This window comes from Taudactylus pleione, unplaced genomic scaffold (genome assembly GCF_031769625.1).
Source record: "Taudactylus pleione unplaced genomic scaffold, aTauple2 ptg000214l, whole genome shotgun sequence".
NCBI lineage: Eukaryota > Metazoa > Chordata > Amphibia > Anura > Myobatrachidae > Taudactylus > Taudactylus pleione.
Genome location: NW_028284616.1, coordinates 8,639,312 through 8,711,400, shown reverse-complemented (window position 1 = coordinate 8,711,400; position 72,089 = coordinate 8,639,312). Strand labels below are relative to the sequence as shown.

At 43.0% G+C, this 72,089-nt stretch overlaps 2 protein-coding genes across 2 annotated transcripts; one reads left to right on the top strand and one right to left on the bottom strand.

Annotated features, from left to right (window-relative positions):
- Positions 1-12,085: 12,085 nt before the first annotated feature.
- MADCAM1 (mucosal vascular addressin cell adhesion molecule 1) lies at positions 12,086-36,486 on the top strand. The gene is given in 7 exon segments (XM_088478394.1): positions 12,086-12,174; positions 21,446-21,712; positions 24,077-24,388; positions 28,719-29,087; positions 32,451-32,807; positions 36,214-36,421; positions 36,423-36,486. Coding segments are annotated over 7 exon segments (1,632 nt in total). The 5' UTR covers positions 12,086-12,119.
- Positions 36,487-39,666: 3,180 nt separating this feature from the next.
- Positions 39,667-59,344, bottom strand: LOC148517579 (uncharacterized). Its single transcript, XM_088478529.1, has 3 exons — positions 59,158-59,344; positions 55,890-56,529; positions 39,667-43,171 (listed from the first exon to the last, which is right to left on the bottom strand). Exons 2-3 carry the CDS (start codon positions 56,499-56,501, stop codon positions 42,686-42,688), a joined length of 1,098 nt encoding a protein of 365 aa, XP_088334655.1. The 5' UTR covers positions 56,502-56,529; positions 59,158-59,344; the 3' UTR covers positions 39,667-42,685.
- Positions 59,345-72,089: the final 12,745 nt, after the last annotated feature.

The following is a 72,089-nucleotide window of genomic DNA, read 5'->3' as shown; positions in this document are numbered from 1 at the left end:
AAAAGTAGAAAACCATAATACAAAAACAATAACAATACAATGAAAAAAAAACAACAACAACATTTCCATAACAGCGAAACCACCAATATAGAGAGACTAAATAAAGTATACAAAAAACTATAAAAAACAACTCAATGACAGCCCCTCATTAAGTCCGTGCGGGGTCACAGTGTTAAGTCGACTAATCCAGAAACATTCACGTTGTAAAAGCAATTTATTACGATCTCCTCCTCTCCTTAATGGAGCAACATGGTCAATAGGAAAAAATAAAAAATCTTTCATAGTGTGACCATATGCTGCAAAGTGTCTCGCTACCGGAGGTGTATTAGCATCAACAGCCCGTAAAGCCTTCTTAATGGACGACCGGTGTAAGGCAATCCTCTCCTTAAGGAGCCTTATGGTTTTACCAACATAGAGCAATAGACAGGGGCACCTGATGAGATAGATAACGAAACGACTGTCACAGTTCAGATGGTATCCAATATCATATGAAATGTTGGTACTTGGATTAATAAATTGTGCTCCAGTCTGAAGAAACGGGCAGTTCACACAACCATGACATTTGAAAACTCCATTCTTTTGTCGCAACCACGTATTAAGCTTCGTGGCTCCAATGTCGGTTTTAGCCACTGCATCTTTAACATTACTGCTACGTTTGTAGCAGAATAGAGGTTTTTCTTTACAGAGATGTCCTATGGTATCATCAGCTTGAATGATATGCCAATGCTGTAACACAGCTTCTCGTATACGCTTAGACGCAATAGAATAAGTGGAAGTGAACACCATACGTGAAATCTGATCACCACGGTTGCTGCTGACCAATGCTTCATCCTGCGTCAGAGTTGCACAATATGAAATGGCCTCTTGAATCTCACTAATAGGGTAACCCCTGTCTATGAACCTCTTGCCCATCTGTTGTAGTGCCAAGGGAACCTCAGTAATGTCCGAAGTAATCCGAACAACTCTCAGTAGTTGTGATAGAGAAAGTCCTTTTTTAAGTGATAGAGGATGAAAGCTATCAGCCTGTAACAACGTGTTTTTATCTGTGGGTTTCCTGAATAATCTAGTTGACAATCTGCCCCCAGATTTATAGACACAGACATCCAAATAACAAATGGTGGTTTCACTGTAAGATAAAGTAAATCTGATACTGGTGTCCAATGTATTGAGTGAATCAATAAAATCGGTGAGTAGGCTCACACTGCCAGTCCACACAAAAAATAGGTCATCAATATAGCGTACAAAAAAATGTATATATTGAGAAAACTCTTCATGTGCAAAAATATGTTGATTCTCGTACATATGCATGTACAGATTCGCAAATGCCGGGGCCATATTCGACCCCATCGCAGTTCCCGTTAACTGCAAAAAGAAAGAGTTTTCGAAAAGGAAATAGTTCTTTCGTAAAACTATTTCCATAAGTAATAGCAAAAATTCGATATTAGGACCTCCATAATGTGGACTGCCAGTGATGAGGCCCCTCACTGCATCTAAACCATCTCTGTGTCCAATGTTAGTATAGAGGCTAGTAATGTCAAGAGTTACAAGTAAACTGGAGTCAGGGAGCGAACCCAGTGCTCTGAGTTTGTTAATAAAGTCCGTGGTATCTCTAATATAATATTTAGTATGTTGTACCACTGGTTGAAGCCAAAAATCAATGTATTGTGACAAGGGTTGGCACAAAGACCCACACGATGAAATTATAGGCCTCCCTGGAGGCTTAACAAGGGTTTTATGCACCTTGGGCAATACATAGATGAAGGGTATCTTAGGATGCGTTTGTGTAAGGAAATGAGCGGTAGGTTCATCAATATAATCATTGGAAAGGCCTAATGTAATCACTGCATCAATCTCCTTTTTATAAACATAAGTAGGATCATATGTAAGTTTTTTATAGCAGTTAGTATCATTCAACTGCCGCATAATTTCTGACACATATATATGAAAATGAACTAGTTTAGTTTATTTGTAGGAAATCCAATATTTAAATAATAAAAGATTCCCAGTAAAGAATGGAAGTAGATTAAAGAGAAAGATGTGTATATATAGACACGCATGTACATACATACACATACACACACATATACACACACATATACATACACATGCTGTGAATAAGACCAAGGGACCCACTTATTTGATAGAACTAACTCTATTCAATATTAAAAAGGGATCTTATGTAGGTGCATACCAAAAAGATTTGTATATAATGGACAACAGCATGATGATGAACACTAGTACACTAATTAATATAACTACAATATTATCGCTAAAGTGAGCCATCCTCAAATGGGGGGGAGAGAAGGGAGCGGAGGGGGTCGAGGCCGATCCACTGACCAGACAGTACATGTGGAGCGACATCAACCCACCCCCCATCCCTAGGACCCTCGGATATGCAGGATTATTTTGTTATTGTATAGGGCAATGAACAGAGAACAAAAAGCAAGAATGTCCCAAAGCAAGAGTGCCCAAATTGTGTTATTGGAAGAATATTAAGAGTAGTAGTAAGGCTGTCAAAAAGACCAGGCAGACAATGGCCTCAAACTCCAACAGTGCTTATATACGTACAATGTGTAGCTCTGCTTATTGGATCTTGAATTACACAGAATTCTCACAAAGCTCTAGGAAAGGAAATAGCTGCAGCCATGATTATTTAAGAAAGTGTTTTTTTATGTTTTATTTTGCTATGTATAACAAGATGGTCCGCAAAAGTTTTTAAAAATAGAAATGTTAATAGTTTGTTTTCAATTACCAATATACAAAGTGAATGAACAGCAGAGAAATTGTAATCAAGTCAATACTTGGTGTGAACACCCTTTGCCTTCAAAACCGCATCAATTCTTCTAGGTACACTTGCACACAGTTTTTGTAGGAATTCGGCAGGGAGGTTGTTCCAAACATCTTGGAGAACTTACACAGATCTTCTGAGGATGTAGGCTTGCTCAAATCCTTCTGTCTCTTCATGTAATCCCAGACAGAATTGATGCTGTTAAGATCAGGGCTCTTTGGGAGTCATATCATCACTTCCGGGACTCCTTGTTCTAATTTACGCTGAAGATAGTTCTTAATGACATTGGATATATGTTTGGGGTCACTGTCCAGCTGCAGAATAAATGTGAAGCCAATCAGATACCTCCCTGATGGAATTGCATGATAGATAAGTACCTGCCTGTATTCCTGAGCATTGAGGACACCATTAATCCTGACCAAATCCCCAAGTCCATTTGCTGAAATGCAGCCCCAAACTTGCAAGGAACCTCCACCATGCTTCACTGTTGCCTGCAGACACTAATTATTGTACCACTCTCCAGCCCTTCAGTGAACAAACTGTCTTATTTTACAGACAAATATTTAAAATTTTGAGTCATCAGTCCAGAGCACCTGCTGTCATTTTTCTGCACCTCAGTTCCTATGTTTCCATGCATAGTTCAGACACTTGGCCTTGTTTCCACGTCAGAAAGTATAGCTTTTTGGCCGCAATTCTTCCATGAAGACCACTTCTGGCCAGACTTCTCTGAACAGCAGATGGGTGTACCTGGGTCCCACTAGTTTCTGCCAGTTCTGAGCTGATGGCACTGCTGGACATCTGCCGATTTAGAAGGGAAGTAAGCATGATGTGTCTTTCATCTGATGCACTGTTTTCTTGGCCGACCACTGTATCTATGGTCCTCAACATTGCCTGTTTCTTTGTGCTCCTTCAAATGAGCTTGAATAGCACATCTTGAAACCCCAGTCTGTTTGAAATAGTTTGAAATCTTCGCCTGGGTGAGATCTTGCTAACTACCTTGTTGTTGCAGTGCTCAGTCTTGCCATTATGTATGACCTGTGACATGAAACAGTTTTCTACAACCTCACCTTTGTAGCAGAGTTTGGCTGTTCCTCACTCAGTTTTAAGCCTCCTACACAGCTGTTTCTGTTTCAGTTAATGGCTGTGTTTCAACCTAAATTTAAAAATGATGATCATTATCACCTGTTTTGTATAATTGGTTAATCATACACCTGACTATAATCCTACAAAATCCCTGACTTTGTGCAAGTTTACCTAGAAGAATTTATGCTGTTTTGAAGGCAAATGGTGGTAACACCAAATATTGTTTTGATTTAGCTTTATCTTCTGTTCATTCAACACTTCTATTTTTGAAAGCATTCTTACTTTGTAGCATTTTTTCCACACCTGCCTAAAGTATTTGCACAGTATTGTATGTATGTATGTATATATATATATATATATATTTAGGGAGCTTAAAAAACAGATGAATCCGCTACTAAAGAACTGATCAACTAACTGTACCTAGTTCTTACATTATGTTCTTGTTTCATTTTATTGACCCTGACTTGCAAAATGGCCTTCACATCTGTTTGTAATATATGATATTGTATCTGGTAGTGAGAACTTTCAGCTCCTGTTGGGTGTCCAACAATACTGTGCATGGGAAGTTCAAGTTAATTTTAACTGACCAAGGGAAACAGTTGGCTAACCGTAAGGAGAAAATAAAAGTTCTGTGCGCAAACATCAAAGTGATACGAAGTGCTGGTGTTCTACCTCTACTGTAACAACCTGCTGTGTTTTTGTAGTGCTTTTACCTGAACTGCTCATTTTTCCCGCAACATATATTTTAGTTGCCCTCGTAGCAGTACAGACATACTGTTGGACACCCCTCTCCCAGGACCACCGCTGAGCTCAGCTCTGTACAGTAGATGCCGGTGTCCAGGGCCGGATTAACAATGGGGTGGGTGGAGCTGCAGCTCCAAGCCTCCCCATGTAAATAGGCCCATAGGATCTAAGATCTGCTGTTAACAGGAAAAAAAAATTCCTGTCAAAGGCTGTCCGAGGTACTGCACATTCATTGCCCATCGGGCCGACTTCAAGCACCTCTCTGCCTGCCTCAGGGGTCAAGTTCCGTGACTGCTATGAAAGATCTCTCAGCCTCAGCCACTGATCCAAGGAGTCTGAGGGGTCTATTTACTAAGTGTTAGGAGACAGAGTGAAAAGTGAAAAGGAAGTTATAAGGTACAAGTCAATCAGCTCCCAACTGTCATTTTTCAAACACAGCCTGTGAGATGACAGTTGGGACCTGATTGGCTGGCACCTTATCACTTCCTTATCACTTTTCAGTCTGTCTCCTAACACTGCTTAGTAAATAGACCCCTGAATCATAGTTACTGTCTCTGTTACTGCACAGCAGACTTCCATAGCTCCCAACTGTCCCACATTCAGTGGGACAGTCCCGTTTTTCTGGGACTGTCCCACCCGCAGGCTGCAGTGTCCCTTGGTGGGGGGAAAGTTGGGGAAAGCATACACCGCTGCTCAGCATAGCAGAGCAGTGGGTATGCAGAGCGAGAATAGATACAGTACGGGGGGAAGCCCGGGGGCAGCCCAGCATCTCGCAGATGCTGGGCATGCCCCATTAGTGATGTAAACAGGGGGCATGTCATTAGACCACGCCCCCTTTACGATCAGGCCATGCCCCCTTTTCAGGCGCGCGGAGGTCCCTATTCTGGGACTCCGAATGTTGGGAGGTATGGACTCCTAGATCACTGGCTGAGAGTTGCGAGGAGTCATTAGGCCCTGCCCCCTCAGTGCTCAGCCTCTCTAATCCAGTATCGCCCAGCAGCAGCTGCAGAAGAAGAGAGAGCGAGGCAGCCAGCAGCCGTCCTTTCCAGTCAGAGGAGCCAGCTGCCAGCGAAGATGTTGTCAAGTAAGTGGATTGCAGACTGTAGAGGGGGAGCAAACAGTGTAGGATGTGGATGGTAAACAGGAGCACACAGTGTGGGATGTGTAGGGGAAAACAGGAGCTCACTGTGTGGGATGTCTAGGGGGAAACGGGAGCACACACCATAGGATGAGTAATGCTGGCCATACACCTGCACGACCAGCATCAGATACGATTCACAATCTGACTCCCCGGAGCTCCCTGGCAGTACCGGCAACATATTTGTTGTTTTTCTTAGCACACGATCTGTCGTATGATCGATCCTGTGCCTCACAGGCTCATAAGGGAAACAGTCATTGAAATAACTTGAATTGCCGCACGGTGGATCGCATGAACAAAATAAACGGCACGATCTGCACACTATAGGATGGAACATATGGGCTGCACATCTGATCATAAGATCCGATTATAGGAGCTGCGGGAGCGCGCATCGATCTTATCTTACTAAAAAAATACACGATTTTCACAGGATCCATTATATGACTCGTTGAAAATCGGGTAATTGGCCCAAAATCGTGCAGGTGTATGGCCAGCATAAGAGGGAACAGGGGAGCAGACAGCCTGTGATTTGAGGAATGGGAGCACAAAATGTGGCATGTTGAGGGGGAACAGGGAAACACACCGTGTGGGATGAAAGGCTTCTTCTTTTAGTGGTACCTATTTCTGGGGAAAAAGGAGGGGGCACCAGCTAAAATTTTACCTAAGGCACCAATTTGTTCAGAGATGGCCCTGAGTGAAAGGTTTCACAAGCCCTCTGTACACTGCCAAGCACTGATCACAGTACTCCCATCACTAGTCACACCTCCTGCAGCGGCACGCAATAGGCCCTTCATAAAGTTCAGCTCCAGGCCAATGTGGACCTTAATCTCGCACTGCCAGTGTCTATAGAACTGTATATACAATATGCTGTAGCAACCCCAAGGATGTGTCTTCATCTACTATGTCTTCATGTGAGTGCTCCATTACACTTACAGTAGATCTGCTAACATACCGTGTTTCCCTGATAATAAGACCTACCCCGAAAATAAGCCCTACCCTTACTTTTGTAACCTGGTCCAAAATAAGCCCTACCCAGAAAATAAGACCTACCAAAATCCCCATTTTCAGCTGGGAACGCTTCAGAGGCCAGCGTTCCCAGTCAGGCAGTGCGCGGGTGACGTCACATCCGTGCGCTGAAGATCCTGTGCGACCACGCCTGCTGGATCATGTTAGATCCAGTCAGCGCGCAAGTGAGAGGGACATCCCGGAAGGCGGCAAGTCAGGTAAGTACCGTACTGTACTGGTGGGTGGGGAATCAATTACAGGGGGGCTTGCACTGCAATAAGGGAGGCTGCATAAGGGACACTGCTACAGGGGGGGCCTGCATAAGTGGCACTGCTACCGTACAAGGGAGGCAGCATAAGGGGTATCGGTATGAAATACCGCCGGCCGCATGGTTCGATTCCCGGCAGCGCCTGGCCGACCACAGCAGAGTTCCCGGCAGCGGAAGCCTGACAGCGCTGGAAATCCCGATCGTCAATAGGTAAGTATTGACTAACCTAACCCCCTAACCCTCCTTAGGGGTGCCTAAGCCTAACCTCCCCCCGAAGTGCCTAACCCTAATCCCCCCTCTAAGTGCCTAAACCTAACCCCCCCTTCCCCGCTGCCTAAACCTAAGTCCCTCGGGGGGGTGCCTAACCCTAAGTCCCCCCCGGGGGTCGCTAACCCTAACCCACCCTCCCCCTATCCTGACCCTAACCCTCCCGGGGGGTGCCTAACCCTAAGTCCCCCTCGGGTGCCCTAAACCTAACCCTCCCCCCCGCAGCTGTCCACTCGTATTAAGGTAGCCGGCTTCCCGATTGTATACCGCATAAGGGACACTGCTACAGGGGGGGCCTGCATAAGGGGCACTGCTACCGTACAAGGGAGGCTGCATAAGGGACACTGCTACAGGGGGGGCCTGCATAAGGGGCACTGCTACCGTACAAGGGAGGCTGCATAAGGGACACTGCTACAGGGGGGGGCCTGCATAAGGGGCACTACTGTCAATGTTAATTAAAATAAGACCTACCCCGAAAATAAGCCCTATGGTGTTTTTTTGACCAAAAAAAAAAATAAGACAGTGTTTTATTATCGGGGAAACACGGTAGGAGTGTTTGCAACCCTAACTGTCGGCAATGTGTGTACAGTAATTGCAATAGCACAGTGTGTACAAAGAAAAGTCATTATGTCATTTGTTATGCATACAAAAACAATATTGCATATCTTTATTCTCTCTTAAGTAAGCAGGAACACTACCTGCCCTGTATATTTTTGAAGAATTGTAAATTTGTGTTGAACATACACGTGTTCCATACAACAGTTTACCTAAACTTGATAAGGGCCCCCCTCCCCCAGTTGAACCTCAGAATAAGCATAATATATAGATAGGGAGAAGAGTCCTGTAGGCCTACTCACTATTTAAAAATCACCCCAGCTGGCCATTAAGAGTGGGCCAGGTAAAGTAAAAAATGCTTTATTATTTAAAAAAAAAAAAAATCCAAATATAAAATTATTTAATTTTACAATTTCTTCATTCAATTTCCACGAAAGTGAAGCTGAAAGTCCCAAGTCCAGCCTTCCAGTTCCACTGCACATGATCAGAAGGCCCAAAACCTGACTAGCAAAGCAGTAAGAGTCCTCTTCCTGCTACCAAACTATACCTGGAGAGCATCAATCCACTGACTCAATAAACTGCGATGGTAGAAAATGTATTATCACAGTGATAAACGGCAATAGAAGTGGCAGGCGCAGTGAAAGAAACCTTCAGCTGATCCACATAGCAGAGGCCATTATCTTGTGTTTCCAATGTTGCCTCTCTAATATATTGTCTGCGGAAGAAGTGAAGTTTTGGCCCAACCCAAGGGGGGGGGACTACTACTGGGGGCACTACTGGAGGCCTGCATAAGGGTGTTCTCTCCTGTGGCACACGGGGACACTGCATATGGGCACTACGACAGGGGGCTGCCCTAATCTTTATTTTTACCCTACATTAATCCCATATGGACCCGCCTCCTCCCTGGAACACTTGAGGGGGGGGCGCGCCGTAGCACGCATATTCTTAGGACACCCTGGCTACACGCTACTCCTCTGCCAGGGCCGCCTGCATGCATTTGCCCCCCAGGCTAAAAGTTGCCAGCCAGCCCCTGGCTTAGCTTACCATTCAATGCTTCTCAAAGTGTGAGCGGGGCTGAACCAGGACGAAGGCTACTCATATTCTCTAAGTACAAAGGATCCTATTTATTAATCAATTCTGCCCTTAAATTATACAGAAACTGCTGTTTCCCCATGTTTAAGGGCAGAATTAAGTGTCTCTTATCCCGCAGCAACCATCCCTATAGTTTTATTTGGTGATGGTATTTAACAAGATTTGCAAAGCTTTGCTATTTTGCATAGGTGGGCTGACGCCATCCCAGCATAAGAGGGAACAGGGGAGCAGACAGCCTGTGATTTGAGGAATGGGAGCACAAAATGTGGCATGTTGAGGGGGAACAGGGAAACACACCGTGTGGGATGAAAGGCTTCTTCTTTTAGTGGTACCTATTTCTGGGGAAAAAGGAGGGGGCACCAGCTAAAATTTTACCTAAGGCACCAATTTGTTCAGAGATGGCCCTGAGTGAAAGGTTTCACAAGCCCTCTGTACACTGCCAAGCACTGATCACAGTACTCCCATCACTAGTCACACCTCCTGCAGCGGCACGCAATAGGCCCTTCATAAAGTTCAGCTCCAGGCCAATGTGGACCTTAATCTCGCACTGCCAGTGTCTATAGAACTGTATATACAATATGCTGTAGCAACCCCAAGGATGTGTCTTCATCTACTATGTCTTCATGTGAGTGCTCCATTACACTTACAGTAGATCTGCTAACATACCGTGTTTCCCTGATAATAAGACCTACCCCGAAAATAAGCCCTACCCTTACTTTTGTAACCTGGTCCAAAATAAGCCCTACCCAGAAAATAAGACCTACCAAAATCCCCATTTTCAGCTGGGAACGCTTCAGAGGCCAGCGTTCCCAGTCAGGCAGTGCGCGGGTGACGTCACATCCGTGCGCTGAAGATCCTGTGCGACCACGCCTGCTGGATCATGTTAGATCCAGTCAGCGCGCAAGTGAGAGGGACATCCCGGAAGGCGGCAAGTCAGGTAAGTACCGTACTGTACTGGTGGGTGGGGAATCAATTACAGGGGGGCTTGCACTGCAATAAGGGAGGCTGCATAAGGGACACTGCTACAGGGGGGGCCTGCATAAGTGGCACTGCTACCGTACAAGGGAGGCAGCATAAGGGGTATCGGTATGAAATACCGCCGGCCGCATGGTTCGATTCCCGGCAGCGCCTGGCCGACCACAGCAGAGTTCCCGGCAGCGGAAGCCTGACAGCGCTGGAAATCCCGATCGTCAATAGGTAAGTATTGACTAACCTAACCCCCTAACCCTCCTTAGGGGTGCCTAAGCCTAACCTCCCCCCGAAGTGCCTAACCCTAATCCCCCCTCTAAGTGCCTAAACCTAACCCCCCCTTCCCCGCTGCCTAAACCTAAGTCCCTCGGGGGGGTGCCTAACCCTAAGTCCCCCCCGGGGGTCGCTAACCCTAACCCACCCTCCCCCTATCCTGACCCTAACCCTCCCGGGGGGGTGCCTAACCCTAAGTCCCCCTCGGGTGCCCTAAACCTAACCCTCCCCCCCGCAGCTGTCCACTCGTATTAAGGTAGCCGGCTTCCCGATTGTATACCGCATAAGGGACACTGCTACAGGGGGGGCCTGCATAAGGGGCACTGCTACCGTACAAGGGAGGCTGCATAAGGGACACTGCTACAGGGGGGGCCTGCATAAGGGGCACTGCTACCGTACAAGGGAGGCTGCATAAGGGACACTGCTACAGGGGGGGGCCTGCATAAGGGGCACTACTGTCAATGTTAATTAAAATAAGACCTACCCCGAAAATAAGCCCTATGGTGTTTTTTTGACCAAAAAAAAAAATAAGACAGTGTTTTATTATCGGGGAAACACGGTAGGAGTGTTTGCAACCCTAACTGTCGGCAATGTGTGTACAGTAATTGCAATAGCACAGTGTGTACAAAGAAAAGTCATTATGTCATTTGTTATGCATACAAAAACAATATTGCATATCTTTATTCTCTCTTAAGTAAGCAGGAACACTACCTGCCCTGTATATTTTTGAAGAATTGTAAATTTGTGTTGAACATACACGTGTTCCATACAACAGTTTACCTAAACTTGATAAGGGCCCCCCTCCCCCAGTTGAACCTCAGAATAAGCATAATATATAGATAGGGAGAAGAGTCCTGTAGGCCTACTCACTATTTAAAAATCACCCCAGCTGGCCATTAAGAGTGGGCCAGGTAAAGTAAAAAATGCTTTATTATTTAAAAAAAAAAAAAATCCAAATATAAAATTATTTAATTTTACAATTTCTTCATTCAATTTCCACGAAAGTGAAGCTGAAAGTCCCAAGTCCAGCCTTCCAGTTCCACTGCACATGATCAGAAGGCCCAAAACCTGACTAGCAAAGCAGTAAGAGTCCTCTTCCTGCTACCAAACTATACCTGGAGAGCATCAATCCACTGACTCAATAAACTGCGATGGTAGAAAATGTATTATCACAGTGATAAACGGCAATAGAAGTGGCAGGCGCAGTGAAAGAAACCTTCAGCTGATCCACATAGCAGAGGCCATTATCTTGTGTTTCCAATGTTGCCTCTCTAATATATTGTCTGCGGAAGAAGTGAAGTTTTGGCCCAACCCAAGGGGGATGTTTCCCAGTATGATATAAATGTAGCTGCACTCAAGCCCCTACCAGGAAGGCCGCCCAAAATGCCAATTCAATCCCGGGCGGCACTCTGCCCCATCCACCCCTGATTATAACCACACAATTATGTACTTGGGCACTCACCTGTTCAGGCTGAATTTTTTTTGGGGGGGAGTTTATAAATATTTTTATCTATTGTCTATTTTATTTTCATTGTGTACAGGAGTTGATATTTATCCTACTTTCATACTTATTTCCCTGTTTAATAGTTATATATTTCTATGATATATTTTTTAAATTGCAGCACTTATTATTGTAATTGCATGAGTGTATGTACTGTATATATACTGTACATACATATATATACTATCTTTTTCAAAATTGTTAGGATGCAGAAATTCACGGTTTAACTCTTCACATGGAATTCCCCCCCCCCCCCCCCCTATATCCTTTTCCTGGAATCTCCTTCAAATTTCCTTCATCTCCACCCCTTCACCTCAGTTTCCCTGCATCCCAAAGAGTCCCCATTGCAACAAAGGGTCATGCAGAGAGATATAATTTGTCAGCAGGAAGAATGGAAACAGAGTAAGAAACCTTTGTATGAGGACACTCAATCTCCATGGCTCCTTCTACGATTTGCTTCATCTTCCTGCATCTGGTCCTTCTGAGCAATGGTGAGTGCAAGAATTCTACTACTACACTAAATACAACTGTATGTGACCACAGCAAAACAGCTTTTCCCATTCTTCACCTTTACTAGTTTAATTACAGAGTTTATTGTATAACATGATGTTTTCTGTTAAAACTACAATTTTGATTAAAAGTGTTTTGCACCTATTGCAAAGCATATCATATCATATCATATCAATATCATATCATATCAATATGTTAGTTTAAAGTCTAAGCGTAATACATAGAGCCACCTTATTTTCAGGGCCAATCCCAGGCTTTAAGATATGTCCCTTGTAATGTCCATTTTTTTCAAGAATGACGAAATGTACAGTATATTCTGAATGTGAGCTAAAATTCCCACCTTCTACGAGTATTCTCATTTTCTGTGCCTTGTGACATATTTTTATTAAAGAAAGTATTAAAATGCATAAATAACATTATAATCTTTTTCAGTGAACTTTTTTTTGATAGTGATTGTAGTGGACAAAAAGATCAGTACTGTCCATACGTAATGGGCTCAGGTTTATATGCTCACCGTGTCCCTGAAATTTATATTTCAGCGTTGGCAATTATGATTACTGTAAGATTTCTATTCCTCTATTTATAACAGAGGTAACCTGGATGTTGGCTGATTATTATCTGCTTTAGTTATTGTACTTTGCATGTACTATATTATACAAAAGGGATGGAAACCGTTTACCACTGTTTAAACTGAAGCAAAATGTCCTACTTGCAGCATTCTCTTTCTTGTTTACACTTGTACAGTATAGTTTATATAGTTTCACAATAAGAAATTGAATAGAGATCTTGGGGTATATTTACTAAAGGTTGATTTTGGTTTATTTGTAGTGGAATTTAGATTGACTTCGCAAATTGACTATAAAAACTGATGGTGCCGCCTCCGAGCCTTATGCGCTACTGCACACAGGGCCAACGAGAGCCGCGCCAGGCCCAGGTGCCAGGGAGCGTGGCCTTAGCACGAGAGGCATGGCCACGCCCCCTTAGAAAAACTGGAAAAAAACTATTTCAGCGAAGCGGAGGGGGGCGCTGTGTGCCCCTCAGCCCGGCGCACAGCCAATGGGGATGCGATCAGCGTGATCGCTCCCCCCGTAGGCATAGGAGACTGCTCCGGCTGCTGCTTTAGCAGCCACGAGCAGTCTCCCAGTGCAGTCCAGCACGCAGCAGCATGTGCTGGGCTGCTGTGACTTAAGAGGGAGGGGTGCCGGACCTGGGCCCCTGCAGCAAGCCTGGGCCCGGATAATTTGTACCCGCTCCCCCCCTCTCGGCGCTCCTGACTGCACATGCCTGGCGTGTCCACACATCTCCTACTTCAACCTCCATGCTTGGGGGATGTGCCCCTGAGAGTCTATAACTCACAGTAGATAGTGTTATACACCAGCGTGCACACTCAACCGCCACTGTATGTACAGGCAAAGGTATGTGCTCACACTTCAGGGCCGGCACTACCATTAGGCAGCTGCCTAAGGGCACCAACACCTGAAGGGCAGCACTCACAGACAAGAGAAAGAAGCACGCTTTATTTGTTTGCGCCCCAGCTATCACCGACCCGGGGACAAGGGATCATCCGCTTTCAGCACTGTGCATGGAATCGGTATGTAATGCCGGCGGCTGTTTACCGACAGCGGCAGGCCGGCGGGTTGAAATCCCGACCACTGAAGGTAAATAACCTTTCATTCAGTGTGTAATCTTCTAGTAGAGGAGCCTTGAGATAAGCCCCAATTGTACCATCAATCAGGCTTTTTCAGTCTTTTACCTCACCATTATTGCTTAATTACTAAATTACTTTTTACCTTATATTAGACTGATATACAGACATTATACCTACTACAGGTTTATTACTTGGATATTCTTCCTGTGTAACTGTGCTTACTTGAATGTTTTTTGTTTTTTTTTGCTTAAATATGTTCTCTCTCACTCTCCTATATATATAGTTTTTTTATATTCCATTGATATTATTGTGACTCTATATATGTCATAAATATTTTTTAAATAATACACACTGATCTCCTGCTTCTTCCCTTGTTCTACCTTACTGCTATTACTTAAAGGTACAAGCTGGAGACTTTTGTACATCTTAAACCAAATGTTCCTCATCTCATTCTGCTATATTGGGGCAGCGGGCGGGGGGGGAGTTGTGTTTCTTTGCTTATGGCGCCTGCAAACCTTGCCCCGGCTCTGTCCCACTTGTCGCAAACCACCTGTGCTCCCTTATATGTTCCCTTATATGTTCCTGGCTGGATCTGGCACATCATATACTGCGCTGTGTACCTGTTATACATACCTGCTGCATTAACCCTGTGTCATCTTGTAAACCTATTTTGCCAGGTTAATAATAATTCTAAAACTAACCTCCATCACACATCGCTGTCACCTATACCATCTATAGGATCTGCCAATTATATATATATATATATATATATATATACACACACACACACAATGCATACTTGCATACCCTCCAGATTTGATCGGGAGCATCCCGAAAATCGGGTGCCGCTCCGACCTCCCGGGAAGGCAGGCAATCCTCCCGGCTGCCGCCCACCCCTCTTACCCCGCATGATGCGATTCACGCCGAATCGTGTCATTTTGGCTCCGCCCCCTGCTTCACAATGCATGTAATATCGGCATTGTGTAGCAGGGGCGGGGTCAAAATATTGCAAGTGCATGGCCCCGCCCCTTGCTCCACCCACAAACACACATCATCTGATCAGCCCCGCCTCCTCACAATGGCCACGCCCCCCCTGTTATGCCGATCTGGCTGCTCCCTCCCGGAAGGGGCAGCCAGAAAGTTGGCAAGCCTGACACACTGGCTTGTAAAGTATTAAACCCTTAAAAAGTGAACAGATTTGTCTATATTACAAGCTACACTTATACAGGTTGTTCCAGAAATTACTTTTATTATGAACCAATAGGCTCTTACAGTAAATTTAAAACATTTAACGTATTTTGATATAAAATATATTTTTGAAAACCATTTTGCATCGAAACGCGTTAAGCGTGGATGTGGTGAGATTCAGTGATCATTTAGAATGGAGTCCAGATCTATATGCTATATGACATGCATAAGATCCTACAGGGGGGTAATATTACATGTTATGTGCATTGAATTTTTAAATTTTAGTTTTTATGGAAATGCCGTAAAAAAAAAAGTTAAAGTGTCAAAGTTACATTTAGTGACAAAATAAAATTCTCAATAAAAATGCATAGAATATCACAATAGTAATACATATATTCAAATAGAAGTTTACAAAATATCACAGATTGAATCATACAATACAAAAATGATAACCCGGGTAAGGTTCCCAGGGGAAGGGGTAGGAGTCACGGGGTAGGACCGATAACCCAGCAAAACAGCAATAAAAACATTGACAAAATCAAAGTATGTGTTAGAGGAGAGGACTTCGATAGATTCTTTTAAGTGCATTGAATTTTTTATCCTTGTGAGTGCAAAGTATTAAATATGCAGTACATATAATTTTTTTTTACAAGCAGTATTGTACAATGTTTTTATGTTTAATTTTTTATATGCTGGTAAAATTAAGACCATAAGGAGTGGCATTTAACATATGAGTGGTGATATGCCTTATTTCAAGTTATAAAGTAAGAGTAGTCAATCCCATCTACTTCAGTATCTGTACTTTTGGGAGAAGGAGAAGGAGGATTTAGTATACACTACAGATATATCACTTACTATTTCTGGACACTTAAATGATGTTTTTCAATTCACAATTATTGGACATACTACATTATGTTGAATTATATTTGGTAATTTATGTATTCATTGTGTGATGTATTTTTGAAGAACATACACAGCGCTGAGAGTAAATTACAAATCTCTCAAAATTATATAATAACTTGTGACTAGACATTTTAGCGCCCTCCACCTCCTGGGCTGGGACAAAATGTCAGGGCTTCTCGTTCCCCGCCTACTACAAATAGACAGATTCAGATCAAGAGAAGGGGAACAGAATATCCTATGGATCCATAGGCTAGATGGCGTTTTCTACCTGGCCAAGATTCTGAATGCTTTGCATTGGATCTATGTTCTACTAAGTTGGTGCGTCCAGGAATAGAAGAGATGCTTCTAAAAATGAAAAGTAGTGGTGTTGCCCATGGCAACCAATCAGATTATACCTAGATTTTCTCTATTGCATTCTAGAAAATTAATGACATAATCTGATTGGTTTCTTTGTGCAACATCTCTACTTTTTCATTTTTAGAAGCTTTAGTAAATGTACCCTTGGTCCCTTTGACTTAGAGAACACCTGGACCCATTTGGAATCTCAGATTCTCTTATGCCTCCAACCCACACTGCTACTGGACTTTGCTCTTACTAGAACTTGTAGAGAGTATCATGATACACTACAGGCACTTGCCAGTTAGCAAAAAGCATATTTTTTTTGTGTGGGAGCTAACCCTAACACCTAGTGCCCTGGTTTAAATGACCGGACTACTACTGTCCCATTATAATTTTGTCATTGCCTCCCCTGTGCTTCTACAAGGCCACTGCCAACATGCTTAAAAGGGACTTGTGCACTAGATGTGGGTATGAAGGGGGTCCTGTAAGTGAGTCCTACAGACTGGACAATATATAACTGCCACATGGACAAAGGCCAGTAGAGTCTAAACAGGCTCACGTGTGTTGTCCTTTTAAAGATGGCTCCCAGATAAAATAATGTGAAATTCCTAGTAACCATAGAACATGTGCCTGTGAAATCACAACCGGTTTTATCGTATCCCCTTGAAAAGGTACTAACTCAATGCAACAAGCCATCTTAACTATAAAACAAACTGTGCTCCTAGCAGGCTAGAAATGATTCTCTAGACCTTTTAACTCCTAATTAGAGTAGCATTGTTAAGCCGGAACTGTACAAAACTCAAGTGGGATAAACTTTCCCAGTATCACGCTACAGCCTGTTTATCTATATATATGTGTGTGTATATATATATATATATATATAGTGTGTGGGTATGTATATATATATATATATATATATATATATGACACACACAACACAATACCTACAATGCGTTACAAATAGTGAAATTGTACTAAAAATAGTCAATAAAATTCAATACGTTCAATACAACTCGTTAGTGTAGGCTGCTAACCCAAGTTAAGCCCTTTGCCATGCCAGGACCGAAAGATTCGATGGATATGATTTAAGCTGTGCCAACACAGTTCATTTATAATAGTTCAATAACACCTTAGTTGTCCCGTTAAGTCTTTCAGTGTTCTTTTAGTTGTTGAAGTTGGAGGATAAGGTTCTTCTTATTTAAGGGATTTTGACCTTGAAAAAGACCCAAGTTACGGGTCGAAACGCGTTGGTTACTTGTTTCTTCACGGACCCCACCGGACAACGAGGTGCGGATCTTCAAAGGACGCTGGTGTAAATTCATCTGAGCCACTTACGCTGGACTACGGCATTCTTATATGCGCAGAAAAGACCTGATTTTTGCCAGCTCTCTTCTATGATCCGGTAATTGTTGTCCTCCAGCCGTTTGGGGATTTTCGCTATGTCCATATAAACATCGCTGTTTGTTTATTTATATGACAGCATTGGCATTATCAGCTGAAAATTGTTTACACTGCCTGTGATATTACTTGTTATTTATTTGTCATTCAAATGTCATTTTTTGTCTGTATATGATTAAATGGTATTGCACTATATGCACTTTTTTCTTTTATATGGGATTACCACCTTCCATATTATGTAAAGAAAAGGACAAATCTTTGAACCGTCATAATATCTGATGAATTCTGCAAGATGCAGCTTCCACTAAACAGTTGGATATAAGTATTCGTAGGCTATAGCGCTGGAATTTGTGGTGTTCGTTTTTTTGCATGTTGTTTATATTTGGAGGGTGAAGGGCACCTCTTTTGAATACCAATTGTACCAGCCGCTTCTCTTTGCGCACTTGGTTTTTTCCTTCAAATATCCCTTTCTTCTTATTGTTTCTACAATGAGACCCTCACACCAGAGTTCACGCAAAAATGCAATAATCAGTTTCTGTATACTTGATTCATAATTGTGTATTATAAAAAGGTGAAAAATCTTACATAGCACGCATGCAGAGTGGCCTATATGGGCTAGACGTTAATAACTTGATGTTCCTCCCCTTCAGGAGTATGAACTCTTTAACAGCAAGTTAGCCCATTTTCAGTCACTTTTGCATTATTATCCAACACGTTTCTTCAAATATCGACTTCTTCAGGGGGTGTCTTAAAGTAAAAATGGGTGTCTCATAAGTCTCAGTGTACCACACAATACAATTAGGACAATACAATTTTTAAACTATTAAATACATATTGTTTTTTCTCAGACCATTGTCATACAGATGTGTCCTGCTACATCGGCGTTCGCACCTGCGCCGCCATAGGAATGCATGGTGCGATCGCAGCACGTGCCGTAGCATATGCTACTGCGGGGAATATCATGGTGCGATGTGTGCGCACATTTGTAGCGCGATCAGCAGGACACCTCTGGATGACACTATTATCAGTTAGTTTACTGTGATATATATTTAGAAATGCTTTCAGTAATATTTTAAACAATTGCAAAACTCTGATTAAACAGACTTACTTAATATCCGAACAGATATTCCCAATGAATATTTTAATTGGCAATACCACTACTTTTCATTTTTAGAAGCATCTCTTCTATTCCTGGACGTACCAACTTAGTAGAACATAGAGCCAATGCAAAGCATTCAGACTCTTGGCCCAGTAGAAAATGCCATCTTCAGGTGGTGCTAGCCACTGTAGCCTATGGATCCATAGGATGGCGTGTTGCACCGAGTTAGTACCTTTTCAAACCGAATTTTAAAAAAAGAATTTTCTTTTTCCAAAATACACTCCCTTAGTGTGTATAAGGTGTAGCTAATCTTTTAGTAGTCTTGCTAATTGTGTTGTACTAAGTCTAGAATTCTAAATAATTCATATGACAAGTGCTCGCATACCAGAGTGAGAATTAAGGCAGATTTATCTTTTTTATAGTGATGTGCAGATTTTGGAACTTCAGGGGTCCTTATTTGGACTCCAATGAATCAGGAAGAAAGGAGGAAATAGCAAAACAGTGTGATACTGTATATTGTAGATGGATAAAACCACATGAAAGTTGGACTGCGTATTAGAAATGAAATGAATATCAGATATTTGTGTGTCTTTTGGGTTCTTTCTGAGATTCACATGATTTTCTACCATAGAAACTCATAAAAGGAGGAAGAAACAGCCCCATAGTGTATTACCTATGTAAACACTGTTATAAGCAATAAAACAATAAGGTAATTTACACACATAAAAAGCTAATAAAATAGGCCAATCTTGGTATATAATGAGGTCTCTCCAAGTTGTTTACAGCTACACCCAGCAAGTGAAACCTCCAGACATTTCAGAAAGTCCAATAAAGATAATTACCAGGAAGTCCAATTAGCAGTACAGATGAACTTAGATACAGTCAGGTCCATAAATATTGGGACATTGACAGAATTTTCAGATTTTGGCCTCTATTCACCACCACAATGGTTTTGAAATGAAACAAACAAGATGTGCTTTAATTGCAGACTTTCAGATTTAATTTGAGGGTAATTACATCAAAATCGAGTGAACGGTGTAGGAATTACAACGGTTTCAATATGTGCCTCCCACTTTTTAAGGGGCCAAAAGTAATGGGACTATCAACTCAAAAGCTATTTCATGGACAGGTGTGGGCTATTCCCTTGTTATTTCATTATCAATTAAGCAGGTAAAAGGTCTGGAGTTGATTCTAGGTGTGACATTTGCATTTGGAATCAGTTGATGTCGACTCTCAATATGAGATCCAAAGAGCTGTCACTATCAGTGAAACAAGCCATCATTAGGCTGAAAAATCAAAACAAACCCATCAGAGAGATAGCAAAAACATTAGGTGTGGCCAAATCAACTGCTTGGAACATTCTTAAAAAGAAAGAATTCATCGGAGAGCTCAGCAACACCAAAAGACCCGGAAGACCACGGAAAACAACTGTGGTGGATGACAGAAGAATTATTTCCCTGGTGAAGAAAAACCCCTTCACAACAGTTGACCAAATCTAGAACACTCTCCAGGAGGTAGATGTATATGTGTCAAAGTCAACAATCAAGAGAAAACTTCACAAGAGTGAATATAGAGGGTTCACCACAAGATGCAAACCATTGGTGAGCCACAAAAACAGGAAGACCAAATTAGAGTTTGCCAAACAAAATCTAAAAAGCCATTACAGTTCTGGAACAACATCCTATGGACAGATGAGACAAAGATCAACTTGTACCAGAGTGATCGGAAGAGAAGAGTACGGAGAAGGAAAGGAACTGCTCATGATCCAAAACATAATACCTCATCAGTGAAGCATGGTGGTGGTAGTGTCATGGCATGGGCATGTATGGCCTCCAATGGAACTGGTTCCCTTGTATTTATTGATGATGTGACTGCTGACAAAAGCAGCAGAATGAATTCTGAAGTGTTTCGGGCAATATTATATGCTCATATTCAGTCAAATGCTTCAGAACTCATTGGACGGCGCTTCACAGTGCAGATGGACAAAGACCCGGAGCATACTGCAAAAGCAACCAAAGAGTTTTTTAAGGCTAAAAAGTGGAATGTTATGCAATGGCCAAGTCAATCCCCTGACCTGAATCCGATTGAGCATGCATTTCACTTGATGAAGACAAAACTGAAGGGAAAATGCCCCTAGAACAAGTAGGAACTGAAGACATTTGCAGTAGAGGCCTGGCAGAGCATCACCAGGGATGAAACCCAGCGTCTGGTGATGTCTATGCGTTCCAGACTTCAGGCTGTAATTGCCTGCAAAGGATTTGCAACAAAGTATTAAAAAGTGAAAGTTAGATTTAGGATTATTTAGTTTGTCCCATTACTTTTGGCCCCTTAAAAAGTGGGAGGCACATATAGAAACCATTGTAATTCCTACACCGTTCACCTGATTTGGATGTAATTACCCTCAAATTAAATCTGAAAGTCTGCAGTTAAATCACATCTTGTTTGTTTCATTTTAAAGCCATTGTGATGGTGAATAGAGGCCAAAATATGAAAATTCTGTCACTGTCCCAATATTTATGGACCTGACTGTATAATGTGAGTTGGTGATAGGAATTGCTATGCATTTTGTATGCAGGTAGACTTCATCAATGGTCATTATCAGTGTAGCTAGACAGTCTATTTACACCCTTGAAAAAGAGGGAGGTGTTTTAGGTAATTTATATTTTTTTTTTTTCAGCTCAATTTAGCTTAACTGTGCATCCTGTGAATCCAATGGTGGCTCTTGGAGAGTCAATACAACTGAACTGCTCCATTGATTGTCCTCTGGGTAGAACATCCTGGAAAGGACTCGACACCAACCTGAATGGACAATATATTGCTCCTGGTTACAGTGTCCAGACCATAGAAAATGCAAGTATTACTGTGGAAGGCACCAGAATCTGTGTGGGGTCCTGTCCTGGTATGCGCAGGAATTTACAGGCATCTATTTATCTCTATGTATATGGTATGTATGATTGCAGAACTGTCTATAGATCTATTAACATACACAATGCTATATAGATGTACCATTTGTACCCCAGACAATTAACCCATGATTGATAACTGCCAGGCACTTTAAAGTGTCTACACCTCTATCTGAGCATTTTGAAATATATTCCTGAGCAGCAATTGGAGTTGTTGTTTGTAATATATATTGGAATGGCACATTATTATTAGGTAAAGCTATATAATAGTAAATTGCTCCCCATTTGACTTCAGGACAGCTTAAATTTATTGAAGCATTAACTAAGTTTATGAAAATGTGGCACATGGATTCTGACATACATTGACTCTAGCTTGTAAACTATTGTAAAATTCCATATATTTCGCAAAATCTGATTTGTAAAACTTGTCATAAAGCTAGCAAATGCCAGAATGGTACAGGTATTTAAAAGTTGACAAAAATAGAAAGTGTTGATACAGGTATATATGTAATGGGGAGGGCACTGACATAATCAACTTGGCATGAAAGGGATGGTCAGTAGAAAGAGTATATTGGAACTCCATATTCTTAGGCCTGAATGGCTTGGTATTGTATGAGATAAATATGAAATATATATTAAATATGCTCGGCATACTAAAAATAGCACATTTTAAATAAAATTAATGCCAGGATATCTGAAGCTGACTTGCTAGATTTGGGAACTGGGAAGATAATTAGAATTTTTTTTTATTACAGGTTCACAACTTTTTCCTTTTGTAACACTCTTGCCAAATTACTTGTCACGGAATTCATTTTTGTGTGACAGCGGTGTTAAATATTCTTGCAATTAAAACTGGAATCCTAAAAATAAATATGAGAAACCAGGGAAAACTTGCAAATTTCTTTTTAACTTTTAAATAAAACCTATGTTCACATTTCATCTGCAATCTTTTTTTCTTGTTTAAGTCTTCTCACCTAAATTCTTTTGACATATCAAACCTGGCATGCATGTGTGTCCTAACAAAGTGGTGGGAATGACCACTCCATATCCTAATTAGTGTTTTCCATTTTAAAAAAATCTATCAAGTACTGTTCCTACACTAGACTTTGTATTACAGTATAAGGTTTAAGATTTATGCCGTACAAATGAATAGCAGCAAGCTAATGGGGAGATGTATCAAAGCTTGGAGAGAAAAAAAGTACCAACCAATCATCTCCTAACTGTACATTTTTCAAACAGCCTGTAAAAAGACAGTTTGGAGCTGATTGCTTTGTACTTTGGGGTCTATGTACTAAGCCTTGAAGAGCAGTAAAGTGGACGGAGGTAAAGTACCAACTAATCAGCTCCTAACTGTCACTTTACAGCTGTGTTTGAAAAATGACAGGAGCTGATTGGTTGGTACTTTATCTCCGTCCACTTTAGCTCTCTCCAAGGCCTAGTACACTCTATCACTCTCCAATGTATCTCTCTCCAAGCTTTGAGAAATCTCACCCTAAAGTACATCAGTAATAACCAATGACAGTTTGGTGCCCCAATATTACTTTCATAGCAACTCTTGATGAATGGAACAGAGAATCACTAATTTACATACTAGTGTCTATGATATACATCTATTAATTTAATAGAAGATCAATCTCAAGAAATATGAAACCAGCACATAATAATCCATGTTCAAGTTAATTTATTCCAATATGAAAGGAAGCAGGCCAGTCTTGCCCAATGGCCATTTCGGAGCTCAAATGTCCTCTTTATCAAGAGCTTTAACAAGGATCATCTCTTACTCAGGAGTAAATTTACTAAAGGTTGATTTTATATCAATTTTAAAATCGATTGAAATCGATAGACATCAAAAAACTAAAAAGAAACTGAACTAATGTGCCAGAGGAATTATTCTGGAAACACATGCCAAACAGCTCCATATATTCACATATGGACAGATTATAGAACTAAACCTTAAATCCGTACATTCACTCATGGACACTATAATTAAACCTTAAATGTATTAAAGAAATTTAGTATCATGCACATAGTTGAATTAGAGTAGCTGATTAAATGATGCATTTAATAAACTGTATTTATTACATTAGTGGGGAATAATCTTGGAATATAGTGGAAACTGTATTTTTATATTAGCGCTTGATTTTGCCTAATTAATGCTTATAAATAAAACACTGAAAACGAAAACCAAACTAACCCGAATAGACTAAGAACTAAAAATGATTCACATTTAAATGGACACTTCCCAAAAAGGGAAATTTTGATCTGGTTATTAAAAGTCCCCCAGTTATCAAGTGGTTAATGTGAAGCCAGTAAAAATACAAGTAAATATACAATATGTTTACTGTAGTACATCAGTACTACATGCATGCTGCTCTATGCACTGATTCCAGTTTTTTTTATTGCAGCTCTACCACAATCCCTACTTCTAAACTATAGCATGAGAAATGGCATCCCTTATCTGCACTGTTCCATGAACAAAGCGTATCCACCCGAGATAATCCCCCCTGAAATCCGCTGTTACAGATGGTCCAAAAAGTTGGATGACCCCATTGAGGAAAAGGTGGGGGATGATGGAGAATACCTAACCACTGTAACCTGGAGCTGGGAAGTCCGTGATGAGGACTGGATATCAGACACCCAATACAACTGCCAGGCAAAAATAGTTTTTGGTGACCATATGCTCATAAGGGAGGGAACCCTGAAGATATCCAACAAAGGTATAATGTCTAATTACACTAAAAGTTGTTTTACATGTCTTTTGTCTATTATATGTCTACAATTAGAAAATGTACATAATATGAATTCATCCATGTCTCAAATACACATGACAGAGAAACACAAAAGAATGATTAGGGACAAATATACCAATCCTAAAACTGACCAGGGCTTGTGGGGTTTACAATATAAGAAGAGACAGAGCAGGTGTAGATGTGCAAGTGATGGGAAATTGTTCGGCAACTGGTGAATGACTGTAAATCCTTTAGGATCAGTTTTAGGATATTACACAAAATAAACTGTGATAAAGTAGTAATCATTTTTTCAGATACAATGTTTGTGATGTGCTCCCCAATCATATGTTTCTATTCGTATTAGTAACACATACGGAACATAGAAAAAACTGTCCAAGTAGTCACAATTTATTCAGTATTAATGACAACTCTCCAGAAGGATTTACATTTAGGGGGATTTATAAGATTCTAGAAAAAAAGTTGGTGGTCCAGGGTTAGAGCAACTGTAAAAATAATAACAACACTGGCATAAATAGACCATGTGGATATCAAGTGAAGGAAAGTGGCTGAATAAGGCGATTAAATATGTTTTTTTAAACCACGTTTTTACAAACTGATCATTACAGTTTGCTTAATAATAATAATAATAATAATAATAATACTGTCACTTTTCACAATTTCTTCCTATATTAAGCAGAGATGAGCGTTTTTATCGGTTATGTTCGGATCTCAAGAATGGCGTCTTATTGGCTATCCTGCTCTCACATGTTTTGGATAGCTAATAAAATAAATCCAAACTTGTGCTAATTTGGCAAAAATAACAGAGTCAAAACCGAACCGCTCGTCTCCAATATTAAGAAGTATTATTAATAAGGTTATTAGAGAATGTAATGTCCTTTATCAACCCCCTTTCTTATGAGTGTTTATCTGATAATTTTAACATTATGGAGTATCGGTATGTAGTGAATGTAATGGCCTTTGGTACTATGGGGGCGATATGTACTAAGCTCTGAAAAGTGATAAATTGGAGAGTGATAAACTGCCAGCCACTTGTCTCGTAACTGTCATGTTACAGGCTGTGTTTGAAAAATGAGTTAGGAGTTGATTGTTTGGTAGTTTATCACTTTCCAATTTATCACTTTCCAGAGCTTAGTACATCTGCCCCCCCTATCTCCATAAACTGCAATATTAAATTGTTGTCTATTTTATATTCAGTATTCTAATATAGGAAGCTGTTATTTCATATGAAATATAAGCCAACAAAACTCATAGAAAATACAGTTATCCAATAAGATGAAGTTTTTATATATAAAAAGCACTTGTAGGGACTCAGGGCCTCATTCAGACCCGCTCACAAGCGCCTATGCGTTCGCTAGCGGGTCGATGGGGCACTGTGCACGCGCCACGTCCGCACGGCGCGTGTGCAAGCCCCGGAGCGAGAGAGAAATTCTCTCACTCTGGGGCTCGCTACAAAAGGGGCGGCTGTTGATGCTGATCAACAGCTTGCCCCATTTTGTAGGCGTGGTGGGGGGGTGGCCAGACAAACGGAGGCGTTCCTGAAGGAACACCTGCCGTTTGTAGGCGGCCCTACTGACATCACCAGTGATGTCAGTAGGGAGGTCCTGCTCTGCCTGGGGCTTGCGGTAGACGAGACCCTACCGCAAGGGTCTCGTGGCAAGCCCCGATGGTCTCGACCATCGTGACCATCACCTAGTCACTCGCTCACAGCTTAGCGAACGGCCAGGAGGCCGCCTTTCAAAAGAAAAGCGTCCGCCCTCATTCAGAGCGAGCGCTCGCATTTTGTCCACAGTGCATAAAGAATAAGCTCCGATGAAGCCCCATCCTGGATGAAGAGGATCTGTATAATATAATATTGTGGCACCACACTAAACTGACTTATGAGCAGGCATTTACTTGCATACTGTGGTTGAGCACTGAAAATCAGGGCTGTCTTTACCCAGGCTGTTAGCACTGTCTCCTTGTTATATCTGGTTATTCCTTTATTATTGCTTAATTATAGACAAACCATCCTCTTGTCGCTACTTCTGAACTGTATAGTAGATTTTTTAAATTCTTGTTCATACCGGACTAAACTTTGGAGCCATGTTGTAGAACAAGTACTATGTAAATATTAAGATAATATTTAAACATTTTCAATTGAGTTAGCAGTAAAACTAAACAGTTCAGATAAATGTGTTGTATTTTGTCTATTTATTATTGCAAAGTTGTCTATGCTGGCTTTTAGTTGAAAGTCTCTCTATGCAGGCAAGTCAGTTATCCATGATGCTGCCTGAAAACATGGCTTGGGACAGCTTGTAACATTGGCATATCGCGCATTTTCTTCTCACCCCCATAGGGGTTTGCAGGGAAATTAATGCTGTTGCTCTACTGTAATTATCCGTGATGTGTGCAGTCGACATCTTTGAATAAAATCCTACATCTTGCAGTTTTTGTGGGATACATTATCTAATGCCCTACTAAACTGACCCTCCATTACTTTAGTGACACACTGTGAAATGCCTAATAATGGTTTGCCATGATCTACCTGCGATAACTGTGTACTGCCAAGGCATTTTAGCAGGTGTTTCTGCCTTCATCTTAGATCAGTCAGCAGAATGTAAGAGGGAGCAGCAAAGACAACTATTTATTTTTGGCCTCCTTGCTGCCTGTCACCAGTGCCTCTCACTGATGCAGTTATTGGCCAGTAATAAAGCTATCATCACATGCCTAATTAGTATGAAGCAGGCAAGCTGAGCACTCTTTCAGGATCTTCATTTCTACCCACCCACATACTTTAGTGCAGGAGGTGGCATGATATGAGACTATCATTCACTTACCAATTAAAGTGTGACTGCTCCAGTATTAGGACAGGATGTATCAAAGTGTAAAATTATGTAAGACCTTCGAAAACTGATATTTTCGGCTGGTTTACCACAATACATATGGATCACCATATGTATTAAAAAGGTCTGCAACAGACCAGGAAGATATCTGCTACAGACCCGCGGCACAGCTTGCCCCATAGAATTTTGTGGCACTAGTGACAAACAGCAAAGAGCAACATACACAAGGCCTGAGAAAAGTCTCTCAGAGAGAAAGCTAAGGTGGGTAAGTGCTGGCCAAAAATAGCTTTATATAATCTGATTTATCTATCTCTGAGGATACATTTGCATTCTGTATATACACATTTCTTATTACACCTGAAAGATTAGCCAATATACAAGGTAACAGAGGAGACCAGATGACAATGGGTCTTTTTAACAGCTACTGTAGAAAGAGAAGTAGAGGTTGTGTCACAGCAGGGAATGTAGATGGTTGAATGTTAGGTTACTTGGAAGTGTACCGAGGTGGAAACTTGAAAATGGTCTAAAAAAGTTGTTGAATCCTGCAAAGGGTTTTAGCGTATGGCAGGATCCTCAAAGCACCCTAAGAGTCCAGGCTTTAAGGCAATCCATGCTTGAGCACAGATAGTCAGTGTCGGATTGGGCATGAAGCGCCTACCAAGGAATGCAGTGGTAGGGGCCCAAGCTTCAGGGGGTGTGGATAGTCCCCAGTCACCACAGACTTGGCCAACCATTAAAGAGGACATGCAAAGAAAAGGGCCCCTACCTTATAAAGTAGGGGCCAAGTGATGTGCCAGGGTCACCTACTTTGATTGGCAGGAGGTCTATTCTTAGTGCAATTTCCATAAAAACAAGTCAAGCATCCAAGTTCAGCCATGATCCCCCTCCACCTGTACACCTGTGGGCCAGTCCGACCCCGCAGATGGTTAAATCACATTGACTAAGATTCTAATTAAGTCACATGTGCTTGAGCATGGATAGCCTAAAAACCTGGACTACAAGGGTGCTTTGAGGACACACTTCTGTATGGAAATGAATAGCTGAGGACATTACTTAACAAGCTAGACAGCAATAAGTCGCTTACATAAAATTCTTATTATAAATTTCAACTATTTTCTTAAAAAATCTGAATTAAGTGGGAGGGCACCAGAAATGATGGGAGAGTTTGGGTCATACTTTGCTATTTCACTGTCCCTACCTGGAAAAGTATAACTGTCACTGACGCACTATAAATCTCTATGCCAGGGCCGTAACTAGGGGTGTGCGACCGATGTTGCTGAAGTGCAGGGCTCTGTGGGTGGCACCATCGCTGCCCCATGGCCCTTGCTTTTGGCTAGCAGGGTGCGGGAATGGCACCCTGCAGCCAGGATCCATGCTGTGCCAACAACGGAGATTCCTTTATGGATTACCGAATATGTAATTAAATACATTCAAACATAAATTGTTATCTGTGCAATATGTTTTATTCGCAGCAGAGAGCAGTCCAACTTTCGCTGCTTCTTCCACAATCCATACTGGAGTTACGTTATCCAGGCGTTTCAAAACTACTTATGTCAAAACCACTGTTGCAGCCTCAACGGTTCCTCAAACTATGTCTGGGGTGCAGGAAAGCGTTGCACTAAGGAATGGACAATCAACCTTTCTGGATAAAGACCTGACAAATACTGTGACACAGAGCAACAACACTAATACTCTAAGGACAACAATGAGTGATCTTAGAACCCAGAAAAAAGATCTATCCACAAAGATACCTAGTACAGATTACACACATCTGCCCATTACCTCACAAGGAGTTACAGAAACTGACACATCATCGCTGCCTGTAATCCGTACCATAAACAAAGGTAAGTCTGCACAGAAAACATTACTTACATTTAATACCTGGAGGCCTATTTATTAATGATCGTATTGCAATCTGGGTGCGATATTAGCGCATATAATCGCATTGCAGGAAGCAAATTCAATAAAAAAAGGTGATTCCACTCTGGTATGAGAATGGACTTGTATGTGATGTGTACACTATTTACACAGTGCACTCTCTCCACGGCTAGGTGCTCAGACACCATGATGTCATCCAAACAAGTGAATTGTTGCAGAGACAAAGACAACAATATGACCTTGCATACTGTGAAATGTGGATTAGCAATATCAATTTATAGAACACAGTGAACCTACAGTACATTTGTTTTTGTCCACTCTGGCCAGCAACGTTCCCCTGTAGTATATTTTGCTCTTGATGTTCAACAGTAGAAATAAAAAAATATTATTTAGGCAGTTTGTCATTTTGTTGTGTGTTCTATTTTACACTAGCTGTATATCATCTGTTTTACCTATCTCTGAAGATAAATCTGTATTCTGTATATAGTAATTTCTTATCACAACTGAAAGATGAACCTATTTACAAGAAAACAGATTAGGCCAGATGATGATGGGTCTTATTAACTGCTACTGTAGAAGATGTAGATGGTTAAATGTTAGGTTGCTTGGAAGTGTTAAGGCCCCCATACATCAGCAATGGATTGCAGCAATCGTTCAATAAGCAATCGATTGTGTGTAAAAATCTTTCCCTTTTTCAATCGGTTGTGGTATCTCTGCAATCGATTGTGTATACAAATCTTTTCCTTTTTCAACGATTGCAAATTGCATGATTGCTACAATCAATTGCTGATGTATCGGGGCCTTTACACGGTGGACACTTGAAAATGCTCTCAAAAACTTGTTGAATAGAGTAAACATTCTTCATCATAATTGTATACATGGATGATCTTTTGCGAGCAGGCTAGGAGAAACATAAAGAAAGACTTAAGACCTGCAAATCACCTGATTAGGCTTGAGGATCTTACAAAACTTGAGTGCAGGAACTGTTGCAATCAATCAGCAGAGATATATATAGGAAATACTTACCAAGTATGCAAAGACAGGCGCAAAACTAGTCAGAATTTCCATTGACAAAGCCACAAAATTAACAAAAGCCATGTCACCAACAAGTGAAACAGAGATGAAGACTAATTAAGAAAGTTCCTTATCAGAGCGGTGTTGGAATTATAATGTATGCAAGCTTTGGGACTCATCCAGACATCACACATGCTGTGAGCTGGGTAAGCCATTTGCATTTAACCCTGGGAAACAACCCTAGGTTGCAGTTAAAGGAATCCTAAGGTACTTCAAGGGTTCAAGTTCCTTAAAATGAGAAGTTTTCAAAGTCTGGAAATTCTGTACTGAAATCTTTCTGTGATGCTGACTGGGGATCAGATGAGGACGACTGTCGCTCATATACGGGATACCCGTTTGTATTAGCATGCGCAGTTGTCAGCTGGGCAATTAGAAAGCAACCCCCTGTTGTCCTATTCACCACTGAGTTGGAGCACAATAGCACTTACAAAAACCACTAAGGAAGTCTTATGGGTAAAAGAGACTTTTGGGCTTATGTAATAGGTAGTGAGCTGCAACCACTGTTGAACATCCTGCTAGTCTTTCCGTATTTTTAAAGCGTGTCATTTTAAAAGCAAAAGCAGCAGTGTCTCGCAACCTATTACATAAGCCACTTTGTGGGTTGAATCTTCTTAGCCAATATGGGATTATCAGCATTGAGTGGAAGATGTACTAAGCCTTGGAGAGTGATAAGATAAAGAGAGATAAAGTACAAGAAAATCCGCTCCTGTCATTTTACAGGCTGCGTTTGAAAAATGGCAGCTGATTGGTTGGTTTATCACTCTCCAAGCTTAGTACATCTGCCCCACTGAGACAATAAGGGTCCAATTGACTTCTCATATAGCACCAAGCACTATGGATGGTCCAAGCACATTGCTATTAGACATCACTTCATCCATGAAATAGTGGAGAATAGGTCAATCAGCATAACCCAGAGGTTCCCAAATGCAGTCCTCAAGGCACCCTCAGTCCAGATTTTAAGGATATCCATGCTTGACCACAGGTGACTTAATTAATAACTCAGTCAATTTGATTTAATTACCTGTGCGCAAACCTGAACTGTTGGGGTGCCTTGAGGACCGCGTTTGGGAACCTCTGGTGTAACCTATGTAGCAAGCTAAAATAATGCAGCTGATATGCTAACGAAGGGACTAAAGTCACAATTGCAAAATGTGTTCCTCAGAAAGTGTGGACTGGAATATATTTAAAATGTTGAAATGTTTATTGTTGTCTTTTGCATAGATTCTCAAACTCGGCCCTCAGGACCCCAAACAGTGCATGTTATCCAGGTTTACTCAGAGAATCACAAGTGAAATAATTAGCTCCACATGTGGATATTTTAAAATGTGTCAGTGAGTAATGAATATACCTGTGCACCTGCTAGGTGAACTGAAAAAGTGAACTGTTTAGGGTCCTGAGGACAGAGTTTCAATACCACTGGTCTATTGCATAACCCCAAATGTCTGTGGTTACAGGTGGACTTTGCTGACAAATGCTCAAGTAAAGTGTAATATTTTTATGTAACTGGAGACAGCCCTGAGCGAGCGGGGTTGTGTTGGAGAGAAGTGTACACTCCTGCACGGTCTCCTCCCATACAGTGATGTGCCAGCTGGATGACATCACTGCTGTGCTAGTGAGCATGCGTGAGCTTCCATTCGCACCACTATGTAGAGTGCTACAGTACTGCATATACAGTACATTCAGTACTTAGCTTCTCCCAGAGATCTGTTGTTACCACTGCCAGAGCTATAACCTGTTTACTGCTGCTAACCCTGTGCTGAGCCTACTGCTAATTACCACTGTCACCGCTGTTAACTCTGTGTACACCGCTATTACCAATAAACCATCCAGCCTGGTTATGATCATCTGTGTGGACTAGCCTCCATTTCACATTCTGCTGACCTCTATTGTAACCAGACAGGTTCTACCAAAAGATTATACCACTAAATGATGAGTTTGGGTTATACTTTGCTATTTTAGATCAAATATTACGCTGACTGTCCCCACCTGCAAAAACATATTGCTGCCACTGACACACTGTTTGTTTCTTCATTGGGCAAACCTTTGTTTCCAACAGGCTGCACCTTATACATATGGATTATCGAATATTTATTTATTTATTGACAGTTTCTTATATAGCGCAGCATATTCTGCTGCGCTTTACAATTGTAAACATTAATAGAACAAAACTGGGTAATAACAGACAGATATATAGGTAGTAAGGAATATGTAATTAAACACATTCAAGCATAAATTGCAATATGTTTTATTCACAGTAGAGACCAGTACAACTTCTGCTGCTTCTTCCACAACCCATACTGGAGTTACGTTATCCAGGCGTGTCAAAACCACACTTGCAGCCTCGACTGATCCTCACACCGTGTCTGGGGTGCAGGAAAGCGCTGCACTAAGGAATGGACAATCAACCTTTCTGAATAAAGACCTGACAAATACTGTGACACACAGCAACAATACTAATACTTTAAAGACAACAATGAGTGATTTTGGAACCCAGAGAACAGATCTATCCACAAGGATACCTAGTACAGATTTCACACATCAGCCCATTACCTCACAAGGAGCTACAGAAACTGACACATCATCGCTGCCTGTAATCCGTACCATAAACAAAGGTAAGTCTGCACAGACAACAGCATTTACATTTCATACCTAATCTTCATCCACTACTCTTATGGCCCATATCCACTACACGATACTACCTTGTTACATATACATTTCACCATGCAAAGGAGGTCTTACCACTCTCACTGGTTATCCACTGGTGATAGCAGTGTTATCGCTGGCAATCACCCTCTTAAGTGATAAAAATCCCTGATGATGTAATAAGGAAAATTGTGCTTACCTGTCATCCTCAGGTTTAATTATGTTGCATTGATCATGGCTGTGCTTTAATTTGTCCACATCACTTCAAATTAGAGTTGAGCGGTTTGGGTTTACTCAGTTATGTTAAGATCTCAAAAACGGCATCTTATTGGCTGTCTGGCTCTCATATGTTTTGGATAGCCAATAAGATGAATTTGAACTTGCACTAATTTGGCTAAAAGAAAGGTGTCAAAACCGAACTGCTCATTTCTACTTCTGATCAGCAGCCACTGGTCATGGTTCTACCAACAAAGAGGGAGAACAGAAATGCATGAAGAGGAAGTGAGGGGTGGAGGTATGGTGCAATAGGACAGTGAATGCTGGGGTCAGGAGGGAGGATGGGGAATTAGATGGAGGGAAGAGACAGATGGGCTGTAAGGGTGGCCAGCCCAGTCCTTGAGGACCCCTAACATTACACATTTTGCAGACCACCTAACTGGTGCACAGGTGTAGTCATTACCAGTGCCGTACCTGGACGGCAGTGCACCCTGTGCAGCACTGCCGCCCCTCTCGCTCCCCCCGCCTCCCTCCTCCCCCCTGAGCGCTTACCTTTCCATACAGGGGGTGGAGGGCGGGCGGGGCCATCTGCTGGCTTTCTTGGTACGCCGCGCATCACTGAAGGAGGTCTACTCCTGCAGACTTCCGGAGCAGGAAAGTGTGTGGCTGGTGACCCTGGAAGGATTCCGCCTTGTGCGGAGGCACCGGCCACACCACCCTCCCTACAGCCCTGGTCATTACTGTCACATTTTAATACGTGGTGCATTAATTTCTAACTGACATATTCTACACATCCACAGGTGATCTGGAAAACATGAACTATTAGGGGTCCTTGAGGACCGGTTTGGCCACCCCTGGAAGGGAACAAAGAGGAAAGTGACAGGCAGAGGCACACATGGGGTGGCAGGGCAGGGCAGAGGTATGATGTATTGGTAGGGGGACACACTTACAAAACTGTAATCCTTGGCAAGACTGCGAAACCATCAGTAACATTGAGTACCATCGGAGTTTCACGCACACTTGCACAAGCTTTGACCTTACTCAAGAATTGCTAACTTCATCGCACGCTATGAGTACTCAGGCTGCGTAAGGCATTGCAGTGGATAGTGCATGCACACCCCTTCAACGGCGTTCAAACGCACTGGCACACCTGTGTTTTGCCGACCACTACCCACAAACAGCACTTCCAGTCAATCATTCTACGATGGGTCTGCGTAGTCACTGTGATCGCAGTCCCGATCAGAGTGGCCGGTACACGCACTGCAGTGCATACGCATAAGGCAGGAATCGGCCGATTGGGTGCATAATCACAGTTGCGAACGGTAGTGAATCAAACCCACAGTTGGTAAGACTCCCGTGCCACTTACATTGCCACCTTCTTCCTGGACTCTGCAGACTATGGGCCTGATTCAGAGATGGGCACTAATGCGATCGCAGCTACGATTTTGCATGCAACGCAGCAGCGAAAATATGCTAATGTCTGCAAAGATCAGCTGAGCATAAGTACACCTACTTCTGCCTTCTTACCAGTGTGCGACGACGCATACCTGCGTAAATATCGGTAACCGCCACACATCAGCGGCCATCTTGGCCTTGCGGAAAGTCTGACCGGCCGCAGGCTTGGGAGCTCTCCTGAAATGCAGATGCGTATGCACTGGCTAATTTATGCATGCCCATGTAACAGCATTTAAACAGACATACACCTGCATTTCTCAGACCACCCTCCGGTCACCACCCCCAAACACTGACAATCTGTCACTCATTCTGCAATGGATTCCTATGTGCGTCCGTGATCGCAGGGCGATGGCTGCACACACAGTGCGGCTTATACCCATGCACGATGGCAAACAATTGCTCAATTGTAATCGCCTTTGCGTACGTCTCTGAATCAGGCCCTATGACGAGGCCATGGTCCAGCCAATGAGAGAAGGCATGCAGTCCAAGGTTACTGTCTCACTGACTGACACAACTGTGATTAATCACAAAAAATCTGCCTTTGAATTCTAGCAATGATTTCAGGTACTAAACCATCCCTCTGGTTTATTTCCAAAGTGTATAGCAACACTGTGGGCCCCTTTTAGAGATGTACAATGTATTTTTTTGTGGTGTAAATATCTACACATTTCTATACAGCAAATGAGTACCAAGATATACTCAAATCTAGATTTGGGTATATGTCACACTTGTGTTGCATGTGCAGGACCTCCCCAAGATGCGACCTAATGATACTTGAACGCAACATCGCGTGCTGCTTAGGTGGGGGATCTTTTGCCGGTACTGGTGACCTAGAAATAGGTTTTCTCAGTGCATTCAGTAATATAGTTTATTGCGACAAACTGAAGTCTGTTTAGATTGCTTGTTGTTTCCATTACCACAAATGCAGGAATGAAAACTCCCATTTGAGTTATAAAATAGGAAACAACAGAAGTGGTGGTGTTTATACCTAGTTACATTGTATATAAAAAATTTATTACTAACACCGACAAGTCTCTATTCTCTCTTCATGAGTATGAATCGAGTAACATGATTTTCGTATTTACTTATAAAACTGTCATGCCCCACATCTACACTATTGTTGGTCGGAAAAATATGCCTTTGTACAACAAAGTATGCAGTTTTTGTTACAGAATTTTTATGCGTATGGTCATGACATAAAATGGTTCCTACTGTAAATAATGTCAGTTATGTGCACACTAAGCACATCATATGTTTAGTTGGGTTTAATCATATGGGATAATTCAAGCGGTGCACCTCTATGCGATTCTTGGTTTGGTAAATAAGTTTACCTAATAGAGATGGTGTCTGTGTTGTGAAAATCAGGAAAATGGAAAATGACTGGTATAGGTACTCACCAACAGAAGGCTGATTATCTTAAAAGTCAAAGATTTCCCTTTTTTCAGAAAGTAAATCACAACTGCATCTAATGTCCTTTCTTCCTGTGCTTGTTGTGTGTGGTAATAAATGGGAAATAGGAGTATGACGACACAATAACCAGGAGACCTTAGTGAGACTTTTGGTCCAGAGTTACCATGTGGAAACATTTAAGTGTGCAGGTCACCATCCCACTGCCTATGGGGATAATGCATGTCTTGAATTAATCCAGTTTCAACAAAAACCAACTCATACATACAAGCTACTTAAAATATTTTTGTTTTTCAGACGGATTAAGCCTTGTGTCAATAATTGCCCCTGCTGCAGGTCTGGCTGGAAGTATACTACTTTCTCTGCAAATGTGGAAACACCTGAAAAGGAAGGGGTTCTTTCAGCCCACACAGATAGACTGGTCAGGAGTTAAGGAAGGCACCAAATTGCAAGATCACAGCTTGCAGGTTGTATATTCTCCGAATGCATCCACCAAGATGGAATATACAGTGTACTGACACAACCAAACTTTTTGCTCTATCATCACCAGTTATGGGAGGAAATGCATAATATAATAAGGTCATTGATAGACAATGCTTTAGTTCTGGGAAATTCTTAGCAAAACAACTACTGGTACAGCGAGAGAGGATGTCAATTCCACGTGTCCTACCAACATACATGATGAAGAACCACTGTCATAGACATAACCTCTAGAAGCTTAAACAATGCCTCAAGCAGAGGTAGAGTCATCCTCTCAAGAACAAGGCATCTTATCTATGGGAGAATCTGAACTAGAAAAATCAATTCATTCTGCTGCATGGTGTGGTTGGGTAAAGTCTTGGAGCACATGCAGCCAATATGATGTGTCCTCCAGCAATACAAATAACAGAAACTCAACCAATCCAGACAATCTAAATGCTCCTGCTGGCTACACTCACCTTTTACTGTCACTGAATGACTGAGATATAACTCAATGAGCTGCCATTAACCTAGTTATTTGGCCAGCTGCACCAGAATTCTGCACTTTCCTGCAATACACAACAATTCATCATCACAATAATGCTCACATCGGTATGAAAGGCTATCAACCTAACAGATTTTCAGATATTTCACTCTAAACACTTATTAAAGCAGACATTGCTGATTGTATGGTCAATAAATGCAAGGCAGCTTGTAGTAAATACAACATGGTCAGTTTATTCTACTGCAGGCTGTGACTGGGCCACAAGTATGAGCCCTTCAAGCTGTTATACACTAATATTTATTAGTGTATAATAGGGCACTATCAGAATCCCCCTACGGTATCAGCTATAATACAAGTAAGGATTCAGTTAATAAATATAACTGAAAGATATATATATTATATATATATATTTGACATTTATTTCTTAATCAATTGAAGGTGAACAAAAATAAAACACATTTCTACTAAGCAGTCGTAGATCTATCATTAACCATAATGCACTTGTAATAGGCCACATAAATTGCTTACTAAATTATAAAATCGACAGCTCTACTAGATATTTAAATGAAAAGCGATCACGTTAAAAACATTTATAAAGTGGTATAAAAAAGTGATTGTACAGTTAAATGTAATGTGATGTAAATGTATACATAGCAACAAAATACAATCAAGCTAAATTTGTAATTTTTTTTTGTTCTGGAGCAGAGACTTCTGTTATGTCCACTTTCAATATCATTTAACTTTGGTAATTGTTGTCCAGGTCTCCCGTTATAGTGTTAATTTTTTTGATGGCTTCCTTGTTGTTAAGTTAGTTAGTAAGTTCCAGAAATGTAACTACAGCTTAGGTAGTTACATTGAACGTGAACGTCTCAATGTTAATGTTATATAGGTGAAATCCAGTGAACACAAGGTACCTGCCCCCTTTCTGGGTGCAGCAAGTTTTGGGAGGTTTGATGTACCTCCAAGTTCTGTGTGAAGTCCGGGCGTGTTGCAACTGTCTCTCGGGCCTCTTGCTGATTGGCAATTGCCTGTGCTGGTTCACCGACTGTGTCGGTCTGTATATAAAAGGTGCTGTTGCCAGTCCATGCGACGGCAAAAGGTTTAAAAAGCAGATCCACTGCAGGCTGAGCCTCTGCTTGTACAATGGACACTGTGTAGTGAAGAATCCTTACACAAGACCGCCGTATTCAAGTAGAAGTCAATATATTGTATGGGGTTATTTGTACTTTTCTTGCTTAATAAAGGCCTTATTAGTGTCTTCTCCTTTTGGCGATCGCTTGTTTTTCTTATGCTGTGCTGGGGAAAGCCAAATATGTTTGCATGCAAAATTTTGCAGCCAAGTGCAGTATAAGGCCAAAATATTCCATAACAGTTTTGAAAAGTTCACTTATCTCAAAAAAACAAACAAACAAACAAAAAAAAAAATCTCATGGTAAAATATACTTGAAGAAAACATAATATTTTGAGGTTTTGAAGCCCCCATTCTGTTCATTGTTAAATTGATACAGTAATTTAATAAACCTGATTTACCATGCCATTTGAATGTTAGGATTATTGATGTTTTTGTCTGGTCAGGACGTTCATCTGGTGGTGCACCAATGGGCAGCTCTTGCTGGAGATCTGTGAATCCAGGCTCATGATTTAAGACCTACTTATGCTTGCTTTGCACTCATTTGTTATAGTAGGGTTATGAATAAAGAATGCCATTTCAGTGGATCTACAAGTTGGGCAAATGCTCAGGAAACAATTGTCTTCTGTATGCTGTACTAGCAACAATTTAGTGAAGGTTGGATTGCAGTGTTGTATGTCGGCCAATGTTACTTGTTGAAGCATATGCACTTGCCCATCATTAAACTGTTCATGAAACTGGATTCATAATTGGGAAACTAAACTTATTTGTTATTCTAATTATAATGCATAACATACACTAGGAGGGTGTTTAAGCTCAACAATGCTCTAAAAAAAAACAAAAAACCTTTTTTAGAACATTTCTTATTTCTTGCCAACACAAGATATGCAGCCTGATTCTTTGCATTCCATTTACATAGCAGCATTTTTCTCAAACAGCTTAGGTGGCATGAGTTTGGCAATTAGCTTATGCTGTCTCACGCCACTGGGGCCATGGATTCTATTGCACGGTTGTTGTACTTGTATGCTCTCCTTATGTTTGCATGGGTTTCCCCCCACTGTCCTAAAACATACAGGTATTTAGTGTTCGGTTGTGTGTGAGAGATATTAGACCGCAAGCTCCACTGGGGCAGGGACTGGTATGAATGATTAAAGCATTTGTAAAGCTCTGAATTCTATGTTGATGCTATATACATAAATGATGATAATAATAATATAAAGTATGATTAGTAGGTGATCAGAGAGAAAAGCTCCATGTAGTTTTCTTTTAGCAGTACAGGATATTCTTTGAACTATTCCAAAAAAAGAGAAAAAACAAAAACACCCCACAGGCAAGTTAAGAATCTTTACAAACATTATCTAAAGCTGCATACACACGTAAAGATTTACAGTCAACCATCCAACTAGTTGATTGGTTGGAATGAAAATCTGGTAAAGTATGGGAGTAAATGATGATCAGCAATTTGCTCCTAAATGCCAGAAAACAGATGAAAATGGTCGTCAGACAAGTTTGAACAAATTGTTTAGATCAAACATTTAACAATCAACAGTTTTTGTCCATTTTCCGGCGTTTGGGAGCAAATTGCTGATTGTCATTTGTTTTCATACCTTACCAGATTTTCATTCCATCCAATCAACTAGTTGGATGGTTGGACAGAAAATCTTTACGTGTGTATGCAACTTTAGACGTGATTGGACAAGGAACTAGGGATGGCCATTGACAATTCATAATCATCGATGGTTTATGGTCGATATTGAATGCTTTTACCATTGATGGGGGATAACCAGATGGTTTCCCTCCATCGATGACACAGCATAACCAAATTTAATTTATTTTTTACAAGGTGCCAGGACACTGAGCATAGCCCCAACCCCAATACCCGCGAAGCCTCATCCCCTGGCTCTGATTGGCCCACGATCCAGTCAGTTAAAGAACAGGGATGGCCATTGGTTGGTGAAACCATCGATGGTCATCCATTACATAGTTGGTAACTATTGATGAACACTTGCTATATTACTATCGATGGTGACCACAATGATGGCCATCCATACAAGGAACACTGGGCCTGATTCAGAGCCGGACGCTCTTTCAGAGCGCTCCCTCTGAATTAGTGCCCTCCCTCTGAATTTTAGAGCGGCCTCCTGGCCGCTCGCATAGCTGTGGGTGACCACCCACAGCTATAGCGAGCGGCCAAAAAGATGGTCGCGACCATCGGGCTTGTGACGAGGCCCTTATGGTAGGGTCTCGTTGCCGCAAGCCCTGGAGTGCTTTTGGCTCTATCAGAGCCAAAAGCACTCCCACTGACCTCACTTGTGATGTCAGTGGGGCCGGCCCCAGACGGTAGGCCCTCTATGTGAAGTGTTTATCGTGGCAGTCTTGAGTGCCATATGCACACATGCTCTTAGTCCCCAAGAAGGAATTAGTATACATTACATTATTAATCCTTTTTATATCCTACAGAACACCTATTTAAAAGGGGAATCTACTTGGGGGATTGGAATGAAATACCGCCGGACGCATGTTCAAATCCTGACGCTGGAAGACCAACAGTGAAGATCCCGTCAGGTAAGTATTTCTACTATTACTAACCTCCCCCCCAAGAGTCTAACCCCCCCTTCCCCGCAGCCTAAACCTAAGTCTCCCGGAGGGGGGTGCCTGACCCCCCCCCCTTTCCCTAGCCTAACCCTCCCGTGGGGTGCCTAACCCTTAGATACCCCTGGGAGCCCCTAACCTAACCCTCCCCCGGCTTACCTTCGATCGGCATGCTGGGCGTCGGGCTCCCGGTGTAGGTAAAATGACAGGTGTCGGGATCTCGACGCCTGTCATTGGACCCCTGCCGGGATTAGACAGTCGGGAAGCTGGCGGTCGGCGTTTCGACCGTCGGGTTCCTGTCTGCATCCCCTATCTGGCCTAGTACAGCTTGCAGCCCTTACAATACATATGTATAAATCAACGTTTGGACACGTGCTTCACAAAACAGGTGTAGTTTGAATCAAGTAGCATAAATCGAATTTAATACTACTCGGTATAAGCTGCAGATATTGGCTAGGTGGTTTGGGGCACAGGATTAGCCGTTAGAATATCACCAGCTCTCCCAGATATATAGAGATACTGCACAAAAGGGGAGTGCAAAGTAGACTTAATTTACTAGAACAAAACAATGTTGGCTATGTCCCTATTTTCTTGCTGGTGGGAAAATAAATGATTTATAGGAGGCTTCCAATTACAGGACACAAACACATATACCCTAAACTGGCCAGTCAGAGAAACACGAGAAATTGTTCCGAAAGTAAAAAAAAAATAATAATAATTCCCTTCATTTATAATCATCTTTCAAACAGCGAGGTGCAGACCCAGCGCCTTAGTGGGCATACACATGAGACGATATTTTTGAACGATATTGTTCAATGTGTATGCAGTGAACGACCAACGATGCGCACTCCCGCTGGACGATAACGATATCTACGGTCGTCTGTACATGCAGGCCAATCTGGACGATATCGTCAAGAATTGCCTATTCAGAGATGTGGCAGGATGACTTCACTGAAAGATATCTATGATAGATATCTATCAGTGTGTACACCCAATATCATATGTCCTGCACTACAGAAAGTTCAAGGGAAATCTTTCACCAATATCGTTCATACAGCACATCGTCTAGTGTGTATGCACCTATACTCTTGGGGAGCCCCCGTCAACTGCTATTGGATTGGACACCCAAGAAAGCGAGGGATATGACAGTCCAGACCCTGTCTCTCTCAGATGAGGACTAGCTTATGGCTTTTACGCAAAAACAACATGATTAATGATATTTGCACACAATCTTTGTGGCATGAAACACCCTAAAGCTATATGCAATATAACTCTAGTATCCCTTATACACACGCATCAAAAAAGTGATGATGCTTTGTGGGTCTATGTTGTAACCTGTTACACAGCAATCTTAGAACATACTGTCAAGGAAGCATTTGAAAGGTTGGGCTGGGGGCATCAGCAGAGATAGTGCTGGCCGGTGCCATCGCACAGGGCCCTACAGGGGGCGCTGTTTGGGCCTGTCAAATTTCTGTTTATTATCATTCTTGCTTGTAGCTTCCTCTTATTTCATCCCCAGCATCTCCTGGCCTCTCCTATCTCTTTCCTGGCCCTTCCCCATGAAGCCATGGCCCTTTTTTGGGTGCATTATGTCCCTTTGAAAAAAGAGGGGGGCGCCAATGCTCTTTCTGGCACAGGGCACCAAAAAGTTTAGTTACGGCTCTGGCAGGCAGGCAGATAGTTAAGGGAAGGACAGGAGACAGTATGGCATGATAGAAATACAGTTATAGAGTTCTTTCACAAAGAAAGAGTTCTGGCACAGCATCAATGCATGGTTGCAGCCTGTGGATTAGACATGTTGAGCCGTCACAAATTTGCTAGCTATATATGCACATTATGTACTTACTGCTACCCGTGCACAATGTCAGTGTGTTTCCTCTGCTGTACCCCATATTTTGGTATCTTATGCAATAAATCAAGGTTTAAAGAAATGTCAGTCTTTGGTCTAACACCTATGAATGAGTCATCGCACATATGAACAATGTTTTAAAATAGTAAATACAACTTCTAATGAAAGAAATGCAGCCTCACAGTCCCAGAAGCCTGTCCTTATGCATCATAGACGAAGGTGCCTTTTCTGCTGGTCACTTATGAGCTCTTCTCTTGTGGTTGAGAAGATTTGACTTTCGGTCGAATGATCGGTCACATAAATTGCAAGAAAAGGAGGGATGCTCATCATGTGACCTCTTGTGCTGTAGGAAGGTGGAAAGATGGGTGAAGCTTTTCATACAGTAAGGACACTTAAAAGGCTTCTCTCCAGAGTGGATCCTGCGATGTTCACGTAGAGAGGCCTCCCACTTAAAGCACTTCTTGCAGGTTTCACAAGCAAAGGGTTTCTCCTCTGTGTGACTACGCATGTGCTTGACGAGACAGGATGAACGCTTGAAAGTCTTTTCACAAGAATCACACTTAAAGGGATACTGGTCAGAGTGGACATGTTTGTGCTTACTCAGAGCACTTGACAGCTTAAACCTCTTTCCACATTTTTTACATTTGTATGGACGTTGTTTGGAGTGCACCTTATGGTGCTTCAGGAGGTCTGTGCTGCGTGTGAAGTTCTTTTTGCATACCTAGAAATGCAGAGATATAATTTATTAGTATAAGACCAGAAGAAAACCAGTTCAGTTTGTTACTAGTAAATTCTCTGTTTTCCATAGTATCTATTATCATCATTGTCAGAATTCAGTTTACAAAATTGAAAAACTGTAATACTGCAATGAAGATAACAGGTTTGTCCCACCCACTTGTGGCTATCTTCTGCTGGCTGGGCCAGCATACCATACATACCCAGTACCTTCTAGGGGGTTCTCTAATAAGTTATCAAGTGCAATAATAGGATCTACTGTAGTCACCTTTACTCCTAAAGTCCCGGCCATTTGGTCAGATTTTCTTCCCCTGTACAAAGTCTACTGCTACCAAAAGCCCTCCAAGTTGCAAGACTTATGGGGGAAAGATCGTCAGAAGCGGTAGAAAAATGCCTAGTCCAGCAGGAGTCCAATACTTTAATGCACTGACTGCTCTAATACGACAAACACAATGTACACTGTAGAACTCCTGTCCCAGGGTTTGATCCTTTCTTTTAAGGACAGTTCTATTTTCCACAGTCCAGGACCAGGCCATAAGTGGGTTTAAGCTGGGTACACACTAAGCTATATATCGGACGATATATCGTCCTGACGCAGATCAATATATATATCAGCCACACCGCTCAGTGTGTACACACTATCGCACGTTCACGAGCATCGTTGGTCACATTTTCTGATCTGCTGTGCACGCACGGCAGATCAGAAGATCCGGCTGACGACACCATGCCTCTGGATGTGGCAGGGGAACAATATATCAGACGGTCATACAATATATCAGACGATCATGCAGTGTGTATGTATCGCCCGTCATATATCCCGTCGCTGTTTACATACATCTAGTGTGTACCCAGCATAAGATATGGCAACACTCAGAATTGCAACATACTGTAAGGTTTACAGGGCTGTCCTTTCCTAGGATTCTGAGCTGTCTAGTTATCACAGCCTGAAACAATGCAGGCCTAATCAAACAAACTAAGAGGTCCTGACAAGGGGTAGGCAAATCCGTGTTAAATCCCTGACCTGCTTTTCTCTTAAAATTGAGTTTCTGTACTGGGACTTCCTGTAAAAGCACCTTTGTTCAGCATACAGTACAAAAAATGTATAATTATGTTGGTCCCAGGGACTAATCATCTAATTTCTGGGTACCATTATACTTTAACTCTCAACATGCCACTCAGGACCTCATTCAGAGTCGGTCGTAGCGGCCGCACGGTCGTACGTCACCGATGTTCGCTAAACTGCGCATGCGTAAAGTTCGCAATGCGCGTGCGCAAACTAGCCGCTACGATCAGAAATTTCTCTCTCCTTGAACACAGCCAGGTCGGTAGTTTGAGTGACAGATTGAGGCGTTTGTGGGTGGTAACAGGGGAAGGTGCTTGAAAACGGGGGAGTGGAGATCCGAACGCAGGCGTGCCTAATTATGCGAACGGTGTTTTATGGGAGTGCATAATTAACAAAGTAGTGGCACACGTGACATGGGAGGTTTGTACACTGACATGATCGTAGAGCTTAAGAGAGGGTATGGTCAACCTTAAGCTCTATGACCAGCTCCGATGGTTCCCGATGGTCTCGATTAATCCTTATATGCCCGGAGATTACGTGTAATGCGTACGAGAAGGGGGCATATTTTTTTGTCTTCCGGCCGCTTCCTCCCCTTGGTCGGCCAGCTACCGATCCGATCTTAGGGACGCAACATGCGAGTGCATCATTTGCATATCCGGACCCTTTTCCCATACGACCGTAACGACTGACTCTGAATGAGGTCCTCAGTCCTCCTCAAGTGCATCTTACTGCCCCTGCCTGGTCATTTTTATTAATGAGTGAGGGTAAATTTACTAAGAATCGTGTTTGACCGAGATTGCATTCTTGGGTGTGTTTTTTGAGCCATGCAAATTTACTAAAAGGAAACACGGGTGTAAAATTATGATTCTGCAAAATACGGGTGAAAACACAAATAGAAATAAATACTATCCATAGACAGGAATACAACATGTGAATTTACCAAGAACTGTGTGTGTAAATGAAGGAAGATCAGTCCCGTCTCTCCCTTCCCCCAAAGCATAACCAGCCCGGGCTCTTTGTGCCGACCTTGGTTCAAAAAAATATGGGGAACAAAATGTGTAGGGGACCCCCCCATATTTTTAGAACCAGCACCAGTCTCCACTAGCGGGAGTGTAATGCCACACAGCCAGGGGACACACTTGACTGGGTTCCCAGCCAAAGCATTTGCACCCCCAACTAGTCAGCCCAATCTGGGGATTCCTGGAGACGTGGGAATCCCCAATAAATATTCCCCCCAGGCCGAGGCTATATCCCACATCCCTGGCCGGTGAATACGGGGGTGATAGCATTACTTGTGTAAATCGAATGTCTTTTACAGGGAAATTAGAGGAACTAGCCAGACTCCCCTCACATGCTGGTACTTGTGGAACTACAAGTACCAGCATGCAGGGCAATAACGGCCCGCTGGTGTATCTAGTCCTCCTGTAAAATAAATATTTAAAAAAATGGCAAGACACACACATCAAAGACTGCAATATTTTACTACATTGCAGAAGAATCAAAAACTCACAGGGGGGAAATTACTAAAGTGAGAGTTTTTAGAAGTGGAGATATTGGTTGGTTGCTATGGGCAACATCTCCACTTCTAAAACTCTCACTTTAGTAAATATACCCCACAATGTTAACAAACTCGTCACCACAAGTTGTTGTCCTGATTTTTACTATGTTATAGGTCTAAGGGCCATATTCAATTTGGAGCGAAAAGTCAGTTGGCAGACTTTTCGCTGTCATCGGAGGTTTTGCTGTCGTGAACTTATCGCGTGCGTCCCTGCGTATTCCCGTACTCAGTTCCAAATTGGCAAAAACAAGACCCGGCAAAAACGAAATCGGCGAAAAGTCCTGTCATTTTTGGGGAAATCAGCCTGACACCCCCCTAAAGATGCTCTGACATGGGGGTTCACTATGGGTACCCCCAAATAGCCCTGCAAAAGTTATTTGGGGTCTTTGAATGGTCTCAATAGGAGCTATTTTGCGTCTTTGGGAGAGTGGTGAAGAATAGCATTTAGCAATTTCTTTTGGCCAAAATAAGTAGTCCCATCAAATTTGGGATACATGAAAATGGGTGCAAGCATATTTAAAAATCGCTAGTCAAGCATTAAAAAGCACCAAAAACACACCTTCAGCAAGCACCTGCAATTAAAAAAACACCTCCCCCATACTTGCAGACCCCCCCAAAGGCTATTTTGCTAGTTTTGAATTTGTACCCCCTCTTTGAACTTTTTTGACAACATTTTCAAAGTGCTTTTTTGGGGTGTCCTTTGTGTTTTTTTAATGCAGTTTGCATCAAGGGGGGTGTACAAAGGGTGCAGAGTCGTTGCCGCACCTCTGCACCCCAAAACCTCAATTTTGCACTTTTTTCCGCCGGGTAATCATAGGCGAAACTTTTTCGCCTATTGCTTTGCATTGAGTTTTCGCACTGGCGAAAAGACACTATCATTGAATACGGGGAAAAGTGAAATCTCCAAAAATAACGTCATCGGCGAAAAAGAACAGCTTTTCGCTCCAAACTGAATACGGCCCTAAGTGACCAGATATATCAGTCCACGATTTTTAAAGTTGTAAAAATAAAAATCATGGAATAAAAGATGCGCCTCTAGCCGGCAAAATAGCTGCATTTGCAGAACGCGCTCATCAGACACCATGTTGAAATAAATGAAAAAATAAATAGTTTAAAAAATAACCAAACGTGTAAAGCCCCACCCATCCAAAATGAAACCATTACTAGCGCTGCCAGCCTAAGCTTTGTGTGGAAAAACCAATGAGGACAAAGAGCATGGGGTCCCTTTGTATTTTCAGCAATCAGCACTAGGCTTTACCAGCCAGTAATAACTTACTACACCAGAAAGACACACAGCGTTTGGTCACCCACCATAATGCCAAACAACCCTACGCTAGTCAGCATGGGGCTGTATTCCCTAGGATTGGGCCCACCATACGAACACAGCCCCCCTCCCTCCCCTCCTATGAAAAACCAGCCCACTGCTAATAGTACAATAGCAAATCCCAACAGCCTTATCTCCGATATCTGCTGCAGTCCCTCCATTTCCGACAGTAGCCCCAGCCATCATAGGCTACTATGGGGGCTGCAAAGCTGTCAGATTTACCAAGCTTGTTTGGCCTGGATAGGTAACGCCATCTCCAGATGGCATTATCCTATACTGTGCATCCGTAAAGTATTCACAACGCTTCACTTTTTCCACATTTTGTTATGTTACAGCCTTATTCCATAATGGAATAAATTCATTTTTGTCCTCAAAATTCTACACACAATGCCCCATAATGACAACGTGCAAAAGTTTTTTTTTGAGATTTTTGCAAATTTAATAAAAAAACAAACAACTAAGAAATCACATGTACACAAGTATTCACAGCCTTTGCTTAATACTTTGTTGATGCACCTTTGGCAGCAATTACAGCGTCAAGTCTTTTTGAATATGATGCCACAAGCTTGGCACACCTATCTTTGGGCAGTTTCGCCCATTCCTCTTTGCAGCACCTCTCAAGCTCCATCAGGTTGGATGGGGATTGTAGGTGCACAGCCATTTTCTGATCTCTCCAGAGATGTTCAATCGGATTTAAGTCTGGGCTCTGGCTGGGCCACTCAAGGACATTCACAGAGTTGTCCTGAAGCCACTCCTTTGATATCTTGGCTGTGTGCTTAGGGTCATTGTCCTGCTGAAAGTTGAATCGTCGCCCCAGTCTGAAGTCAAGAGCGCTCTGGAGCAGGATTTCATCCAGGATGTTTCTGTACATTGCTGCATTCATCTTTCCCTCTATCCTGACTAGTCTCCCAGTTGCTGCCGCTGATAAACATCCCCACAGCATAATGCTGCCACCACCATGCTTCACTGTAGGGATGGTATTGGCCTGGCAATGAGCAGTTCCTGGTTTGCTCCTGGCATTCATGCCAAAGAGGTCAATCTTTATCTCATCAGACCAGAGAGAGTCCTTCAGGTGCATTTTGGCAAACTCCAGGTGGGTTGCCATGTGCTTTTTACTAAGGAGTGGCTTCCGTCTGGCCACTCTAATATACAGGCCTGATTGGTGGATTGCTGCAGAGATGGTTGTCCTTCTGGAAGGTTCTCCTCTCTCCACAGAGGAATGTGGTAGCTCTGACAGAGTGACCATCGGGTTCTTGGTCACCTCCCTGACTAGGGCCCTTCTCCCCCGATCGCTCGCTTTTAGACGGCTGGCCAACTCTAGGAAGAGTCCTGGTGGTTCCGAACTTCTTCCATTTACGGATAACGGAGGCCACTGTGCTTATTGGGACCTTCAAAGCAGCAGATATTTTTCTGTACCCTTCCCCAGATTTGTGCCTCGAGACAATGCTGTCTCGGAGGTCTACAGACAATTCCTTGGACTTCATGCTTGGTTTGTGCTCTGACATGCACTGTCAAGTGTGGAACCTTATATAGACAGGTGTATGCCTTTCAAAATTATGTCCAAACAACTGAATTTACCACAGCTGTAGGAACATCTCAAGGATGATCAGTGGCAACAGGATGCACCTGAGCTCAATTTTGAGCTTCATGGCAAAGGCCGTGAATACTTATCTACATGTGATTTCCTAGTGGTTTTATTTTTATTAAATTTGCAAAAATCTAAAAAAAAACTTTTTACACATTGCCATTATGGGGTATTGTGTGTAGAATTTTGGGGACAAAAATGAATTTATTCCATTTTAGAATAAGGCTGTAACATAACAAAATGTGGAAAAAGTGAAGCACTGTGAATACTTTCCGGATGCACTGTAGTAGCCTATGGAATACTAATTTGTAACAATTACTGGGAGAGGGATCCTCTGGGACCCTTCCCTGGCAACGGGTGCCACGCATGCGCAGAATGGCCCCAGCTCATGATATAGAAGTGTAATGATTGCATTTACGATCATTTCCCTTCTTTACACATCGCAGGGACATTTTATTATTATTAACAGTTTCTTATATAGCGCAGGATATTCCGTTGCGCTTTACAATTGGAAACATTGATAGAACAAAACAGGGTAATAACAGACAGAGGTAAGAGGGCCCTGCTTGCAAGCTTACAATCTATAGGACATGATCCTTTCTTATTGCCACGAATAGCTGCGATAAGAAATTCAAATGTTTGGGTCTAAAACACGATAATTAATAAATATGCCCCTCAGGCTGGTTATCAATTTGAGATAGTCAATGTTAATGGGACATAAAAACCGTTGGGCATCAACAGCGTTTTTAAAATGACAGTCAAAACCGATGCTTTGTACATACTGAATTTTTAGATACTAAACCACAGTTGATGCCCATCATTTTGCAGTTTAATGCAAACAGTTTATTAAAGTTACCCCCAAGTCTTGATAACAGGGTCTCAGTTTTTAACATACTGTAGTTTTCATGTTCACATCTTTCTGGTAACACGGGCTTGCAAACAGAAGCAGGTCTGCGGAGATAATGGGTATTTATGGGGCGTTTTCGTGGCCATAGAGAACATTCAAACGCAAGGCATAAGAGTAGTTGTATCTTCAGTACAAAAGAGCTGCTAGCAGTTAACATGACAGTTTGAAATAGCTTGCAGGGAGAAAATGTACATAGAAATTAAGTATTTCAAAATTGCAAGAACAAAAGGCATGTATAATTAACAGAGAGGATAATGTAACCTCAAGCTAAATATTGAGAGTTAGGGTAAGAACTTACCTTTGTTAACTCTCTTTCTTCGATGTCCATAGGGTCCACAGGGAGACCTTGGGGTGTAGGTGGTGGATCTGGTGGATCTGGGAGCTTTCAGCTCCCAGGATGCACCGGTCCACTCTCCCTATACCCCAAGCCAGTCGTAATAAGCTAAAGGCCGGAGGAGGATAAGAGAGAAGGAAGACTGGTACCCACAAGAATTCACATTCTCACAGAGAAAGAGACGGGAAATCGGTGACAAGAAACATAGCCCATATGAAGCCAGGTGTGTCAGGGCGGGTGCCCTGTGGACCCTATGGACTTTGAAGAAAGAGTTAGCAAAGGTAAGTTCTTACCATAACTCATTTTCTTCTTCAGGGTCCATAGGCTCCACAGGGAGATCTTGGGGATGTCCCAAAGCAGTCCTGCGCTAAGAGGAGAATCCAGCGCCCAAAGGAAGCATCCTGAGAGGCAACGGTATCAAAGGCGTAGAACCTCAGAAAGGTCTGGACAGAAGACCATGTAGCCGCCTTACAGAGCTGAACAGCCGAGGCGCCACGGCGAGCTGCCCACAAGGGACCCACAGACCCAGTAGAATGAGCAGTAACAGTAGCCGGTACAGGAAGGCCTGCCTGCATGTAAGCCTGTGAGATAGTCTGCAAAGCCATCTAGCCAATGTTTATTTGTTGGCTGGCCATCTCTTCTTGTGAAATCCATATAGCACAAATAAGGAGTCTGATTTCCGAAGGGAATTGGTACGGTCCACATATATCCTGAGGACACGGACCACATCCAAGGAGGCCTTACCTGCCGAGAGGTCTGGTGATTCAAAGGCCGGGACTACAATTTCCTCATTAATGTGGAAACTTGTAACAACTTTTAGAAGGAACCCAGGGCAAATCCGAAGTACTGCCCTGTCCTGGTGGAAAATTAGAAATGGGGAGTGACAGGAGAGCACCCCTACATCAGACACTCTTCTGGCCGATGCTATAGCTTCGCTGTTAACCACTTGAGTTCCACAGAATCCAGGGGTTGAAATGGAGGGCCCGAAGAACTACTGACAAATCCCAAGGAGCCACTGGAGGGACAAAGGGAGGTTGAATCCGGAGAACACCCTGAAGGAAGGCGTGGATATCCGGTAGTGGAACAAGTCTACTCTGGGACCAAATGGTCAGAGCAGAGCCATGCACTTTCAGTGAGGCCAGGCGGAGTCCTCGGTCCAATCCAGCTTGAAGGTAGGCCAGTACTCTGGAACCCTAAACACCTGGGGGGTCATAGCTTTTGATAGACACCCTTGGAAATATGTATGCCACACTCTGTGGTAGATCCGAGCAGAGGCTGGCTTACGTGCTCTGAACATAGTGTTAACTACAGCGCTAGACAAACCTTTGGACATAAGGAGGGATGTCTCAAGGGCCCCACCATCAAAGACAGACGACCCAGGTCCAGGTAAAGGCAAGGACCTTGAGACAACAGGTCCGGTCGTTGAGGCAACAGGAACGGATGTCGATGGAGAGACTCCAAAGATCTAAGTACCAATAACGTTTGGGCCAAGCTGGAGTCAGCAGGACAGTGCCTCCATCTTGTTTGAACTTCCGAAGAACTCGAGGAAGAAGTGGGACTGGAGGGAATAGGTACACAAACTGGAAGGTCCACTTGTCCACTGGTGATTCTACAAAGGTTGCCTTGGCATCTTATGTTCTGGACCCGTACACTCGCAGTTTGTGATTGTGTCGGGAGGCCATGGGGTCCATCTCTGAGAGGTCCCATCTGTTCACTAGGAGTTGCAACACCTCTTGGTGAAGCGCCCATTCCCCGGGATGCATGTCGAGACAGCTGAGGAAGTCTGCTTCCCAATTGAGAACTCCCGGAATGAACACTGCCGAGATGGCCGGGAGGTGACCCTCGGCCCATGTCAGAATGCGTGACACTTTTGTTATTGCTGCACGACTTCGAGTGCCTCCTTGAAGGTTGATGTAAGCTACTTTTGTGGCATTGTCGGCCTGAACCTGTACAGGTTTTCCGTGAAGTATGTGCTGGGCTAGGTTGAGGGCCCTGTAAACAGCTCGAAGTTCCAATATGTTGATTCACAGGGTTGATTCGACCGATGTCCAACAGTCCTGAAAGGAGTGCGGACCGGTCACTGCGCCCCAGCCCGGGAGACTGGCATCCGTTGTTAAAATTACCCAGTCCAGGATCCAAAAGGGGCAACCCTTGGTTAGATGAGAAGTCTGTAGTCACCAAGATAGAGACAGACGCACCTCTGGAGAGAGCACCATGGTCTGAGCTTTGATCCGATGGTGGTAACCCGTTCCACCTGGAGAGGATCAGCCGTTGCAAAGGCCAGGAATGGAACTGAGCAGATTCCAGCATGTCGAAGGCGGACTCCATGGATCCCAGAACCTGGATTGCTGAGTGGTTCTACACTCGGCGACAGTGGCGAAATCTGCGCACTCGTAGTTGAAGTGTGGAGATCTTGTCTGATGTCACAAAGATTATCTAATCCTGAGAATCCAGCAGGGCTCCCAGATGAATCACTCTCTGTGAGGGATTCAGGGAGGACTTTTTCCAGTTGATTAACCATCCGTGCTTGTGCAGGAAAGTGATGGTTAACTGCCGATGGCGGTGAAGCACTTCTGGAGATCCTGCTAGGAGCAGGACGTCGTCCAGATATGGTAGCAGTCGGACACCCTGACCACCTAGGTGGGTCACCTGATAACCATAATTTCGATAAAACACCCGTAGAGCTGAGGATAGTTCAAAGGGCAGAGACTGAAATTGGAAGTGTTGCTGTAGTATAGCAAACCGGAGATATCGCTGATGTGAGGGCGCTATAGGTACATGTAGGTCCTGAGTATCCAGAGATACCATGAAGTCCCCAGGCTCCATAGCTAGGATGATGTAGCATAGGGTTCCATACTGAACCTGGGTACCCTGAGGAATTTGTTCAAGGATTTGACGTTGAGGATAGGCCTATGAGACCCATTCGGCTTCTGAACCAGAAAGAGAGTAGAATAATAACCAGTCTCTCGCTGAGATAGTGGGACTGGCACAATTACCCCTGCTTGCAGCAAGGACTGTATGGCTTTCTGGATTTGCCTTGTTCAGGTCTGAAGGAGGGCCTGTATAGAAAAAAACTGGTGGGGAGGCAGTGAGAAATGTGAGGGACCACCTCTCTTACCCAAGCATACATGGTGGTTTGACAACAGCACTGGACGAACTGAAGAATTCAGCCTCCCACTCTGGGATATTCCAGAGGCAGGCCTGTCCCGTCAGGCTGAGTGTTTATCCTCTGGTTTTGAAGCAGGGCGTCTGGTGTTCCAGGTCTGCTTGGTCCTGGGTTTGGCAGCCTTAGTGGAAGTCTACTGCCTAGGAAAGGACTGAACTTTATGCCTTCCCTGAGGACGAAAGGATTTAATTGATGTAGTCCGAAATGCAGTTTTTTTATGCTGCCAACATGGTTACAATCTTGTCAAGGTCTGGGCCAAACAAGATCACCCCATTGTAGGGTAAACCTTCTAGGCCTTTCTTGGAAACCGCATCAGTCTTCCATGAATGTAGCCACAGGGTACGGCGGGCAGACTCAGCCGTGGCCGAGACTCTGGAGGTTAGGAAACTGGCATCCAATGTCGCTTCTCTAATATAGGAAGCTGCATCTCGAATGTGAGCAACAAAAAGACATCTGATCCCTAGAAGCATCTGAGGGAAAAAGAGTCTTCAAGTGCGTCAGCCCAGCTCTCTATAGCTTTAATCACCCATGCAATAGCCATGGTTGGACTGGCGACAGCCTCTGAAAGAGAGTATATCGATTTCAGGCAGGCTCCTACTTTCCTATTTGTTGGATCCTTCATGGAATTAACTGTAGGAATAGGCAACGTTGCGCTTTTATTTAAACGCGTAACATGTGAATCCACCGCAGGTTTTTTTTCCCATTTTGCACAATGAGCCACAGGAAAACGTTAACATGAGGTCAGATTGTTTTGTGGTTGAAACCTCTTACCAGGAGATTGCAAGGCTGTAGCCGTGTGTTTTGCTAGTTGAACCAATAGAGAGAATTTTGCTGAAGCCACTTTGTCATTTTAACAGAGGGTGCTTGGATTTAGGGGCTGGCTCGTCATCTTCTATTAATAAGATGGATCTGACAGCTCGTACCAATGCAGGAATATTAATTTTTGACCTCTCATCCTACTCCAGAGGGGAGTCAAGGTTAGAGAGATCAGCATCTACTGCCTTCTCAGATGATAATTCTGAATCTGAGAGTTGCGTGGACTGTGATGATAAACACAGGATGCTTAGAGGGCTTACTGGGTAATGGCTTTTCACCTTGCAACATGGTTTGAAAGACATTAGAAGTAGCCATTAGACTCTGCACAGAGTTAGAGAGTACGTCTACCCATGGTGGGGGCACAGGAAGTACCTGTATCGCCTAAACCTGTTGTGGCAACCCCAAAGGGAGATTTACGGCCTGCTGTGATAACTCCATAGGGGGAATGACAACTGGAACCGCCAGGCGGTCCGCAATAGTGGCCAAAACCTGCTAAAATGAAGCCATGAGGGGGGCTCTTGTACAGGCGCTGGGTTGTTTGATGGGCCTGGTGAAGTATAACACTAACTACATAACCCATCTCGTATCAAATCCTCCTCACTTAAGCCTGCAGCACATAATTTGCATGATCGCAGTATGGGTGCAGATGCCTGTTTGTTACTCTTGCCTTTGCTAGACATAGCTGCAGAGTAATATGGCACTGGGTAAAATGCAACCACCGTGTATGTAGGATACTAGTAGGAATACAATATACTGGTCCTGTCTTATGCTTAGGTAAGCTGCAGAAGCAAGCAGCCCAAATATGGCACAGTGCAACGACCAACTGTATGTGACAAACCTCACAAATACTTAGTTCTATATATGTGAGGTACAGGAAAACTCCTGAATACACCTGTATGTTAGGGCAAAGTCAGAACAAAAAGGGAAAGATATATGCTGACAGTAGACTAGAAAACAGACGGGCAGCGCTAGCATCAGTCACATACAATGCAGAAATAACATAACTGCAAACTGGCATTACAATCAACTACACAGACTCAGTGTCTGGTAGGCTATAGTGCTACATACGCAGACTCCAAGGAGAGGTATGAAGGGGGACCGGACCCTGCATATCCCTGAGAGAGCTGTGGCTGTGTCTTAGAGAAAATGGCCGCCAGAGACCTCAGAGGGGGCATGGTCAGAGGAGAAGAGCAGCTCAGGAAAGCAAGACCTCTTTGGAATAGCACCCTAAGCTGAGGGGCCGCTTTAATGGGTAAGCTGACCTCCCCTTGCCGATTTTTTACCCACCGGGACGCTGGTTCCTGCACCATGTGTACCCTGGTGGGCTACTGAATCACGGTGGCTGGAGCCTGCGTCCACACTCGGCACCTCCAGCCTCTCCCCTGCGACAGGAGGTTTGACTGCTGCAGCGCGGGTCACCGCAAGTGATGTTCCGCTCTTACCTGTCCCCTGGCATCTGGCTTGCAGTCTGGGTCAGTCCACAGGGCCGGCTAGCAGGGACCCCTGGATGCCCGCCGAGATCCCAAGATCTGTACCGGTGTTGCGGCACCGGAGGGGTGACGGAGCGGCAGGGCAGACGTCCTACGGACAGTCTGCTGCAGCGCGCTCTAAGTTAGCAAAAAAAATAGTTAATTATTAAATCATAAACTAAAAAGCTGTAAGGCACCAACGAAACGGAGGGGCCTCTGGCTTGGGGGCGGGGTATAGAGAGAGTGGACCAGTGCATCCTGGGAGCTGAAAGCTTTTAACTGTGTGGTGCCCGGATTCCAGATCCACCACCTACACCCCAAGGTCTCCCTGTGAAGCCTATGGACCCTGAAGAAGAAATATCGCTACCTGGAGACCCTCTTAACAGGAAATACTAGTGTGAAATTGGAAATGGATCACAAAGCTAATTTAACTGCTTAGCCTAGCTTGCCAAAAAATTATCCTTGCCTAATCTATTCCTTACCATGCACTCGTAAGGTCGCTCTCCCGTGTGTATTCTCTGATGGTCAGCGACGTTTGCTTGGTGCTTGATGACTTTATCGCATACCTCACATTTAAAGAAAAAATTGGGTTCTGAAGGTGGTGCCTTGCGACGTGGCTTTACTTTGCGGGAACTGCGTTTGTTTCTTTCTAGCTCACAGCTTTGGGTCTTAGTTGTTCCCAAACCATGTTGTTCAACTGGAAAGTCCTTTTCTTCCTCCTCTTTAAGATGTTTTGCTTCTTGTAACTCAGTCACAATACTGCTTTCTTTTTTTATGGTTTTCCTTAAACGTAATGTAATATCTCTGGGCTTTTCGTCTGCCTCCTCTGTATTTTCTTTATCCACATCAGGAAAGTTTATTTGCCCAGAAATAGGACTAGGTACATATTCTTCTTTAATAATCTGCTCAGTATCCATAAAAGATGCAGACTGAACAGGCTCTACAGACGTAAAGGCATATTGAGTCTCAGGAATTGACCTGACATCAGATATCATAAATTCTATCGGCTCCTCTTTGGTGAATGAATTGTTGTTTTCGATCAATGGCTTGATCAATACTTCTGGTTGACCTGTAGAATTTACTTCTAACTCCATTGCGGTATTGCAAAGCCTTATTTACGATCTATTGAAAAGAAACACTATATTATTACTCTTATGTGATTTATGAAAGTAATTAGGGCTTTATTTTTCATATTCTTAAGTAACTTCTATGATCCACATTATCCATTCAGGAGACCCCCTTTTGTAACATGTAAAATCGATTAACAATCAGAACAGATTAACCAAATAAATTTTTTCAGCATTGTCACATAGTGCATCCCGCCCAATCTTAAAAAACTGTCAACCTCAGAAAAATGCAGTTTTTGGAGGTTTGACCACCATCCCTATATGCATCAAGCTCTGGAAAGCAAAACTTTCCAAAGCTTGTTCCCTATAGACAATGACATCTATATATGGTGTTGCCTAATAGGAGGCTTCTTACCCGAGAGGGTTCTCTATAGGAATCCTCCTAGGGTCCCCTGCGGCTCGTGCATGCGTTGGCCAACGGACGCGCATGCGCAGAAGGACTCACAGGTCATAAACCCGAAAGCCCCCACACACCACAAAGGACAACTATGCTTGCGATCAGTGGCAGGATGCATTGCAGTCAAAATGTGAGGTTTGATGCAGCCTGCCCATTGTCTAATGTTACTTTAGCCTCATCTTTTCAGTACAGTTATCAAAAGCATTATATGTGGATTAAAAACATACAATGATCCGAAGCTTCACAGTCTACTGTTTAGAGATCTGGATATGCTGAAGTTACTTTGCATAAAACAGTAATACATTCATTTGTGCTCATAAAGAATGAACGAAACCTATTTATTGTATCCCTCTGTTCAATGCAACTTCACAGCAAAACAAAAACAGTACTACTATATTATGTACTATCACAGTTTAAGAATGTCAAAATACTAGGGGGCAGCATAGTAGCAACCAAGTCTGTTTTGCAGATGCATCTTGCAATGGCAACAGGGCTAGAGCAAGTTGAGTTGAATGTGTGTTGTGGTAGTGTAGGAAGAATTGTGGGACTGTGAGGCTGATTCATTAAGGATCATTATTGCGATCGCAGCTCCGTAGTCGCACTCAGATCTGCTGCGAAAATATGCTAAAGATCGCTATCGCACTGCCAGCATAGAGACGCCCACTACCGCTACCTCACATCCGTAATATGGTATGCAGTTATGAGACCGGCGGACGCATACCCGCCGGTCTCAATACCGACACCAGAATCCCGGCAAGGGATCAAACATAGGCGTCGAAATGCTGACAGACTATGTTAATCCCGACGTTGGGAACCGAACAGGACGCTGGACCGATCGTCCAACACCGGGGGTAAGTATGTATGTAGCCAGGGATGGGGGGAGATTAGGTTTAGGGCACCCCGGGGCAACTTAGGGATAGGAACCCCCCAGGGGACGGTTAGGCACCCCCCAGGGAGGGTTAGGTTTAGGGTGCGGGGGGGGAGGGTTTAGGAACTTACGAGGGAGGATTAGGCACTACAGAGGAGGTTAGGGTTATGTACCCCTAAAGGAGCGTTATGAATAGTTAACTTATCTCCACTGTTGGGATCTTGTGCATCGGGCTGCCGACGTCGGGATTTGAACCGCTGGGCTGACGTCAGGCGGTCACACATACCCATTCCCAGTAATACCTTGCAAACCTCCATAAACATTGCGTACCATCGGCCCCTCACGCAGAATTACAGGAGCCCTGACCTTACTTAGAAATTGCTATCCTCGTTGTAAGCAGTGAGTACTCAAGCTGCGTATACAATCGCAATTTATGCATGCCCATGCAACGGCGTTCAAACGGACAGACACACCTGCGTTTCTCTGACCACTCTCCCGTCACCACCCCCAATGCTCAGTATGTGTATGTCATTTCAAAACATTCAATAGGAACCAAGACTGTATGTTGATTGTTACGGAAGAAAAATGTAGAACAAATTATTGCCATTTTATAACATACATCACCCTAATCTAGATGCAACAGAAACTTGAAAAAGTCAATTTACAATGTTCCAGTGCGGTTGGGAGCCAAGCACAAGATGTGTAACATTTTGAGTAAGAATTGACTATTGTACATTAACTTTTTTATCAAAATCCCCACAGTTCGTTGAGCAAAAGGCGCAGTGTAATTTGAATACTATGTTTTAGGAGAAGCAATATCCATTATAGTAAATATAGAATACGGTCACTACTACTTCGTTCACCCCATAGTGGATCGGCATGTCAATAGTGTGATAAGGCGGCCTCCCCTCCCACATACTGTATGCAATCATGTAATGCCCTTAGTAGACTCAGCCCAGGTGATACCAATAGTTGTAAATAAGTGGTGGTAAAACCACTGTACAGAGGAGCTGCAGTTCTTCAGTCAGTGGCTGCATACACGTGTAGTTGCTGCACTGCAGTACATTAGCACGACCACAGGCTTCTCTTACCCGGCCAGGGGACACCCACTATGCGGGCATGCTGGGTAACTCTCTGATGCTCATTCCTAATTATGGCTCCCTCCCCCCTTCGTGAATATTTGGTGGATATTTTACCGAGAGACCAGCTGCTCCCCAGTCACTTCCTCCCACACACATGTGACAATAATAACACAGGCAGCAGCTGCTTCCGCTATAGCGCTATACTATAGCCGCACCGCCCGCAGGCACACGGCCACACGCCTGGCAGCGGCCATCACCAGCCACACTCACACCCACCTGTGGACGTCGGTACGGGGCAGCTGAGCTGCGCACCAGATCAGACTGGGCTGTGCTGTGCTGTGTAGCTGAATACAATAGAGGAGAAAGTGAGCGGGATTCAAGTAATGCAACAGCTGGGGGCAGATGGGGCAAAGTTGGTGGGCAGCAGGGTGCAGATTACGGAGGACTGACGGAGGAGAAGATGGTGGGCGGAAATGTGAGCGAAGATCATTTCCTCCAATCCAGTTCCTGATGGGCTGCTTCAGTTCATGTGCCATGGTACAGAGCAGACAGATCTGGGTGTGTGAGGCAGCTCATCAATCACATTAATAGTGATGCCTCTTGTTTGTGTTTCCCATACACAAATCTGCTTTCTCCTTTCATTGTAGCACAGTAACTGCATGAAGAGCAGAACACCGGGGAAGCACAGGCTGCAAGTCAGCCACACACTGGGAATATTATACTGAAACTGACATTGGCAAAACAAATATTAAATATAAAATAGTGATGTACATATTGTTAAATCAAAGTTTTGTGAACAATATTGTGGCTGTTGATCTCATTTAGGGGCCTATTTAGCAAATATTTGCGGGAATTAATATTCACACAAATATTAAGTATCCTCCGAATATGCTATGGAGGGACAGCAACTGATATCTGACCTGACAGATTTACCAAGCTCCGGAATGTGCTCAGCCCGATAGGATAACACCATCAAGCCTTTGGGCTACTTCTGTCACCCCGCGATATTGCATGCACCAGCTGAAGGGCGCGCAGACAGAGACTCCCAGCCTGGAAGCAGTGTGATAGCGTTACGCAATTACACTGCTTCCAACTCTTCGCCAGGACAGGCTCTTCCACCTTTCATGGATCGCTTATGCGATTACTTGCTGCTGGGTACACACTGGCACATATATTGGCCGATCAATTGAGTATGTCCATCGGCCAGTCTGTACCAGCGATATGTCTGCAAATATATCTGTTTATCATGCTGTGTGTACGGGTGGCCTGCTAGGGAGGGGACAGTGCTGAGATGGTGTGACAGTTGGGGAGGGGACAATGCAATGCACATATGGGGCGACAGCTGGAGAGGGGACAGTACTGAGAAGACATGGAAGCTGGGGTGGAGACCATGCTGAGATAGGCTGTGACTAGTGCTGAGATTAGAGTTGAGGAGGGGACAATGGTTGTCAAAGTCGTAATCTTTTGCTGTTAGTTCTGATAGCCACGCCCCAACTCTTTGTCTGCAGACTGCCACGAGAGACAATACATAAGCATACACAGAGTATGATTGAAGTATATCTGAACTTTATTGTCTTAAGGTGTGGTATTTATAGCTTATTTTAACATGGGTGCTATGGAACTCTGAAATCTGCCTACTACGCACTTTTCCTGGCTAAATGTCCTATCCAATTATTTTATAGTGCACGTAACTTAATTAAAGAAAATAAAACAAACTGTGAGTTGATACATTCCAATAAACACAAGAGATATCACTTGTCAGAAATTAACTCCCAAAACTTATAAATCATGAGCTTGCGTACATCAAAGCATGGTTATCGGTGAAGCCGTACCTGTCTCTGTCTTTCCCCAGAGACATTCAGCATTTGAAATAACTTGCTGTGAAATACCTCCTGTATTCAAGAATAAGGGAGAATATTTCTATATTAACAAAATGGCATCTCTGAACAAGATGGCGTCATGTCCTGACTTTAACATCTTTCCCCCTTTTTATTCAAATCTGACACATCTAGCTTACCTAACTCACGGTTCCACCCCCTGTGCATCTGGCCCCTACTTCACACAACAAGTTATCCCTCCTAACGAGGTAGCTGCATGGGCAACGTCCATTTACATTCGAGACCATATATAGGTGATGAATTCCTCAGTCCCTACAGTCCTGTGTCCTCTTTATCTAGTCCAACTTTTATGTATAATCTATCTGCAGTCGCCATACAAAGTTCACATACGTCCTTTTCAAGCGAAGCTGCTTTCTTTTTGCAAATTACGCATGTCTGTGCAGTGCCATCATAAAGGACCGTCATTGAGGCCGATGCTTGAGTCTGGTTCCTGGAACAACAGTCAAGTGTAAGTATTTTTCCCATCACACACATAAGCACTTTTATTGCTATATATATCATAAGCAGTATTACTAATCCCTTGGCTACTACACCAAGTATGCCTGAAATCCATCCACCAATACCCTTAAACCAGTTTGCTGGGTTCAACCATGAAAACCATCCCTTACCATCCAGATCATACTCTGGATCATTATGTGCCTTTCTGAACTGGTCTTTTAGTTCTTTGATTTTTTTCCATATGTTCATGTATGGGATCAGAAAAATTATCAGCTATATAATTACAACAGGGTGGTCCCAGTATTTGACACATACCACTTGGAGCAGCAGTGAGATAGTCAAGGACAAGTCTAAACTGTCCCATAACCTTTACTTTGAATTGCAGTTCATTAGTGATTATATCAAGCACATCAAATATTTCATCAGTGACATTATCAAACAATTTAGCTAGGGCCTCTATATTGTGAACCTTCTTTACACTGAGTCCAGATATTGTTAAAGCTAAACCCATCTTCTTATACCATGGTACATATAACAAATCATGGGCATGAGCTTTATTTATTACGAGATCTTTCCTTACTCGATGATTAGCTGGGCTATATGTTATGTCAATAGTTTTCATTATCCATGAAGCTTGACTCAGGGCCTGATTAAGACCCGGTCGCAAGCGCTGTGCGCTCGCAACCGGGTCGATGGTGGGCCAGTGCGCATGACGGAGCTGGCTCCGTCGCGCGCATGTGCGAGACCCGGATAGCGACGGGCAATCAGTCGCTCCGGGTCTCGCACCAAAGGGGGCGTGCTGTCGATGTTGAGTGACAGCACGCCCCCTTTGGTGGGCGGGCCAGAGGAGCTGGCTGCCCAGACGGAGGCGTTCCCATGAGAACGCCTACCGTCTGGGGGTGGCCCCATTGACATCACAAGTGATGTCAGTGGGAGAGCTTTCGGCTCTATTTGAGCCGAAAGCTCTCTGGGGCTTGCGACCACGAGACCCTACCACAAGGGTCTCGTCGCAAGCCCGATGGTCTTGACCATCATCCTGGCCGCTCGCATTAGCTGCGGGTGGAAACCCACAGCAATGCGAGCGGCCATGAGGCCGCTCCATACAAAAAAAAAAGATGCCCTGATTCAGAGAGAGCGCTCTGTCAGAGCGTCCGGCTCTGAATCAGGGCCTCAGTCTTGCTAAGGTACAACTGCCTGATCCTCCAAAAGGTAGAAATTTATATGCTTTATAACCACACACAAAATAGAGAGAGGGAGGAAGTGTCAACTGCCCCAACCAAGTAACCTCAGCTGCTAGATATAAGAGCAACTGTGCTTCTTTTGGCACACAAGTGGCATATAAATGTACATATACCTCTTCTGAATTGGTACAGTTACAATTTTGTGCATTGTCACAGTCTATAACATTGACACTATTGTTAAGATAACTTTCCCACTGGGGTGATCCTTCCCATGTCAATGTGGGATATTTATTAACAGTGCCATTACGACGTTGAAGTGTGGCAGTAAAGGTAAGGTTTGTTTCTTCTATAATCTGGCCTAATGGTCCTCTGTATACCTGGGCATATATATGTGTGTTATTTACCCACACTAATCGTGTAGTCTCTTTATTACGTGGTGCTATCCTGACAGCCTGCCACCAGGGTGGTTTTAACCATCCGACAATAACAAAATTCAGAGCGACTTCCGGTGGGCGGGCCAAACGATCTGGCCGCACTTTTTAATGGGCTCCCACGCCGGCTCTGTATAGCCGCAACCCAGCGCCGTCCGTCAGTGAAGCTCGCTGGACCACACTGAGCCGCTCTAAAGCTCCTGGGATAAGGCGGGTAAGAGTGGCACATACCCCGGCCCGCCGCACTGCCTTACAACACCGGAACGCAGCCGCATCGGAAAAGCGGTGCTGCCCGCGGCCGCCATCTTAGACTGCGGCCGGGCATATCTCTATCTCTCTCCACCTCCAACAACATACCTCCGGGTTCTCACTAGACCCGAGGAGTAAACGGGACACCTGGACATTGCTTCAGTGAAGCTCCCCTGTCACAAACACCCCCCCTGGCCCCATATTACCAGCGGTCACCATCTTGAGACCTGAATAGGCTGCTGCCTCAAGCGCTCACCTTCCTTCACAATCTTCTCCACTTGCTGCTCATGTCAAGGTGCAGGGAGGTGTAGTTGTGCGTTCATATTGAGATTCTCAAGACCCTAGGATTGTTCTTTTGGGTTATAATACAAGCTTTGATTTACAGACCTAACCTCATATATATCCTGAGTACTTGGAGCTCCCTCTAGTGGCTCTTGATTAAACTGCACGTCACATCCTTATACCATGGAGAAGTTTGTGGCCAGACCACAGCGTGCACCTAAAGGTCAAACGACTAAAAGGAAAGACAAAACTGCAGCCCCATCTTTGTCTCCTGGCTCCCCTACTTCACCTCCAGCCGACAACACCCTGGACGGAGCCTCTAACTCGACTCAATTTAGCACCGCCTCAATAGCTAAAGCCCAGGAAATATCTGAGCTTCTCTCTCCCTTACTGGACCAAAAACTTGCCGGCCTCAAAGAAGCTATTGAGTCAGCAGTTTCACAACTTAAGGAACATGGTCGACATTTCACGGAAGCAGAACAACGTATCTCCAATGTTGAGGATGAGCTAACAGAGGCACAAAGCGTAATCCGCACACAGGAATCAGCGATCTCTGCCATGCAGGAAAAACTAGAAGACTTAACTAGAAGAACAGAAATCGTCGCAATAATTTAAGGCTAATAGGTCTGCCGGAATCTGTTAAACAAAAAGATCTTATGGATTTGGTCTCTAAGTGGCTGCCTTCTGAGCTCAATTGTTTGATTCCCTCCAACACCCTCATCATAGAACGAGTTCATCGCATAGGCCCTGACTGTGCTTCTGATCAAAAACGACCTCGGCCTGTCATAATGAAAATGCTGAATTACCTGGACAAAACTCGTGTATTAGATGCCTACCGCAAATCAGAGGGCCTCACCTACCAGGGACACAAATTGTTGTTTTCCAGGATTTCTCATATCAAGTAGTGATGAAAAGAAGGGAATACTCTACCATTTGTAAAGCATTATTTGATCTGGGACTGAGATTTGCACTAATGTATCCTGCGAAGCTGAAAGTCTTACATAACGGCAAACAGCACTTTTTTGATTCTCCGTCATCTGCAAAGACTTTCCTAGACTCTTTAACTGATACTGCTACTTCTCAAAATGATGACGCGAATTAAGAAGGTACATTTAGTTGCGCGGAACCATCTCCTAACGCCAACATGGAGAGCTTGATTTTGGAAATATATACCTCAAGTCTGTTTTCAAGCTTAATATTTCTTTCAACAATTGTTAAATGTCAACAACAGAATTCTCAAGATTACCCCTGGTTTGTTATTTTTTCCTCTTCCCTTTACCCATCTGTCATTCCTGTTCTCCCCCATCCCCTTTTTGATTTTCTTCTATTTCTTTTCTTTTTTAATTATCGGTACTTTTATACCTCACTGGGTTTAAATAGGCCTGTAGGGCCTTATTTTTTGGTTCTTAAAATGTATAAAACTTGTAAGACTGCATTAGGTTTATTGTTTTCCATATATTATTGCAGGTCATGTTATATGTGTTTCTGTGATGGCACTTTCAATGTTTTACTGCAGGCGCTCTCTGCATGCTGGGACCAAGAGCGTCACAGTCTCTCTACAATGGTTCACTTCTCTGATCTACAGGACAGGTATAGGATAATACAGTATGTCTCACTCTATTACTGACTCCACTAAAACACAAAAAGACATAAGATTCTTAACTTAGAACGTGGAGGGCTTAAACACCCCAATTAAAAGGCGCAAAATATTACAACAACTTAAAAAATTTAAACCTGACATAGCAGTATTACAGGAGACTCACTGGCGACAGAGTGATCCCAATACCCTTAGGGACTCCTGGATAAAAGATTATACAGCTACATCTTTCACATCTAAAAAAAGAGGGGTACTAGTGATTTTTCATAAATCCTTAAAGTACACAGTTGTAGACTCGATCATAGACACCGAGGGCAGATTTCTCTTTCATAAACTGAATTTAGAAGGTGAATTAATCACGCTTGTCACTTTGTATGCTCCCACAGGTCATAATAATGCATTCTTCTCCGATCTTTACGCACGACTCCAGAATTGGGCGGCAGGCGCCCTTATCATAGGAGGAGACTTCAACACTACTCTTTCTCCTAGTTTGGACAGAACAGGAGCATCCGGTGAGTGGCGAGGCAGCACGTCTCCAACACTACAACTTCTAATTGAATCCCTCGCCTTAGTAGACCCATGGAGACACCTCCACCCCTTAGCACGTGATTACACGTTCTATTCACACCCCCACCACTCCTCAGCTCGATTGGACTTCTGGCTGGTCTCAAATTCATTAATTAATAGGATTCAAACTTCACACATAGAAAACATAGTCATTTCCGACCATGCGCCTACATGGTTCACATTACAATTATCTACCCCCAAAACATCTTCAATTGGAGATTCCCCTCATACTTATTCACTTCTCCAGATTTCAAGAAATACCTAGAACAACAATTTCTTAATTATAATAATGATAATGCTTCACATACTGACAACATATCATTGTTCTGGGCCGCATCTAAACCGGTAGTTAGAGGGCATTTTCTGGGATATGTTTCCCATAAACGCCGTAAACTTAATACACGTTTTATGGAATTGAGTAAAGCACTATCACAATCGTATGCTATTATGTTACAAAATAATGTCGTAGAGACACGACGCAGTTACTTGAATAACAAAAATTTATATGACACATTGTGCACTGAAAGAGCCCAATACTACCTAGATTTCCAGAAACATCGATAATTCCGTTGGGGAAATAAGGCGGGCAAGCTACTGGCTAATATAGTGAGAAGTCAGAAAACATCCTCTCCCGTTCTTTCTCTTAAAAGTCCTCTAGGATTACTACATAAAAATGAAGATATTGCGGCCTCTTTCCTACAATATTACACAGATTTATACTCCGCACAGGATGACAATCCTGCTCTGGGGATGGATTTTTTGAAAGAAGCTAAGTTACCATTTCTATCTGAGGAAGCCCATGACTCCCTAATAGCCCCTGTTTCGGAACTGGAAGTTTCCCTAACTATTAAATCCTTGGCCAACGGAAAGACACCCGGCCCAGATGGCCTTAGTGCCGAGTACTACAAAATACTAAATCCGCTTGTAACTCCTCACTTAGTTTCCCTATTTAATTCAATATTGAAGGGAGACACAGCACCACCAGACTTTAATCAAGCTAGAATAATCCTTCTCCTGAAACCTGAGAAAGACCCCACATTGACCCAATCATATAGACCAATATCTCTACTCAACCAGGATTTTAAAATCCTTACTGGTATTATTGCTCAACGTTTACAATTAGTATTACCACATCTCATACACACCGCACAAACTGGGTTCATGAAAGGACGTCACTCAGTGATCAACGTCCGACATTTGATTGCAGGATTAACTAAATCTCATCAAATGAAAAACAACCAAATGATCCTTGTCAGTTGTGACGCTGACAAGGCCTTTGATAGGGTGTCGTGGGACCACCTATTACGCATCTTCCAGTTACAAAATTTTGGCCCTGACTTTATCACATTATTTAAAACAATATATCGTACCCCTATAGCATTCTTAACAGTTAACGGCCTGAATACTTCATCTATTAGATTACATAGGGGCACCCGACAGGGTTGTCCCTTATCCCCTTTATTATTTAACCTGGCTATAGACCCTCTTATTCGTACCTTTTTGTTATGCCAAGAATGGCAAGGAATAAATATCGGAAATAACACTTTGAAAGTCTCCGCGTATGCAGATGACTTATTATTGTATTTTGAGAACCCACATTCTGCTATACCTAAACTTCTTCATATCTTGAAAGATTTTCACATCATCTCCGGTTTTTTGATAAATTATAATAAAACAGAGGCCTTAGCTATACACTTGGACGCCACCAAAAATGGGAAAGATTCTTTCCCATTTAAATGGGCCAAGACAACTCTGAAATACCTGGGCCTTAATATACCGGCACATCCCTCGGTACTATATTCAGTTAATTTCCCCGCTCTAATACAACGTACACTTTTAGATTTTAAAAAATGGAAGCACCTCCCACTCTCATATCTCGGCAGGTGTCAGTTAATTAAAATGATATCCTTTCCCAGGATTTTATATTTTTTTCAGATGCTCCCCTTGCTTCCTTTGGAGTCTGACTTAAAATTAATTAACAAGGCGATCAGCAGGTTTATTTGGGCGGACAAAAAACCCAGGATCTCACTATTCAAACTCAGCCAACCACCTACCTTAGGCGGAATTAATCTCCCTTGTTTAAAATCCTATGCTATTGCGTCAAATTATCGATATGCAATCGATTGGATTAGAGGAACAAATGGATTTGCTGATACACTAATAGAGCAGTCTTTTAGTGTTGAGACTCCACTAGCTAGTTTGTTACACACACGACCCTCGTCTTTCCCACCCCACGTTGCACAAAACCCACTACTTCATACCACATGCATGGCTTGGCGACGAGCCAGAACCCAAATGAGAGTCCCTCCTAATGTCTCCCTGTTCCTTCCTATAGCTCCTAACCCTGGGTTTGATGCTGGTTTTTTAACACAGATTTTCAAAACCTGGAACACACAGGGACTGCGATATATATATCAGTTACTAGACTTATCCACCATGACTATTTACTCTCACAACCAAATACAGGAAAAATTTCCCTATATCCAAATTCCGTTATTCATATATTTCCAAATACGTAGTTATGTCAATACCTTACTCACTAAACTTCCCACTACTTCTGGGAAAGTGGTTTGGATGATGTGCTGTCTCGCTGCTCCTCTATGTCATTTTCCACTTCTATGTTATACACTTATATACGCCGGGAAATAAATCTGGCTTCGTATGCTGAAATACAATACAAATTATTACATCGTGCCTATTTCACCCCCAAATTAAGATTCATTACAGGTACTTCCACAGACTCAAACTGCTTTAAATGTGGTCAACCTGATACGGATCTAATGCATTGTATGTGGCACTGTGCGGAGGTACAGAGGTTCTGGTCTTTAGTACACACATATATATCTACCACACTGGGAATTGCTTTTGAATTAACACCTGAGTGGGCTATGTGGGATATTGTACCATCATCTGGGTCATCCTGTCCCCCTAGAGGTGCGCGTCTACTACTAGCAAAGATTGCAGCAGCTGCAAAAAAAAACATATTATCCCAATGGATTTCCACTGACACTTTAACGCTTAATCTTTTACAACCTAGAATTACGTAACTATTTAATATGGATTGGCTCGAACTATCCCTTAATAAAGACAAGGAGGCAGAGAAATTCTTTAATATCTGGCTTCCATATGTTCATACATTAACACCTCAGGTTAAAGACACGATCCGTGCTGCAGTCCAACTCACAGCTTGGTATCCTCAGGTGGACCACCATTTTAAATCCTGTAAAGATACGTTCCTCGTGGATAGATTGTACTATACATTACTGTTGTATTCCTACTGATGTCTTGTAATTTTTTGACCAACATGCTACGTTGTTGATTGCAGTTTTACAATAAAAATATGTTTAAAAAAAAAACAAAATTCAGAGCACTTTGGGTATAGCCATCCTTAATTCTTGGTAACAATACAACTTTGGATTGTTTTACAAAATACTTCTGGGAAAGTTGTTTAATTTCTTCCCAGGAGACAGGGACTGCCACATAGGGCATAGTTTTTGAGGATATGGGAGAGTGGGTACACACCCAACAGTCAGTGGTATTGGCAAATTGTGCCAAAATGTGATGCATGCGAATAAATTTATTGTCCCATGCCTCATTCAGCTGGTGGTGGAGTTCCCTCTTCTCTCTAGATGTACTACTGTTTGTACTGTTACTTGGTTCAGTGCTTGTGATAAAAGCATCAAAATTGAAAGCTATAATAATAACTATAACAAAAGCAAAGCAAAGTATGCATCCCCACAGGCCCTTATCTGGCTTTGGGCCTAACAACATATATTTGTTCATGATTTCAAATTACTCCAACTCCCCTTGCATGTAGATTTTGCAATGTGAGGCGTGTATCCAAGTGCTTTTTTTCTGCCACCTTTACAGCCGTTGGAGTAGTTAGGAGAACTTGATAAGGACCCTCGTATCTGGGTTCTAGGACCTTTCTTAGATGTTTCCTTATGACAACCCAATCACCTGGCCGCAGTTTGTGGGTACTGCAATCTGAATTGGGATCTGGAATAGAAGAAAACACATGATGGTGGATAGTTGGTGCTGTAACTGAACCATATAACCTGTCAAGTCACCATGTAAATGTTGCAATTATTGAGGAAAATAACATCGTAACTTATATGGGCTTCCAAAAAGGATCTCATAAGGTGTTAGTTTTGTCTTTGCCAAAGGTGTGTTCCTGACTGAGTGTAGAGCCATAGGGAGGCATTCTACCCATGTTTTGTTAGTTTCTGCCATTAGCTTTGTATTTTAAGTTTTAGGATGCCATTCAGACGTTCGACATGCCCAGAACTTTGAGGACGCCAAGGCACATGGAGGGCGGAGACTATCCCTAAGTCACTCATCATGTGTTGTACTACCTCACCTGTGAAATGGGTGCCCCTATCACTTTCTATCACCTCTGGTACCCCATATCTGCAAATCACCTCTTGAATCAGTTTCTTGGCTACTGTTTTAGCATTTGCTGACCTGCAGGCCCAGGCTTCTGCCCAATGACTGTAAAGATCTGAGCACACGAGGACATAAACATATCCAGAGCAGGAGGGCAGTTAGATGAAATCTATTGGGATCCCTCTGAAAGGGGTATAAAGTCTGAGGGATGCTTTTGGGTGGTACCTTGACAGCTTTGCCAGGGTTGTGAAGTGCACATACCACGCACCAGTACACAAAGGCCTGCGTGGCCTGGCCAAAACCTGGAGCATGCCAATATTTATTTGCACGAATTTACCATAGTGTCTTTAGACACATGCACCTTTCCATTTAGGAGTTGTGCCATTACTGGGTAGAGGCTCCTAGGTAGGCAAATTAGTCCCTTAAGTGACCATTCTACTTGTACACATACAGCTCCTTGCTTTTGCCAGGTCTTGTGCTCACTTGGAGGAGCCTGAGTTTGGAACTGAAGAAGTATGTCCTGGCTTACCTTAGGGACTGAAATCTTCACTCCTATGAGTACAGGTGGGTCTGATGACTGGGGTAGGGGTTTAAGGGCTGCTTGTTTAGCAGCTTCATCTGCACATGCATTACCCCTAGCTTCTGGGGTCTGTTCCCTGCTGTGTGCCTTGATTTTAATCACAGCCAATTGTCTCGGAGACTGGAAGGCCTCAAAAAGCTGTCTGATTAATTCAGCATGTTTAATTGGTTTGCCTGTAGATCCTACAAATCTCTACTCTTCCAAATAGGTCCCTAATCATGGGCAATACCGTACCCATACCTGGAATCAGTGTAAATATTTAAAGTTTGTCCTTCTGCATATAGGCAAACTTCCTTGATTGCCTCCAATTCAGCTTCTTGAGCTGACATACTAGGAGGTAGTGGTTCTTGTATGAGTACTTCATGTGTGGTTGTGACTGCATAGCCTGTGTGTGGATGCCCATCAACATAATACCTGGATCCGTCCACAAATAGTTCTAGCTGTGGAATATGTATGGGAATGTCCAGGACAGGAGAAATTTGAGCTATTTCAGCTTGCATGAGTTGTATACAGTCATGTTCACAGGAAAAAAGATTGGAACTTTTCTCACTTTGCTCATCAGCCTCTGCTGTTTGCATATGGCTGTCTGTGTCAGTACTCATTTGCATATTATTGTCTATATCAGTATCCAAAGTATCCACTTCACTCCCTCCCCTTGAATCTCTAGGAAGAAGTGACGCTGTATTCAAAACCGTGCATCTCTGGATACTAATATTTGATGGTGTAAGTAAACTGACCCCATACTTTGTTAACCTAGCAGCTGACAGATGTTTTGTCCGTGCCTGATTAAGTACCTCTGTGACTGAATGTGGTACACGTAAAATCAATGGATGCCAAAGTACTATATCAGCCGTTTTATCCAATAACGTAGCTGCCGCAGCCACCCCCTTTGCACATGTGGGAGCTGCTCTGATTACTGGGTCTAAATGGAGTGAATAATAGGCCAGTGGCCTCTGTTTTCCCCCATGTTCCTGTGTAAGGACTCTTTGGGCGTGCCCATGATTTTCATGGCAATATAATACAAATGGTTTGTCATAGTTCGGTAAAGCTAACGCTGGGGAAGCAAATATGTAATTCTTCAGTTGCACAAACATATCCCGTTGTGCTGGTGTAAGTGTAAGCGGTCCTTGGTGCTTACTACCCTTTTGCAATTTGGAAGATGCACCTGCGATCCAATCTCTACAATATGTAATAAGTCCAAGGAAAGCTCTCAACTGCTTCAGTGTCCGTGGCTCTCGCACACCTTGTATGAGTTGTTTTCTCTCCTCTGTTATGTGCTTTGCCTGATGTGATATACAGTGACCTAAAAACTGAACTTTAGGTTGTGCCACCTGTATCTTGTCCTTTGATACTTTACAATTTGCATTGCATAAAAACTTAAGGAGGGAAACAGTTTCTTGTAAACATTTATCCTCCTGTGAAGTACATAGCAACAAATCATCTACATACTGTATCAAGGCGGTGTCAGTAAATTGCGGTATCCATCCCTTGAGTACAAGGGCCATAGCTTCTGAAAAACTACTTGGTGATGTTGCCCCCCCCTTGAGGAAGGCGTGTCCATGTATACTGCTGATTATTATGTGTAAATGCTAAAATCAG

Coding starts and splice junctions, on each gene's coding strand:
- LOC148517579 (XM_088478529.1), bottom strand. CDS start 56,501: ATGGAGTTAGAAGTAAATTCTACAGGTCAACCAGAAGTATTGATCAAG. Junction 43,172..55,889: donor AGCGACCTTACGAGTGCATG/GTAAGGAATAGA, acceptor CTGCATTTCTAG/GTATGCAAAAAGAACTTCAC.